Here is a 56,087-nt window from a genome sequence, read left to right as displayed (position 1 = left end):
TGTGGATCTCTTGACCAGCCTGGGTAAAATAGCAATACCCGATCTCTAAAAACAAAACAAAACAAAACAAAAAAACAAAAATTAGTGAGGTGTGGTGCCATGGCTCTGTAGTCTCAACTACTTAGGAGGCTGAGGTGGGAAGATCGCTTGAGCCAGGGAGATTGAGGCTGCAGTGAGCTGAGATCCAACCACTGCACTCCAATCTGGGTGACAGAGTAAGACCCTGCCTCAAAAAAAAAAAAATAAATACATTTCTGGCGTTTTGTTTTGTGTCTTTGTTTTGTTTAAGTAACTGGTATTTTCAAGCTAAAAATTAAAAGTATTATGGAAAAACTAATGTATTCATAGGGAAAGAATAAGGTCATATAACTTTTTTGTTATAAGATGTAAATGTTATGTTCTAGAAACTTTTTCTCTGATTTGTAAAATTTCCTCTCAAGAAAGTTTTTCTTTATGTCTTATAATTGAAAGACACCCTGGATTACTTAAAGTGTGATAGTTCTGTTGTTGGAGTGAGGATAATGTTGCATACAACCTGCCTTTTGTGGCATCATCTTACCCTACTTTGCAGAACAGAGATACCAAGGGCTGGCCTTATGAAGCTGGGGCTATTTTTGCATTGTGATTTCAGAGACGCTGAAAATACTGATTTTCTGATACCCAAAATTACACTAAAAATTTAAGAGACTTGGGCTTTTTTGAGTCTTCAAAAGTTTTCACCTTGAGTTTCTGTTAAAATCTAAGATGAAAAGCAGCTTCCATCGAGAATCCTACCAGGGGTTGCTGCCAGCCAACTGAATGACTTGGATTACAAGTGTGAGCCACCATGCTCACCGATCCAGTATCAATTTTTACTGCAATGTTATAGTCTGGTACTAGCATAAGTATAGATTCATGTAGGCCAACAGACTAGAATAGAAGGGTCACTAATAAACACATTAATTTATGGTAAATTGATTGTGTCAAAGATGCCAAGAAATTGTAATAGGAAAATAAATGTCTTTTCAAAAAATTTTGCTGGGAAAATTAAATATACACTTTGCAAAAGGAAAAAGTGGACCCCTACCTCAAACTGCAGACCCCAAAAATACTCAAAAAGGGTAATATATCAAAATGTAAGAGGTTAAACACAAAATTCTTTGGAGAAATCTTATAGTTAATATTTGTATTCTTGGGTTACATAAATATGTCTAAGATATTACACCAAAGGCACAATTTTATTGAAAAAATAAATTATACTTTATTGAATTGGAAACTTGTTTTTAGAACATCAAAAAGAATATGAAAAAATATGCTGCTTAATGGGAGAAATAAATTGTATACATTATTTGGGTCTATTAGGGTTTATGAAGAACATTTTATATATATATATATATATAATCTCATTTATATATGGAGTCTTAAAAACCAAACTAAGAGAAGCTAGTATCTAGAATATATAAAAAACTCTTAAAACAACTATTGACCAATTAAAAATGGACAATAGATTTGAATAGACACTTTCCATAGAAGATACACAATTAATTTGCTCAATTTCATTAGTTATTAAGAAAATACAAGTCAAACCACAATTAATACTAGTTGACACCCACTAGAATGGCTATACCAAAGACACAATGACAAATGTTAGAAAAGAAGTGGAGAATATGGAACTCACATATGCTGCAAATAGGAATGTAAAATATTGCACCACCTTGACAGCAAAACAATACGAAATAAAAATGTGGCTATCCCTCAAAATGTTGCACATAAAATCACCATAGGACACAGAAATTCTAACCCAAAGTTAGTATGCAAAGGAAATGAAATTCCTATAATCATACAAAGACTTCTTATATCAATGCTCATAACATGTGGTCATGTCCATGCAACAGAACGCTACTTGCCATCCAAGAGGAATTCTGTAGTGATGCAAGCTACAACAGAAATGAAACCCAAAAACATTAGGCTAAGTGAAAAGAAACCAGTCCCAAAAGACCACACAATCCATGATCCTGGCTATTAGAAACTCTGAGAGACATAAAATTGATTGTTGTCTAGATCTGACATGGCAAAGGTGAATGCAAATAGGATGCATTTTCCTCTTAAGGGATACAAATATTCTAAACTTAGGTGGTAATTAAGCTTGCATGGCTCTATAAATATACTAAATAGCCTGGTGTTGTACTTAAAATATGTGATTATATAAAGTATACCTCAGTAAAGCGTTTTAAGAAATTAACATGTCAGCATACACTGAGGTTAAGATTTTCAGAAACCCAAGTCACAGATTGTAAAAATGAAATCTATTTCTTGTCCATTTCAAACCATAATAAAGAAAAGGGAGGCAGCAAGCGAACACGCAAAGATCTGGTTACTGACGCAGGGGTATTAATGGGCAGGAACCATGCGATTCGTTTAACCAGGTCGGAAAAGCAAAGGAAATGATTGTAATTTATTGAAGACCACTCTGACTCAGAGTGACTCAGATTGTTAGGAATGTGAAAGCTGTCCTCGTAGGGCTGGGCATATTTCTTATCAAACACAGATCAAAAGAGATATCTCACAGAAGGTTTATCAACGACTCTCCTATCTGCAGTTGCCTAGAGTTTTACAGTTGTCTACCGCCAGTCCTAAAACTGCACTGTAGTCACTCATTCTGAACCCAGTGTAACACTCAAATCTAATACGAAACTCCACATTTCATGACTACCACATTCAATCATTTGCCTTTTTTTTCTTTTCATTTTTTTGGCCAGCCCTCCGCATTCCCTCTGTTTGTACTACAGCCCTACCTGTCGCCGCTCGCTCTGGAGCAAAATTGTCCACCTCCGGAGCTCGGGCTGCGGGTCCGCGTTCTGCACCGGGCGCCGGTGTTGGCTGGCTCAGGAGCTGTGGGGCAGGCTTGGCGCTCACAGGGCGCAGATGTCCCCTGACAGTCCCGGGAGCCTGGGGCCGCCCCCTGCACCAGGCCGCGCTCCCTTCAGTAGGCGGAGCGTGATCCCAGGGACTTGATCCCAGGGGCTTGGATCTGCGCTGGAAACTGCCCCTGGCAGAGAAGGAGCAGGGGGAGCACCAACCTCACCCTCCACTCCGCACCGTCGGCCAAGTAAACCCAATTCCAATTCCATAATAAAAGGATGCAGAGGTGCGCGACTAGCTCCGTCCTTTCCTGCTGCCGGCCCTTAAGGGGTGGCCCCGCTATCCCCAAGGCTGGAGGAGGTTCCCGGCCCAGGAGCACCGCGACTCCCCGAAATGAGTTTGCCAAGTGCCACGTGTGCCAGGCGGGAGCCCCGGCCTCCTGGCCGCCTCCACCGGGCGGTGCGGAGGGCGAAGCCCTTCCTCCGGGACCCAGAAAGGTCTGACGCCGGGAAAATACCCCGCCCCGTGTAGGCGCGACCCTAGAGGCCCCATGGATCTATCTCACAGAGGACCTACAGAAGGTCCCTGCAGGACCTAACTTGCTGAGTCCCCTTCCTTCCACACTTTACCCCTCGGGGGAGCCATCATTCCCCTGCGAGCCCCCCTAGATTATTCCTGCGCACCCCGCATTGACCTCTGGCCTTGGAGCACCCTCGAGTTTCCCCCGCCCGCCGGGAACGTGGGGACTCCACAATTATTCCCATCCAAAGACCCCTCTCAAACCTGTCTCCTGGCATCAGCGACACTGACACACCGCGGCAACTGCCCGGGCTGCCCTCTTCCCCGTCCCAACCACCTCGGAGTCTCCACAATGACTTCCCCACGTCAAGGGCTGTACTGAGACGCTGCACAGCGACCCCGAAACACAGGCGACCCTTCAGCACTCCGTCAGACATCCCGCCCACCCCACAGGGGTGACCAGGCCCCACCCTCCACTCAGGCGATGGCTTCCCCCCACCACCCCAAAAAAGATGCTTTCCCGGAAACCCCGCACAGGGCGCCTCTGTCACACAGGGGCGACCCTAGGAATCCCTCCCCAGACATCCTCGCTCCCTCTCCAGAGGGAGACCTCACAAGCGGAGGACTCCCCTGGAGCGGATCCTCAGAAACCATTCTCAAAGCCACCACCCACAACCAGAAAGACCCAAGGGAGAATCGTGGCCACGAAACGCATCTCCACACACACACTCCTCCCCACACTCACGGCCGCCTCACCCCATGGTGACCTCAAAACGCTCTCCCCATGTTGCAGGGAAAAGAAAGGGAGAGTCCAGCAGAACTTCCCACAGGAGAATCCGTTTTCCTTTTATTAATTATGCAGTGGAGCTAAAGTGCAGGGCATGAAGGATTTTACACAAAATTTTAAGTTCTTATGTAGAGGTTTTCATGGAAATTTAAACATTTAACAATGATAGGGATAACAGATAATAAACCCATCCTAAGTACATTATCACTAGGTTTCAGCAATTCTTATTTTGCCATTTATTTTCAACTATCAATCTAAATATCCTAGTAGTATTTTAAATCAAATATAAGATATAATATCATTAATTTTGGAAAAATTTAACTATATCTAACAAGTGAAGATAAGAAAATATCATTATCACAACTAATACTATTTTTAATATATAAAATAGATAAATTTGTGTATTCACCAAAGAGTAGACTCTACAACCACTGAAGTTTTGCATGAAATGTTTTAACATGTTTAGTCTAATATTATATTTTTAGACACAAAATATCAATACATGAAAATATTCAGTTACATATAAAGGGCCATAGATTATGGTTGGAGGAGGAAATCACAAATCATCAGTGGGATATTCCAAACCACTGCACTGTGAAAATAAAAGCAAAAAAGAAAATAGCGATTCCTATTGTTCCCGATAAAAGGAAAGGAAAGGTAACTCCTAGAAAGCCACTCCCTCACTTTGCCATATTCAAATGTCTAGAACAAGGCACAGGCCTGGCCATACCCAAGGAAAGATTCAGGGTGTAACAAAAGACAGCAGAGATAATAACGGCATCTTAGGATTCTGCCCCCCACATCCACCCTTGCACAAAAACTTGATCCAACGTCTCACATTGGTGGGGATCTGGTCTTGTAAGAAAAAAGAAAGTCTCAGAAAGTGTTTCCCTTGTAGACTCTGGGGCAGTTGATCCTCAGCGCCTTCTATTTTGGATGCCAGAAAATTCTTTCTTGATTGAGAAGGGGGCAGTCCTGTGCACCATAGGAGTCCCATTGTTGACTGCATGTCAGTGGGTGCCACCAGTTATTACAACCAGAACTGTGTGGGCAAACTTCCTCAGGATGCAGAAGTGGCTCCTGTGAGAACCGCTGCTCCTCTCCATATGTGAACAGACTGACAGGTGCAGGCAGCACCAGCAATCTCTTGAACCACTGAGGTACACTGGAAAATGTGAGTTGTGGTGTGACCCTGTGTTAGAATCATTGAGAGGCTTTTGTTTTGTTGACAAGTGCCGAGACCATACAATGCACCAGGGCAAGATTAGCTGGGAAAATGATCTTCTGATAATGTTTTGAACCCAGATGTTCCTCCTTTGTTGTTTTCCCAGAACTGGGTAAATTCAGTTTTCACTTCTGTAGCTCCCCTAACAATCCCAAGGCCAGGTCTTCTACTGCTTCCCTAGGTGGTGTGACCATTATCAGCCTGGGGGAAGATGAGCTGATTTCATCTCTTCCTTTAGAACCATGACGTAGGGGCCTCATTTCACATGCACAGATTCCCTCCAAAGACTAGATGTGCAGGCCTGAGCCACCTTGGTGCTTGGAGTAATGACAGCCTCGCCCCGATGCCACTCTCTCCCAGCCATTGGGGAGTTGTGGGCCATCATGTATTCAGTGCCTCAGTGACAGAGAACCAAACCCAGGTGCTCTCACAAATCTGGAGCCAATTCTAAAGTTTTTTGAGCTCTAGCTCAGTTCAGACTACTGTCACCTGCTAGGGACTGTGGGTGACTGTGGACACAACTGGCACCTGCTTGAGACTGTGGGTGACTGTGGACTCTGAGCTGGGATGTGCCGTGTCCATGTGACACTGCTTCTCCCCAAGAGTTGTTCAAGGTGGTGCCCTAGGAATGCCATCTGGACCCAGTGGAAGAGGAAGGGCAGGAAGCACCTGGCACCCACTGTTCATACCACCATCACCCAGTTCCACAATGTGGCTGACTGGAAGATGCTTCCTCTCGATGAAAATCCTAAACACTAACAACAACAACAACAACAAAAACTATTTACAAAACAAATAACAAAACAAAGAAAAGAAAGAAAATCCTAATTTTGCTGTTTCTTTCAGCAGAAGTGATATTTTCTACTCTTTACAGTTGAGAAGCTCAGGGTCTTTTAAGGCTAATTTCTCTCTTTAAGATAAGATGGCATTGGAGCACCGAATACCAATGAAGTTCATGCTGACAGACCTTTTCATTGCAGCGGCATCTTGATGCAAGTCTTTGTATTCACACGGCCGTGACAGCCTAGGAAAGTAAATCAAAGAGAAAACAGGTATAATTTAAAAAAGGGCTCCAACTTATTTTTTTTTTTTTTTTTTTTTTTTTTGAGACGGAGTCTCGCTCTGTCGCCAGGCTGGAGGCAGTGGCGCGATCTCCACTCACTGCAAGCTCCGACTCCCGGGTTCACGCCATTCTCCTGCCTCAGCCTCCCGAGTAGTTGGGACTACAGGCGCCCGCCACTGTGCCCAGCTGATTTTTCATATTTTTAGTACAGATGGGGTTTCACCGTGTTAGCCAGGATGGTCTCAATCTCCTGACCTCGTGACCCACCCGCCTTGGCCTCCCAAAGTGCTGGAATTACAGGTGTGAGCCACCACACCCGGCCGGGCTCCAGCATTTTTTAAAAGGCACCGCTGATGAGAAGCCACACATACAGATTCCTTTAGATGGTTCCTTTGCAGCTGCTTTGGCTGAGGTTTACAGGGCCAGGTTCTGAGGATGCTACTCCCTGCCCATTCACTAAGGTGTTCTCCTTTAAGGGCTATGAATAGATTGCCAGAGCCAAGAGGAACTTACTTTATTAAGTTATTTTAAAATTGGGCTCATCGCTTAATGATACAGTTACATAAAAAATAAAATAGGACTCCCAAAGATTTCAAGAGTATTGTGACAAGATCCTAACAACAATATCGTCTGTTACCTGTGCACCTGTTCCTTCAACATAATAAACATGCACTTGTGCCAGAAAATCAATTACTCAGCGATTCAAATTCTACCCTATCTTTATTAGTTACTACGTACTCAAAGCAAATTTTAATGAGACAGGTGTGTGCTGGGCTATTTTGGAACATCCAGGAAGTCTAATGACTGAAGCAGCATAAGGTGCTACTTTACTTGCACATTGTGGTAGAAAAACATATTATTCTAAAGTACCATGAAGATACCAGAAAAAGTGCCAATTTTATATGTGTCTATTTCAGTTGTAATTTTCCTGTATACCCACCAAGGGTCATAAGCCAGAAATCTTACGTTGCCCCATGAAAGTTACCATTTTCATTAAAAACCCATGTCCTTCCTACAGACAGTACTTGAAACACTGGCACCTTATGCAGTCTAAGTACAAGTTTCTCAGCCACTACTGCTTTGTCTAATAAACTCATGGGACTGCACTGTGTTATATACAGTAGACAATGACATAAATTTCCAAACTGTGTAAGTAAAAGACAGTCAAGAGTGGTAAGTGCATTGTGTATATAGATATAATCAGGAATACAATTGCATTTATTCACGTATTGTTGTCTGAATGGATAGAGGTTAAAAACAAAACCCATTAAAATCAGATTAAATGTAATTAAAAATATTCTGAATTATGGTCATAGCAGAAAGAATATCAATAATTTTTTAAGAATATGGATCACTGGCTGGTGCGGTGGCTCATGCCTGTAAGTCCAGCACTTTGGGAGGCCAAGGTGGGAGGATCACCTGAGGTCAGGAGTTCGAGACCAGCCTGACCAATATGGCGAAACCCCTCTCTACTAAAAATAAAAAATTAGCCAGGCATGGTGGCACATGCCTGTAATCCCAGCTACTTGGGAGGTTGAGGCAGAAGAATTGCAGAGGTTGTGGTGGGCCAAGATCGTGCCATTGCACTCCAGCCTGGGCAACAAGAGTGAAACTCCATCTCAGGAAAAAAAAAAAGTATATGGAGGATCATTGGCTGTGGCTCACACCTATAATCCCAGAACTTTGGGAGGCCGAGGAGGGTGGATCTCCTGAGGTCAGGAGTTCAAGACCAGCCTGACCAACATGGAGAAACCCCATCTCTACTAAAAATACAAAATTAGCTGGGTGTGGTGGCACATGCCTGTAATCCCAGCTACTCAGGAGGCTGAGGAAGGAGAATTGCTTGAACCCAGGAGGCGGGGGTTGCCATGAGCCAAGATCGCACCATTGCACTCCAGCCTGGGCAACAAGAGCTAAACTCTGTCTCAAAAAACAAAAAATTAATTAATTAATTAATTAATAAAGAATATGGATCCTTCTATAAACTTTAACAGATAAGAAATATGATGCCAAAGAAATAAGCTCTTCAGTCTGTTAATTTTAAGGCTTTCATTTTCCTAATCACTATTTAATATGATTTTGTAACAGATGTTGGCTTTTGTGGCCGATGGAAAATTCCACTAAGTGACTTCACATCCTTACCTCCAGTTTCTGTGCTTTATCTTTGTGAAGAGAACCAAATAGAAAATACAGGTCATGGCCATATGCCAAGGCACGCAGATCGAAGTAATATTTTGCATAGTCACTGGCAGATACATGAATATTAAACTCAAGTAGCTCTAAGAAACCCTTCTCCATCTTGCCCCTAGGGGAGGAGAAACACAATAAAACCAACATAGGACAATTCTAGTCAAGTGGGTTATCTTTAAAAATACCATTCTGAGCTACTAGGATGCTCTAAATTCTGTTTTGAAACAAATAAAGGCTGCCTGGTCGGGTTCCTACACTAATGTGCAAACAAGACACAGCTGCTTGGGGTCTCTTCTGCATCCCAGCACCCCAAGTTTGGGATGAGGGAAAGGTAGAAGCCTCTTCTGCACTCCTGCTGTGGACTCGGGGCTCATTCTTCAGAGTTCCCTTAGGGCAGCTGCACAATTCAAACTCCATGCTCACTCACAAGCCCCGCAATAGCAATCACATGACGGGAATGATGGGTGCCATTTATTAGCTCTGAAGGACCTCCAGGCATTTTTACCAGGACGATAACAGGAAGGGGCTAACTGAAGTAGAGAAGCACCAACAGGAGGACTGGGCACATCACCACGGCAACAGATGGACCCATGGAGAGCCACCGTATTATCTCAGAGGAGGAAAAACTCTAAGGCTACAAGAAGGATTCATCCCAAATAAATACTTATAAGCAAGCTGCATTCCATGGCAAAAAGATCCCCTTCCCTCTGCTCCAGCCCACAAGGCTATGTCAAGGGGGCATACTGCAAGTTTCTGCTCACCTTAGTGTTATGAAGAGTTGAAACTGCCACTATGACAGGGCAAGGATATTCTTTAAAGTTTGAAAGGCAGAAAAATCAAGGAGAGACATTTTGGCTAGACTAAACCCATTTTATGATGTGATTTCCAGTAGGGCCCTGGCCTTATACACACAGTCTTGCTCCTGAGTTGGGAATGCAACCCTGAAGTGCTCAGCATCTGTCACCCCTGGCCAGAATGGGATTTGGGGGAGTTGAATACAGTGGGAGATGAAAGGGCTGGGAGCTGTCCTCTGCCACATGGTCATCCAGCCGCCGTCACCAAAGCTAAATTAATAGGTGCACAGAGTAAATCTGGCTGTTTTCAGAGTAAACTCTGTAATGAGTTAATTGCTTAAAAATGAGTAGTATCTGAACAATACATTTGGTTTCTTGGTTTGAAAGTTTTTAATATTTTACCCAGTGGCTAAGTCAACAAATGCTTGATGTTCTCCTGTAAGGGGGACAGTTAGACCACGAGCCAAGATGTAGTGATCTAATTTGCTGAACTTAAAACCCAGCTGAACCTACTTCCAAAAGTAATTTTCTGTTCACATGTCGGTAAGTCTATAGAAATTTAAATATATATATATTTGAATTTTATATATATATATACACATATATACACATAAATACACATATATACATACATATACACATATACATACATATATACATATATACAAGTATATACATATATATACATACATATATATATACACATATATATATATATATATAACTTGAATTATTGAATTAACTTCTAACCTCCAAGCTGTCCTTGTTGATTCCTAGGCAGAGGCCAAACTAACTTTCGGATGAACTTAGTTTATGGTTTAACTTTGAAACAAAGACGGTAGCAGCCCTTTCCCAGAAGAAACCTGCTTCCTGCCTGGGGACTGGACTGCCTTTCCAGGACTAACAAATTAGCCACAAGATTAGAAATTATGGTTTAGGAGTCATGCAGCTGAAGTCTGCAAGAGTCTGAACCTCCCCCATATTGCTCGTGGGAATAATATCACTATTGTAAAACCTAAGATCAGTGCTTGAGATATTTTGCAGGCCCTGTACTGGGATCAGGTGGCACCAATCCAATCAACAAACTTGGCTCATCTGGTTTTGTGGCCCCCACCCAGAAGCCAACTCAGTGCAGGAGGACAGCTTCAACGCTCTCTGATTCCATCTCTGATGTGACCAACAGCACTCCCTACTTTCTGACCCCCTACCCACCAAATTATTCTTTAAAAAAACCATCCCAGAGTTTTTGGAGAGGCTAATTTGAGTAATAGTAAAACTGGTCTCCCGTACAGCTGCCTCTGCATGAACTAAACTCTTTCTCTATTGCAATTCCCCTGTCTTAATAAATCAGCTCTGGCTAGGCAGCAGGCAAGGAGAACTCAGGCAGTCACAAACCTTGCTTCCTTCAAGGGACCAGTTTTCAAATGGATGATGATGATCAAGGCCACTTTAGTGTTTGCAACGTCCAAAGCACTTCTGTTAGCTTCAGATTCATTCTCTTTGCTAAAATGGCTACCAGAAATACCACCACGATCACTTGGTTTATACTGTTAGCAAAGTGGTGGCAAAAATAGATTTTTGTTTTTGTTTTCGAGACAGGGTCTGGCTCCATCACCCAGGGCTGGTGTGCAGTGATGTGATCACAGTTCACTACAGCCTCAACTTCCAGGCTCGGGCAATTCTCCCACCTCAGACTCCCAGGTAGCTGGGATTACTACAGTTGCCTGCCACCATGCCCAGATAACTTTTAAAAAAAAATTTGTACAGACGGGGTTCGCTGTGTTACTCAGCAGGTCTTCAACTCCTGAGCTCAAGCGATCCACTCGCCTCAGCCTCCTGAAGTGCTGGGATAACAGGCATGAGCCACTGAGCTCAGCCGCAAAGGGGTCATTTTTAAATGTAGATATACACTGAGGTATATCTACAATAGACACTGTATCTTCAATTGCAGACATACACTGAGGTGATTCAGAATGATAGTATTATCTGGAGTCATGGACAAAGGTCACAAAACTAACTTGTGCCACTGCCTGGAATGATCTTGATGGGCTGCTGCTGCTCAATGTGAACAAGAGCTGCTCTCTTGTCTTGCACAGATGCAGCCTGCACAGCTGTCCTCACTGTCCAGCGGGCACCCAGGAAGGCTCTGCTGGAAACACCTCCCTGCTCACCCTGCCTGCCAGCTCCAGGGCCCATCCCTTCACAGCAGTCATGAGGCTGGATTGGAAGAGAGTCCTGGTGAAGCTGTGTGGTGTTGGTGCATCTGGGAGGAACCCCATGCCTCTGGAAGGCTCCTTGCACTGTCATGGGCAACTCCAGACCCCAGAGTGCTGCTGCGGATGTCTGAGTACCCATGGAGCCTTGTGAGTGTGGTGGGCATGGGGAGATGCCCCAGAAATGCTTTTCACACCACAGGCGAACGTTGGAGGTTCTAACTCATCAGGCTGATTTCCAAACACACGCAACGCTCCCAGTGGGGAGGGGCCAGGGCACAGGAATCTATGGCTATTTACCTTCATATCTCAAGGTTCCTATAAAAAAAGATCTTCAGATAAAAGGGGGAGGAAAGGACCAGCAAAAGCAACTACACGATGGGGGACTTAGGTTGAAGCTAAAACTTCTCCACAGTCCAGAGTCCTTAAGACCTTAACAGTGTGGCCAATTATTTCAAAGGCCAGATGTTCGCCCTTTAAAAAGGGACTGAAACTGGCAGATAGCTTCTAAAAACCTGTAAAGATATTTACTGTGCTGTGTCATTCTCATAGGACACTTGTAAGAGGGTTGCCAAAAAACAATCAGAAAAATACTTTTCAGTTTATCCAGGAGGTTATTACAACAATAACACATCAAGACCTACCCATGAATGCCGGAAAATATAAACTGTTACACTAAAGCTGGATAGAGAGAAGTCTGTTGTCTTATGCCTATTTCCTTTATCTGCACAATGAAACCTATAAAGATATTTTTTACAATGTTAACTTGGAGAGCAAATGAGGTATGGAAATTGGTTACACTGTTCGCCAAAATCTTACAAACTCACATGTTCTCAACTGCAATGTCCTTGGGATTCTGGCTGTCATCCACACTCCACAGACCACCATTTCTCCAAACCTTGGAGGCAAGAAGCACGGCTCCAAGGACAATCTTTTTCCAATTAGTAGGACAAAGATCGATGCTAGCATTAGTTAGAAGTCGTTCAACATACACCTGCAAAATAGAACGCTGCTCTTTGATTTCAGTTCAGTTTAAGTGTGGTGATACGAACATTTAAGAATGAAAGATTTCTTCTGGTTTTGACCAGAAAGTAAGTGCCTTTTATTCTTATGCTCTGCAGAGACTTTGCTCAGACAAAGCAAGAGGCCAAATCACAGTCATACTGAGATACCTCTGAAGCCTACTCTGCCCATAGACATTTCCAGCCCAATTTCGGTCACAGGGATGACTGGACATCCCTGTGGGCATGAAGAGAGGCACCATTAGCACCTTCACACTCATGAAAGGCAGCACAAACTCAGGCCCAGTGCAGATTAAGGTTGTTCAGGAAACACTCCAGTGCCGTCCGTGTGCGGCGTCACACCTGGCTGGCAGGTAGGAATTTTACAGGTGTGCCATGCTTGAAAATGTAACGCCCAAGTGATACGGAGAACACTGCTGTCTTCTCCTTTTCACAATAACTAACCCACTCTTGGGACACCAGCTGAGGAACTGCGGGTCAAGAGCACTTCCCAATGCCTGCCGTGCAGACAGCATGACAAGTGCAGGTCTCTGTGGCTCAGAAATAATCTCCATATTCAGTGCCTTGTTAAGGAATGCATGTGTGTGAAAGGAGGGTCCTGCTCACAGCCCCTATTTTCCATGTCTCCACAATCACTTCATGAAAACTCGTTTCTTGTCCTACAGGATCTGCATTCAGTCAGTTCGGTTGGTTTTTAGGTACAGACAGCTGTCGGCCTCTGTATCCCTGGGGTTCCTCTCAACCTGCCAAGCAGTTTGTGAGACAATCTCAGAAAGCATTTTCTATCTTTCCAATCTCTATCCTATAAAGAACTGGGTGAGGGACCAGCTGAGTGAAGGTTACAGAGGTGAGCTGTGAGGCGTGGCCACCCCAGAGGGTGCTCTGCAGAAGAGTATGTCTCTATGCTACTTGAAGTCTTTGTATCAAGACCAAAGGAGAACAGTTCATTTTAAGAGAGTTCATTTATTGTCCGAAGGTGATATATCGGTGGCTCAGATCTGGCAATGTTCTCCAAACTCAACTGTTTTCAAAATCAAATGGCTGTGGAACGTGATATGTTCTTATGAGAGATTCTGCTCCCTTTCCCCCTAACTCTGCAATATCGAGTATCCTAGGAATGACCCTCCCTCCCAGGGTTCAACTCCACAGGATTCATTAGAGAGCACTTGAACAGCATTGGTGAGCCCTCAACTTCCTGTCACCTTTACTGGTAAGCTGGAGCTGCTGACACTCACTGATACCCCTTGCCCTCCTGGGTCAGTGAAGAATCTCCTTTTTTAACACCAACTCTTCTGTCAGCACGGTGGATCCCATCCCACATTTGTAGAATACTTTTCTCCAAATCACCTCTTCTTGAAGACCTTCACCCTCTCTGCCAGAGATTTCCCCCAACACAAATGTGTTTCCTGTTCCCATCCTGCTCCCCACAGCTCCCCAGAGGCATCCTCTCATTTGCTTACAGCATCAGGCCCTGTTGCCAGCTCCTCACCTCCCATCTCTCATTAACCCACCTCACCCACCCCCATCACTTGCCTGAGACTCCTCTTGCCAAGATCCTCGGGGTCTTGACGCCTACAAACCAGAGCCCTTCACCCTAAGGCTCCACTCCCCAAGCTGGCCTTAATCTTGTCCAGCGAATGGCCATTGGCCTAGCTCCTGGGGACTAATATTTACGTGTGAGTTACCCTGTTCCAATCTGTGTGCAATCCCTCTATGCCTGCCTTCACGGGTAGGCTGCCTGCTTCAGATTCTGAGCCACCATGGGTAATGGCTCACCTATATCACCCTAGTTGCTTCTTGGTCCTCTTCTCTGCTCCAACCTTCCTCCCAACTGTGGTCTGCTTTCCCCAAAGCAGTCGCCATAACCTCTTAAATTAAGAACACTGCACTCCCCTGCTCAACTGAGTGTCCCCATCAAACTGGTTGAACTCCTTCTTATGGCCTGCAAGCCAAAGGGCTCTGGGAGCTGTGGCACTGCCTGTGCGGCCTCATCTCTTCTGTTCTTTCCTTCATTCCTCTCACCACACGGGGCCCTGATGTTTGTTCCTTGAACACACATGAAATGTGTTCCTGTCTCAGTCCTTGCACTCATCCCACTGCCTGTCATGCCAGCACTCCTTATCGTCCTCACTTTATAGTCAGGTCACTGTTCAAATGTAACCTCTCTGGAGAGGCTCTTACTGATCATCCTTTCTGAAATAGTGAGCCCCTCCCATCACACTGTCTTTATCCTGCTTTATCGTTTTGCTATTTTCCATAACCTAAAAAAATGCTTTCCTCATTACAACATAAGCTCATAAAGACAAGGACTGTGTTCAACCTGTCCTCTTCTCTTCCCCAGCACTTAGAAGAGTGGGACAGGGTCGGCATCCAGGGGGTGTTTATGGAACAGACAACTTCTCGCAACATTTAGCACTGTGACCACAGCCTTTCCTATCCTTTGTTCTTCTTTTATTATCCTCTCCTGCTCTTCCTCCTCCCACTCTAGCCACTTTACTGGAGGCTTGTCCCTTACATGCTGGTAGTCCTTACAGAGCTATCTTCTGTCCTCCTTTTCTTTTCCTTTTTAGAGATGGGGACTTGCTATGCTGCGCAGGCCGGACAGAAACTCCTGATCTCAAGGGATTCTCCTGCCTCGGCCTCCTGAGTAGATGGGACTGTAGGTGTGCTCCACCATGCCCGGCTTCTTCACTTTCATTCTAAACACTTTCTCTGCATTTGAGCAGCTACTCTTTTTTCTTTGAGACAGAGTTTCGCTCCTGTTGCCCAGGCTGGAGAGCAGGGGTGCGATCTCGGCTTACTGCAACCTCCGTCTCCCGGGTTCAAGTGATTCTCCTGCCTCAGCCTCCTGAATAGCTGGGATTACAGGTGCCCACCACCACACCCAGCTAATTTTTTGTATTTTTTAGTAGACAGGGTTTCACCATGTTGGCCAGGCTGCTCTTGAACTCCTGACCTCAGGTGACCCGCCTACCTCAGGTGATCTGCCTTCCTCAGCCTCCCAAAGTGCGGGGATTCCAGGTGTGAGCCACTGTGCCCAGCCTTGAGCAGGTGCTCTTAGTCTTCATTCCTTATTTCCAGTTCAGATTCATGCTGCTGTCCCAATGATCCAAATATTGACTGCACACGGCCACTCTGCTATCTTACAGGCACACCAAATTTAGCCTGTCTACAATGAACACCCCTTCTTCCAATCCAGCTTTCCCTCCAGCATCAGCTCTCTCTCTCTCTCCAGCTGGAAGTTCCACTCCTGCTTCCTGCCAGCAGGTGCTGAGCATTCCAAACGGCCTGCAGCTCGACGAAGAGGCCTGCGTCTCATCCAGTGCCCACGGAGGGGTTTCTATGCAGGTGCCCAGCAAAAGCCTTCTCTTCTAAGCTCTAGCCAGATGCTAAAGGAGAGGGTACTGCTCTAAGTATCTTTTCTCTCCTGGCTGTGTGGTTGACATTCCTCTACAGGTCAGTGTAGGTAGGGGTAAACCAATCCCAGCCATCTGAAGACGACTTCCTATTCAGAATGAGTCTCACCACAGTGATTCTGTGAGAATGATGTAGAGGTAAGGACGCAGCTGCAGCTTAGCAGGCTATCTAGCAAAGCCTGTGTCCAAGTCTTACTGGTACCACATTCCTGGGCAATTTATGGAGCAGGCACAAAAGGGCAGCAGGAACAACAAAGCATTCAGAGCAGCAGCTCCCAGTCACAGCATGCATCAGAAGTGCCCAGGGAATATGGCTTGGGACTCAGCTGAGATCTACATTGGAATCTGTTGAAGGAGAAACCAGAAATCTCTCCTGCTGCCTTTAATAGCAATTATTCTGTGATAAGAAAAGCAATGGCATCATTTTAAACCATAATGAAGATTAAATTCAAATACGTGTATTTACTTTGCTTGCACAGGTTTCTCTTAAAAGATCTGATGATAATTCCAGGAATCTACTTTTAGTTAGAAACACGGCCATACCCTGTGTAGGAGACCAGTTGTTAAAGATGCTTTATAGATAAGAAATATCTTACCAAAGCTACGATTGCACATGGAGCTGTTAGTTTCATGAGTTGAAAAAGAGTACGGAAATATCTGAAAATACAGTTGCATTTGGGATCATGCTCAAAGGATTTCTCTTCCTGAAAGAAGGAAAAAGGCAACATAAATATCCACTCAAGAAAACTTTTTAAGAACTCTTAAGATGGCAATGTTCACATTTGTGCCCATGTGTCCCTTACAACAATTCTGATGGGATAAATGTCTTTTAATTTTAAAAATATAAACAGCAGGACCTTAAAATATTTTTGGTTTTCTGCAAACATAGGCCCTATGGTAGCCCTGTGGCTATCATATGTGAAGAAGGAAGTTTTTAACTTTTTATAGCATTTAAACTGATTTAAATTTAAATTGTTTTCTAGTTCTATTCACAGAGATTGTGCATATTTGTCAGGACTATTTACAAATATTTATGTTGTTTGGTGCTATAGAAAATTATTTTTTTTAAATGACACATTTTGTTATTTGGATGGTATATTTACTCCCCTTAGTGCACTAATTAAACCGAGCTGCAAGTCAGCTCTTACTCCAGCATGCCCACTGGACAACACTCCTTATATAAGATGATTAGATACAACAGAGGGAAGACTTAAAGGTGGGTGATTTTGACTTCAGCATGAACTAAATACAACTCTATGAGACAAAAATAGAACCTCAAAGAAAGTGACACTTACTGAAAGTGGATGTATTGGCTCTTCCAAAATAGCCAGAGATCTATTTGCAGATCTATAAGATAAGAATGTGCATTTACGAAATTAATTCGTAATTAATTCGAATTGTTAACATCTTAGTAAAGTACCTGCTGGGAGTAGGGCATGGAGGGTGGAGGGAGATACACCTTGTTTGCTTTGCTAAAATTTGTTCACCAAAACAGTTTTTGCAAATTTTTCTCCTGATCCTGGCCTTCAGAGGGTTTCTTGACCTCTTTTTCTTCAGCACATAATGTCCTGAACTGTGAAGTCTTTTCTACATTGATGAGCCAGACTTGCCTTTAAATATTGACCCCACACTAACAGTCAATGGTAATAAATCATATCTATTTTCACTCCTCTAACCTCATGCTGGAACACAAGAACAATTTATGAAGCAGTGGTGGTTGCCAAAAAAGTTTTTAGAACTTTTAATAAATGTGAATGAGATTCAGATTTCCCCAGTCTTCCTGTAGTATACATCTATCATATTTGCTTAAGTAGTTTGAGTTACAAACTTAATTGCCTTTTTATTTTAAAAGAGGCCAGTCTTTAATGGACTTTAAAACACTAACACACTGTGTGCTCATTTAGGAAACCAGTGGTTCTCCAAATGTGGTTTGTGGACCCCTGAGATTCCCTAGAAGGCCCGTGATGTCACAACTTTTTTTTTTTTTTTTGAGGGTTTTTTTCTTTCACCCAGGATGGAGCACAGTGGTACAAACATGGCTCACTGCAGGCTTGACTCCTGGGCTCAAGCGATCCTCCTGCCTCAGCCTCCCAAGTAGCTGGGATGAAATGTGCACACCACCATGCTCAGCTAATTTTTAATTCTTTTTTGGTATAGATGGGGTCTTGCCACATTATTCAGGCTAGTCTCAAACTCCTGGTCCCAAGTAATTCTCCCACCTTGGCCTCCCCAAGTGCTGGGATTACAGGTGTCAACCACCACCTATGGCCCTATATGTTCTTATAAGAATACTAATTCAACCTGACAAACTGATTGAAGATGAAACATAAGAATAATTTATTACTTTCTAAAAGTATTAAGACATTGCTTGCTTTCTCACTGTTCAACACTTGTAATGATTGCATAAAAGCAAAAGTGGGTAAAACTGCTGGTTTCTCAGTATGAATAAAGGCTGTAGTACCAAATTATACTAGTATTCTTCCACTCTTCACTGTCCCTTGCAGTTTTTGTTAAAGTAGCCTGCTTCACTTAAGAATGTCCTTGATGAAACAGTAAAAATTCATGGTGTTATTAAATCCTGAAATCCCTTTTTAGTATTCTAAGTAGGAAGTTCACATAAAGCACTTCTGCATACTGAAGTATGGTCATGTTAAAGAAAAGCACTTGTGATTTAATTGTGAGCTGAACAAGCCAATTTTTCACAGAACACCATTTCTATCTGAAAGTATGACTGACTATCATTCTCAAAAAGAAGTCAAGTGAGCCTGTCATTTCAAGGAAAATAACAAGTGTTTGTTGTGTATAATAAAGCTAACACCTTCAAGCTAAAATCAGGACTTGGAAAACTCATACCTACTACTGTGAGCTTGACAGCATCTCAATATTTGAAGACATTTTTATAATCATGGTGATACTAATGAAAGTGAGTTTTTGACACTAGAGATGAACATGAATTAATATTTTCCAAATAGCCAATGCATAATATTATAAAAGCCGGTAAGGGGAAAGATCCATTTATTGTACAAGAAAGATCAGTGAGTATTAGTGGAACGAATTCATTGATATGTACAATCCCATTATAACTACTTTAATAAATCAGCACTTGTGAAGTTTTGGTGTGGCTAAAGAATACCCACAATTACCTGAAAGCTTTAAAAATACACATTTTTTCTACTATATCTTTGCATGAGGCTAGTTCATCTTTTTCTTTCTTCTTTACAATAAATTGCAAACAAGACATTAAAAAATACACTTTGAGACCCTCAATAATTTAAGAGGTAAAAGAGTCTTACAAAAACCCACAAATGATTCACTTTAATACTGTAAAATAAGCACTCTACAGCTTATGTCTATAGTTATGACCTAACAGCGTGTGTCCTATTATACAAAGTGATGAGCTGGAGTAACAAGGCAGGTTTACAAAGAGCTCACCTGTGTTTTATGCTGTAATATATTGCCAAAGTCACACTGTGGAGGGAAAAATATATTTGTAAGAACTGATTTTATCATTTGTTTGGCCTGAAGATATGTTTTTAAAAGGGGGAGGAGGGAACCCTCTCAGTGGCCCTGAAATCATCTTGTTCGAAACAGTACTGTATGAGCACTTTTCTTTTGTTTTAGCTCTCTGGCTTTATAGTGAAAATAGGAGAACCAAAATGCTAAGCAATATGCTGTTAGAAGACGTTTCTGCTGATGGTTAGTATATATAAATAATTACATGTTTTCCCTGTCATTTGCTTTTCTATCCATAGAACCTTTCATCCTGTGCAAGTCACTTACATCTATGTGTACATATGCTTCTATTTAGGCCATATAGTAATGTTTTGCTTTATAAGTGGCTAAGCCCTGCATTTCAGCTGATTTAGTTCACCATCACCTACTCACCCATTTGTCATTATTTCCATAAAAGCACATAATGAATGTGCTTTATACCAAATAAAGTAATTTAAAATTACCTATGCGTAATTATTAGCAGAAAATTTATTAGTAAACATAATGCACACAAAATTAATGACACTTTTAGCTATCCTGATGTAAGCAGCACTAAACACACAGTGTAACACTGCATCATACACTGTTCATGACAGGTATTTCCACATTCGTTTAAACAAAATATTAGTGAACAAATACAACTCTTCAGATGTATGTTACTGTGGTCCTAAGTCATCCTCAGATGTTGTGTGGAAGCAAACAGGGGCTTCTCTTGGATAAGTTCTGTGCTTCCATTTGCCCTCAGCATTTAAGATGAGGCTCAGAATAATTTGAGAAGGCAAATTTGAGTTGTAAAAAGTAGGCCTTAGAACATTATTAGTATCTAAGATGGATATTTCCATAGTGCCTCAAACAGTTTCATCTCCAAATTGATTTCAAAATCACAGAATTTGAAGTTACATGCTGAAAAGACCACTGAACCTTACATGACACTCCGTGAACCACCCATTTTGCAAATAAGAGAACCAAGGCTTCAAACTGATTTGCCCAAGGTCTCCACATAGTGCTTTTGTGAACTGCAGGCGTTCACGAAACACTATGGTATGGTTTAAATTTATGCATATGCACACATACGTAGAAATGACTTGCACAGGCGAAAGGCTCTATGGGTAGAAAGGAGAGCAAATGACAAGGAAAACGTGTAATTTATACGTGAGAACCATCAATCCTCCACGCAAAGGAAGCAGTGGCCCCCATGTTTGCTGCACACTGGATCACCCAAGGAGCTTTAAAAACAGCGTTACTGCCAGCTGGAGACATTCTGATTTAATTTGCACTGGGTATGATTTGGGCATCAGGGTTGTTGGCAAAGTTCCCCAGGTGATTCCAATGTGCAGCAAAGTTTGGGAATGACTGAGTTAGGGTTAAGGTCAGAATCATCTGGGATGCTTTTATCCATATAATGCCGCCTCACGTACTTAAACGTTTTTCTAAAAGGCTTGTGAGTGCCCAGACTGGAGGGAATGTGGAGCTGGGAAGATGCATGTGTTTGCAGACATATATTTTGAAGAAACATGTATATGTGATTCTAATATGGCTCACTCATCCCTTTGAGAACAATGGACTACTAACCATGAAAAACATTTTTCAAAATCTTTCCAAAAAGCCAATTTGCTGTATTAATTTGCTCAATAAACCTTCATTTCATCAAAAGTAAATATACCAAATGATCCCTTCTAAGATTTGAGAGCAAATTAAAACTAACTGTACTTCAAAAACAAACTTCTAGGCAGGGCATGGTAGCTCCTGCCTGTAATCATAGCACTTTGGGAGGCGGAGCTGGGTGGATTGCTTGAGCCCAGGAGTTTGAAACCAGCCTGGCCAACACAGGAAAACCCCATCTCTAAAAAGGAAAAAAAATCCTATTTAAAAAAAACTTATAAGAATTAGACTATGCTGGAAGAAAAAGCAGAATCTCTACTTGTTTAAGCAAGGTGAAGCTTAAAAACTACTTTTGAATTGCATACTGAAACATCAGAATCTTTTGAAATCAGAAGAAACCAGGGACTCTAGCCAAAACAGAGTGGCTTTTTACTTAGGGCTGAATACAAACATTAGGTGATGACTCCATAGAGGCCAAACCTCAGGGCTTTAGACATAGGTGGAGTCCAGTTCCTGCTGAAACAGAATTTGATCTCAATAATTATTATACATGAGAGAGGAAAAGTAACATTATTATGAGCATCAATTTACCATTGTTTTTATTATTGTACTTTAAGTTTCAGGGTACATGTGCACAACGTGCAGGTTTGTTACATATGTATCCATGTGCCATGTTGGTGTGCTGCACCCATTAACTCGTCATTTAGCATCCCTCCCCCCACCCCCAATTTTAATTAAAGTGAAAATTACTGACAAATTAGCTATCCCTCCCCCCTCCCCCCACCCCCCAATTTTAATCAAAGTGCAAATTACTGACAAATTAGCTTTAAAAGCTAGTACATTAGAAACAAAATAAAGCCTGTAAGCTAGTCATGTTTATAGACTGGAAATTTAAGTTAGGGATAAGGACATTAACAGGCTAAGGTAGTAGTTCTCAAACCGTTTTCCCAAAAATCAACACTCATAATCTAAGCAGATGTTAATAATATTCCCTGGACACCTCCAATGGAACTGAGCTTTGTTGTGACTTTTTAAATACACTTGAACCCATCATTCAAGGGTGTTTTGAAAAGGCATCTATGATTGTGGCCTATGAAGTGCTCATGCATGATGGGAAAATTTAAATGCAGATACACTATGGTACCACTGGAGGACAAGCTGTTCCTTCATCCAAGAGTAGTTTCCAAAGTAGTACCCATCATCTTAGGCCTGTAGCCCATAAAGAACTAATAATTTTTCCCAGAAACATCCAATTAAAAGCACCTCTCCTTCCCATTAGGTTCAACACTATCATAACATGAATGCATGTGCTTTTTCTGGGATTGCTTATTTGCTATCTGGCTTTTCCTTCTACCACACAGCATCTAAAGTTAAAAGAGAAACAGAAAATTCATATTTAGGTCCCAGAAATCCATATATAATTGACATCAATTTCTGAAACAGCTTGCTGAAAAGGGCAACCAAATGGCTGAAATGACAGAGGATGGCCGGGATGCTTTTAGCATACGGGGGTCTGTCACTCAGCCCTTGGCAGCCTCGTTGTACTCACTTTTCTAGTGTGTGTCTAAGATCAGGCTGGCTGACTGTGCTGTTATCTAGCAATATGGTCGAACGTGAGCTGTAGTTTCTAGCAAGAAGCCATGGAGGTATCTGAAGGAGAAGGAAGATAGAGAAAAATGTCACAATAGGCTGAACCTACAGAAGTGTGGGCTTTTTTCCTTAGTCAAAATGTCAAACAATAAAGCATTAAGGTATTTCTTATGCCCCGTGACCTGCCTGAGTGTGGTATCGTGAGCAGCTCTATGGGAAACTCATTGGAGGCGCTTAACTTCCGCAGATGATGTTTGAGGAGTGGGTTATAAAATGCCGCCCTTGCTATGATACCAATCATCAAACCTGGCAAGCCTCTATTATGAACTCCCTTTATAAATAATGGGAAAAGTTTAAAATAACATTTCATGTTTTTTTATTATGCAGTAAAAAGCAGCTGAGATTTTCTATTTGTTATTCACTAACTACAACAAAATGTCATACATTAAATAATATTGGCACAAGAAGCATTTTTATTGCAGTAAGTAAAGACCTAATACTACATTCACTAAGTTACTAATCCTAAGTGTACTCATTCAAGAGACAGTGTGATGGAACCAGCGTTTTAGAGTCAGAGACCCTGTGTGCCAGGGCAGCCCAGTGACCAAACAAGTGAGGGGCCATAGGTCTCTCTGGGCCTGTTTCCTTGGGGGAAGATAGAAAAAGTACTGCTTTAAGACTCTCTCACATCTAGAAATCAGATGATGAAAACAACTTCAGGAATTTAACTTTCACTTCATGTTTACATAAGACTGCTATTACATTACTCAAATGAGAACTTCCAAGAATACTTTACATTCATTTCAAAAGTTGATTGATTTTATTCTGTAAGTTATTTCACACACATCATGGCACTGTCCTGCTTCACTCATGCTGCTCTCTGCCCGGAATACCTATTTCTTTCCCCCTTGTCCCAGCAAGCTTCACCTCCTCTGCCTTCTGGGATCCCTCTGCCAGCAGCCACACCACAAAACATTTCCGGTTTTGTGTACTCGTCAGTCTAATTCACCGTGTGTTACATGATGGCAATTGCCTGCAGAGCATCCCCCTGGTGAGAAAGTAAGCCTCTCCTAACTGCAGCTGCTGAGCACAGAATGTGGGAGAAATTCAGGAGTTCAATAAATGCTTGACAAGTTATTTAAATCAGTTACAATTTGGAAGATAAATCTTCCTACAGTTACAAATCGGTGAAAATTTATCTGCAGTGCTATCAGAGAGGTGACAGTGAACCTTTTGAGCCCTGTAGAAAATAAAATATCTCTAAAACACTTTAAAAGTATCTATTCATTTGTCGAGAGTGCAACAGTCAATATGGAAACTGCCTCATCTGTGTTTAAAAAAATGCTCTTCCTGGCCGGGCGCGGTGGCTCACTCCGGTAATCCCAGCGCTTTGGGAGGCTGAGGCGGGTGGATCATGAGGTCTGGAGTTCAAGACCAGCCTGGCCAAGACGGTGAAACCCCGTCTCTACTAAAAATACAAAAATTAGCTGTGTGTGGTGGCAGGCATGCCTGTAATCCCAGCTACTCAGGAGGCTGAGGCAGAGAATTGCTAGAACCCGGGAGGTGGAGGTTGCAGTGAGCTGAGCTCATGCCACCGCATGCCAGCCTGCGTGACACAGCAAGACTTCGTCTAAAAAGAAAAAAAAATGCTCTTTCTTAAAAATAATGGCAGTAACCAAATCCTAGTCATCAAATAGTTGAAGAGATCAACAGCATTATTTAAAACCACAAAATACCAATTACTGTAGCTTTAAAAAAATAACTCCGATGAGCCTTCCTTCCTCCTATTGGGATATGCTTGTCTACATCATGTTATCACACTCTTCCATCAGGGTCTCCCACAAGTACGTGAAAGACAGGGTAGGGAGAAGATCTAATGGTAGTTTATAAAAGTACACAGTATTTAAAAATTGCCCGTAGCCAATAATTAGAAATATCCATACTTTCTTAACAACATTTGGCTTGTTTCAGATGCTTTTTACTATAAATTCACTTACTACTTAACAAAAATCCCAGATGTTTTTGAACAATATTACTATTTGAAGGACCAAATTCTCCTTCAAGGCAGAAATGTTTTAACTCTAGCTAAACTCTTATGTCTCTTAAGCTATTCTATTAAAGTATATACTTTACATTAACAGTGTATGTGTGTCAATGTACATACTATTATTGCCTCAAAAAACAAATATAGCATGAAAAATGAAAATGGACTCATTGAGATACTTTCATTCAAAGTCAAAGAAGGTATCCCTTAAAGTCACTACTATTAGGGGTGATACAGCATAATGCTACACCATAACAAAAGTTGTTTCTGAGGAAACATCCATATATGAGACTAAAAAGAACAGAAAAAAGATGCACCAAAACATAGACTAGTTGGTACAGCTTTAGGTGATAGCTGTCCCCATTTTGTTCTATTTAAAATTTCATATAAGGAACATATATTGGTCCGTGGTTTTTTTTTTTTTTGGAAGTCTTGCTCTGTTTCCCACCCTGGAGTGCAGTGGCCTGAACTCAGCTCACTGCAACCTCCGCCTCCCAAGTTCAACCAATTTTCCTGCCTCAGCCTCCTGTGCAGCTGGAAATACAAGTGAGCACCACCATGCCAGGCTAATTTTGGCCAGGCTGTTCTTGAACTCCTGGCCTCAAGTAATCTGCGTGCCTCAGCCTCTCAAAGTGCTGGGACACAGGTGTGAGTTACCATGCTCAACTCTCAAGATCACTTTTTTCTCCCCATTTTTTCACAAGACATGTTTCAGATATTTTTTAGATAATTAATGACTTTCAGCTGACTTAAAAATTTCTAACACTTTGTGCGCTAACAAAAACATCTCCATCTATGTTGCACAGCAATGGGACCACATGGCATGTATGAAGTTTGAATAGAATTCTTACACAAAGGCCTGAGTGGAAAAGTGTAATATGCTTATTGGAGGTATAAATAGAAATTGTCTGAATTAATGTCATAATTATGTTGAATTTAAACTTAGATTCTAAATCTAAGGGTTCTAAATTTGGCTTAAGTATGATGGATTGACCAGAAATTTATTTTCTCTTCCTTCTGAAATCTCATTAGTATTAGTCATAAAATAAAACATTATACACAGCACCAGGAGACAGGATTGATGGCAGATGATCCTGAGTCAATGCTGCAAGGTGAAAAGCAGATAGAGGAGTGGCAACCGCCATGGAAGCACAACTTTGGAGCTGACAGGGAGTGACCTGGACAGAAGCAAGCAACCTTCTTTGTTTTGAAGAACCCAACCCAGGCTCCAAAATCAGAAGCACAGGGTACCTGGGAAGGTAGGGTGAAATATACAACAGAAGCCAGCAAGGTCAACTGTAAAGCTGTGCTTAGAGCCCCAAGGCCACCTCCCCTCCCATCTTATAAGGAATCTGTATGCGCATTCTCTGGATATATTATACCTGAGGGTTTCTGGGCTCAGAGCTACTAGGGCTGAAACCTAGGAAATAGGATTAAATTGCACACACAAAGGGAAACTCCACCTTCCTTCTCAACCCTGCTTCTAGAAAGCCAGCAGCCATGCTTGCACTGCCCAGGCAGAAAATTGGGAGACCCTTCTTGGAAGAGAACTGAACCATTGTAAAGAAAATACCCTCATACCCTCATATAATACACTGATGTCCCCCAAAAGAAAAGCTGGCTCGACCTCCAAATCCCCACAATGAGACCCCTTAGTGAACAAAGGTCCTGCTTCCAAATAGAAAAAGCCTAAGACAACCACACATCGGAGAGAAGCCTTCAATGAGAGATCAAAACAACAGGAAAATGGAAGTCTTGGGACCAGTAAAAATTCAGGAGCAAAACTTTAAAAAAAAAAAATCTTAAAATACACTTAAGGAGATAAAAAAAATCAATAGAAGGATTAGCACAGAAAGTCAAAGAATCTCTAAGAAGCAGAATAAAAGACAAACTGGAAAATGGGAGGGGAAGAAATTAAAGATCAATGCAGAAATACTGGTCTAAGAGGCCCAACATCTGAATCATACGAATACTAAAATAATAATAATAAAACAGAGAAAATAAGAAAATTCTCTAAAAGAGATAGTCTGCAGGCTTAATGGCCGCAATAAAATAAAAGGTCCCCACGAAGCTGTATCGTACAATTTCAGAATCCCAGGAATAGAGAAGATCCTAAAAAGCTCAAGAAATGTAAAAAATGGTTACATATGATGCATCACACAAAGGCAATAGTTTCAAGAACAGTATAATGAAAACACAATAGAGAAATGTCTTCAGCAACATGAAATTTAGTTTTCACTCTAGAATTTTATACTCTTTAACAAAGGAGGGGTTTTGAGAGAGGCTAGATCTCTATACATATGTGTCCATGAGCCTTTCCTCGGAAACTGTGCTCCAGCACCACTGGGGAGTAACACAAGGCAGAGGGCAATGCACAGTCTAGGAGTCAGGGATCCAACGTGAGTGGGCGCAGAAGAGTTCAGAGAGGGCTCCCAGGAAAACAGGCCCAGGACAGCCTAGGGAAACATAATCTATCCTGGAGGGGGATAACCAAAGGCCAAGGAAAGTTGCTCCAAGAAAAAACATGCAACATATGTTTTAGTAGATAAAACATTATTTCTGTTAGGCATGTGACAAATGTTACAACACTTGGGGAAGAATAGCTGTCAAAAAAGAGGCAAAGGAACATAGTCAGAAAATTAATTCCATACACAAAATAATGAAGGATATGAAAACAAAGAGGCCAGCTGGGGGGTAATGGTCGCATTTGGCTTTATGAGCTATCATGGGCTAGGAAAAGGGGGGGTTGTCTGGTAGAAGTACAGAAGTGTTCAGATTTCAGAAATATTTAAGAGAAAAAATGAAGGATGTACAAGGAGGAGGCACAGTCAGAATACTATATGACTCAGCAGTGAATAATGTGTGCATACCCATAATCATGTAAATATCAATTAGTGATTTAATTAAAAATGTGTTACAGGTGGAAGAAACAGAGAGTGAAATAAGATCACAGTGGTGTGAGGAAGCTATGCTTTCACCCGCTATGACAGGAAGTCAGCAGAAAGTGTTGAAGAAAGTGGACTTAGCTATTTTTAATTTTACTTGAATACAAAAGATTAAATATTTAAGGCAGATATTTATATCACAACCAAATTGTGTAACTTAAATGTCAGACACCCTTAAAAATGGGCACAGTAAGCTAAAGACTTTCCTGCATAAATCCGATACTTAGGAAAATAGAAGAAATTCAGAAATTCCATCAAAAAGGGATCATGCTGACAGCACTGGCTCCCTGTTAAATATTTAAAGAATCATGACAGATAGACTTTTAATTCAAACAATTAATTTCTTAACTTTTCAAAAGCTTACTTACATAATATAGGTGAGAGCTCCTCCTCTCTTCTTGCACTAAGAATGAAAAAATAACGAATCAATTCCGGTATAAATACCATAGAATAAAAGTAGTTGTTGATCACCTGATTATCACTATATAAAATGAGATAAAATTCCGTTTTTAAAAATTCTTACCAACAGAATTTATAATTTAAATAATCTGGCATGATGAATCTCGTAAAGTAAAATCTAAAAATATAGTTTTACTTTTTGACCTAACAGATATTTTATTACACAAATACGAAAGAATCCCCACGTACATAAGGAAAGGCAAAACAAATTAGGCAAGTGTGTGCCCTGCAAATCTCATGTTGAAATGTAGTGCCCAGTGTTGGAGCTGGGGAAGTGTTTGGATCACAGGGGCAGATCCCTCATGAATGGCTTAGCACCATCCCCCTGGTAATGAGTGAGTTCCTGCTCTGAGTTCATGCATAATCTTCTTGGCTTTTTGTTGTTGTTGTTGTTGTTCTGAGACGGGGTCTCACTCTGATGCCCAGGCTGGAGTACAGTGCCGTGATTATGGTTCACTGTAATCTTGACCTCCTAGGCTCAACTGATCCTCCCACCTAAGCCTGCGGAGTAGCTGGGGCTGCAAGCACGCACCATCACACCTGGCTAATTTTTAAATTTTTTGTAGAGACGGGGTCTCACTATGTTGGCCAAGGCGGGTCTCAGACTCTGGCCTCAAGTGATTTGCCTGCCTCAGCCTCCCAAAGTGCTGGAGTTATGGACATGAGCCACCAGACCTGGCCTGACCTGCTTGTTTAAAAGCAGGCGGCACCTCTCACTCTCTCTTGCTCCTTCTCTCACCATGTGAGAGGTGACTTCACCTTCCACCATGATTATTAGGTTCTTGAAGCCCTTGCCAGAAGCAGATGCAGCACCACACTTCCTGTGCAGCCTGTAGAACCGTGAGTCAATAGAGCCTCTTTTCTTTATAAATTATCCAGTCTCAGGTATTCCTTCATGGAAATGCCAAAATACAGGACAGATGAGAAATTTAGCTAATAAAAAATGTACCTATTGTATATCTGAACCCCTAGCCTGTAGTGTTTTCTGATTCTACATTTACACATAGCTTACTTTCATTACCAGGATCTAATAGCTGACAGCTCTAAGAACCAATTTCTGGCCAGGAGCCAATCTCTAGATGCACTACAGTCCCTGCAAGCATCCCAAAGGACTTATCGGTCATCTACTAATATGTTACTGAAAAAACAAATGGGTCTTTACACAACTGAAAAGTAGCCTCTCTTAAACTCAGATGTTAAAATGAGTGTCTAACCTAATTGAACATGGTATCCTCAGCACACAAAATCATTTTATTCTAACACAGGTCCAAAGAATAAAAGCTACGAGGGGGACTTGGGCCACACTTTGTTCTCCACAATGCCTCCTCCTTTGAAGTTGAACTGGTCTCACTGACACACATTTCTCACTGCTGAAGAGACGAGGACATGGGGTAGGTTTTCTTCCACTTCCATGCACTCTATGTGTGAGAAGCCCATGGTTCTGGAAGAAACTGAGAAATACAACAATCCTAACCAGAAGTTACCAGCTCAAGACAGGCAAAGTCCACACAAACTATGGAAACGCAGGGGAGAAACCCATTTTTTATTGTGCTGCGTTACTTCAGATGTTATTATATATATATATAGTTACTTCAGATGTTATTATATATATATATATATATTGTATTCTTGCTGTTGAAAATAACTAAAAAACATGGTGTATGGCTTTTTTTGAAAATAAAGTAAGATTTAGCAGAATGTTACAAAAAATAAGCAGGAGTACAGAAAACTCCTACAGTTTTAATTCTCATCCTTAAACAAGCAGGATGTGGAAAATTTACACTAGTTTCACACACTAAGGCTAACCTGGAAAACCGCACAGGCCATATTTACATTTCCATTACATTTGAATGAATAAGTTCTGAGTAGCATGAACATGGATGTGATAGGCTCATGTGGTTAGAGCACTGTGTAAAAAGGAGGCCAAAATCACAGATCCAATCTAGAACAATGGATTCTTTTCATTTGTTCAAGTGAAATCCAACCTGTAGCCTAAATCCTATCACTCATCATTAAAATGGACTCTTTGGAGCAAGGGAAAAATGGCGAAGACGTATGAAGAAAAAGGCATAAGTCCATGACTACTACATTAAATCATGTGTCCAATTAATTGCATTGATAACAATGTCACCAATTGTGTAAACACAAAGTCTGCATGTTTCCATGAACAGTGACAACTAAAGGAAATTATGTCACACATTAAAATAAGACAAGTAAATGTATGAAAAGTTGAAACATTTTTAACTAATATCTGAGTTCCTCTAAATATGTTCTGTAACACGCAAAACAGAAAGTTTGTAGTTTTTTGCTTGGAGGAAGAAACCATATTGTCTTACCACTCATTTGATATTTTCTCAGGAAGAGTGTGCTTTCCCTTGGATGGTCAGAGGCAAAATCTGTAGAGGAAGAAGAAGGAAAAACGTAATAATTTAGATGAGTAGAAAAGATTCTTTTTAAACCTACACATCCATTTTAATCACTCTTAACAGTCTTGAGAAAAGATTTTAGCAATAAATGTAAAGAAAATAAGGCCACAATGTCCCAATTCTGCTGAAGAATGCGAAGATCACAGATGTTCTCCACGTACGTGGAACAAAACCAGGCTGTGTCTGGGACTTCTTTTTAAAACTTGCACCTAAATAAACTGATGTAACTTGTAGATGAATCATATACATGCCCTCCTCCTTCTACTTATCAAATAGAACCACCCTCCTCTATGCTGCTATTTCAGCACATTTCAGGGAAAGTCTCAAGCAGCAAGTGATGCTGTGGTCAATTAGTGTCAGACACTGGCTCCATATATCAAATATATAAAAACAAAGAGCTGTTTTAGGCAAAAAACAATTTGGTAAAGAGACAGGGTCTCACTCTGTTGCCCGGACTGGAGTGGTGCAGTGGTGCCATGGAGCCAGCATAGCTCACTGAAGTCTCAAACTCCTGGGCTCAAGTGATCCTCTTGCAGCTGAGACTATAGGTGCAAGCCACCATAGCTGGTTAAGTTTTAACCTTTTTTTTTTTTTTTTTTTTTTTTGTAGAGACAGGGTGACGCATGAGACATACATGAAAATGTGTTATAAATCCTAAAGAATGATATAAAGAGTCTATTTTGGGCTCTCTTCCAACACTGCCCATCTACTACCTAGTGTGTAAAACCACTCAGGCTTACCTTACACCACCAAACAAGGAAAAACTTTCACAAGTACTTGCATGCTTTGTGTATAAAGGTACAACTCATTCACATACTATCTTAGGTCATTCACGATTTTTGAATATTCCAAGAGTACAGTACTTTCCAGGTACAAAGGCACATTCATCATGAAGCTTAATTATTCTAACGTTTAAATAAATCAAGAGGCCAACCAAAGTTTAAACAGAAGAGCTGTAAGACACTTCCACCATAGGAATGAAATCTGTAGCGTACATTTTCTATTTTGAAAACTTAGTTTTTGGCCAGCCTGGGGAGATGAGAAAGGGGCAGAACTGGGCACTGGGGTAGGGAGGAGGAGAGAAACCACCAGATGCCGTAGGGAAAAAGAATGAGGGGTGGGGGCAGGCAGGCACGAAGCAAGGCCAGTCCTCCTGCCTGGTCTGGTCCCTGGGCCTAGGAAAGCTGGCTAGGGGCAGCAGGGAGGAACCCAAGGCTGTGGATGCCTCTAGGGGGGACCTTGGGTCAGTGGCGGCCAGAGGCGCGCCTGAGGGAAAATAGTATCAGCCGCCTCCTTACATTTGGGCATCTCCTGGTCGCTGATGTGCTGCAGGTCATGGCCCTCTTGGGCTCCGAAATCCGACGGGGCAGGCTCCACAGCAGTGGGGTGTGGTGCCACTGCCACCTCCACCTCCGTGATGTTACAGCTGCAGAGTGATTCCGCCCGCCGCACCCTGTGCTGTCTTTGCTTGGGGCTGGCATTAGGGAGCAGAGTCTTCCATCTGTGGCGGCTCCACTCCTCTCTGCCTTGGCCTGCACCTTTGCTTGACGCTGCCTTATAGATGTCAGCGCTGCAGGACAGCTCCCCAGACCTCCTGTGCTGGCCCCGCTTGGGGCTGGCGTTGGTGCACAAGCAACAGCTCAGCGTGTTCCCCATGGGGTAGCTTGGCTCCTCTCCGGCAGCTTTGGCCCTCCCTTGCTTCCAAGTCTGCAGAGCTCAGCACTTCCTCCACCTCATCCCAGCAAATGTACGCTGGCAGGGCCAGTCCCTGGCAATGGGGCTGCACCCCACTAGCAGCCTGCACCTCGCCTCAGATGCCTCCCCTCAGCTGACTTGTCTGCAAGGGTCCCTTGGGAACCTGCTTGGTTTATTTAGAATGGGTCTAGATGCAACAAGCTGTAATTGCAGGGAAGAGAGCACAGAGGGAGCTCCTCCTCCTTCCACTGCTTCCCACCAACTGAAGGAGGTTGCCCTGACAACCGGCAGAGCTCCCTCCTCCTTCCCAGGAACCAATCAGGCCCAGAGTCCCTTCCACGTGCCCCGCCCTCATTGTGATGTGGGAGCCTAGGCACGTGGCTCACCAGGCCCCGCCCTGCTGGCAGCCCTGCCCACACCTTTCATTCATTGCTAGCTGCTGGGAGCTTTCAGGATTCTCCACTGTGAGGAAGACCTTATGGTTTCAACAAAGGAAGAGGCTTATGTAAAAGAAAACCAGGCCAGGCGCGGTGGTTCACATCTGTAATCCTAACACTTTGGGAGGCCGAGGCAGGGGAGTCATGAGGTCAGGAGATCGAGACCATCCTGGCTAACATGGTGAAACCCCATCCCTACTAAAAATACAAAAAAAAAAAAAAAAAAAAAAAAAAATAGCCGGGTGTGGCAGCACGCACATGTAGTTCTAGCTACTCAGGAGCTGAGGCAGGAGAATCACCTGAACCCAGGAGGCGGAGGTTGCGGTGAGCCAAGGTCACACCATTGCACTCCAGCCTGGGTGACAGAGCAAGACTATGTCTCAAAAAAAAAGAGAGAATAGAAGAGAACAGAGGGGAGGGGAAAGGAGGAAAGGAGAGGAGAGAAAACCACCACATAATAAGATTTTAAATGTGATCCTAATGGCTTTTTTTTTTTTAGATGGAATGTCGCTCTTGTTGCCCAGGGTGGAGTGCAATAGCGCGATCTCAGCTCACCATAACCTCCACCTCCTGGGTTCAAGTGATTCTCCTGCCTCAGTCTCCCAAAGTGCTGGGATTACAGGCGTGAGCCACCGTGCCCAGCCTGTGATATTTTTTTTTTTTTTTAAGAGACAGGGCCTCACTTTGTCACCCAAGCTGGAGTGCAGTGGTGCAATCATAGTTCACTGTAGCTTTTTAACTCGTGGGTTCAAGCAATCCTCCTACTTCTACCTCCTGAGTAGCTGGAACCACAGATGTGTGCCACCATGCCTTCTTAATTTCTAAAATTTTTTATAGATGAGGTCTTGCTATGTTGCTCTAGCTGGTCTCAAACTCCTAGCCCCAAGCGATCTTCCCACCTCAGCCTCCCAAAGTGCTGGGATTACAGGCAGGAGCCACCACATCCAGCCTAAAACTTTTAAGAAGCAGCTTACAACTTCCATTAACCCATGGAAAGCAAACATTGGAAATATGGCTGCCCAGAAATCTGCAAATGTGATAATGGCTAAAGGCTATTCTGTCAGACACAGCCACCGTTGATATCACACATCCACCCTCATTGAAAGCTAAGTATGATAAGAAGGGAAGTACACAGAAACCACAACATCAAGACTTTGAATGACAGTTGAACTAGTTGACCTTGAAAGTTTCTTTCACATTCTATAATGTTATGGCTTTATCAACCTTCTCTCTCTCCATGCCCAAGCATATCCCAACAACCTTTTTGAAGGAAGAGAGGAAGACTCAGATCCTTAATCAGCATTTAATGCTGAAATAAATTATGTCTGGTTTTTATATTAAAAATTACTAAATATAACATACCTTCAGTTCCATCTTTAGCATTTTCTTGCAGGTCAGAGAAGACTGTAGGTTTCACCGAGACAGCACCATAACCTTCATTATTATGTATTATATGATTCACCATGGATATCTTGGGAATGTCACAATGTTCATCTAAGAAGTCCTGTGGCAATGAAAACAAATGTTCTAGGAACTGTCATATTCAACATTTCCTGCTTTAAAAATCTTCTGTATTCACACTATTCTAAAAATAAAGGGGAAAGGCTATGCTTAGTTCCATGTTGTAGCACAGTTTGAGCCCTTAGTGACACAGCTTTCCTCTATCATTTCTGCAGATCTATAGGTAACAAAGCATTATCACCAGAGAGTCCAATCACTGACTACTGATATTATCGAAAGGTGTATACTGTTCATGTTTTTCAAAACCAGAAAATAGAACCCAACTATTTAATAAAGCATAATTTGTAGGTGAAGCCATTCTATCCATTGACAAGTGGGTGTTTTGGCCAATGCTCACCTTAATGAAGATCCCTTCCTTGCAGTGGTGGATCCCATTGTCACTCAGGGTGCACTGACTCCCAGGGTAGATTTCTATACGGGCACCCTATGAGTCACAGTTTGAGAAAATGACAATCAGTTCTTAAAAGGCAAGAATATAAGAGTTTATTATAATTACTTCTTAGCCTTTAACACAGTACAAATGTACAGCACAAAGATAAAGTATTTTACAGATAAATTTTATCAGCCATTTTTAATCAACATTTCCATTTGTTCCATTTCTAGCAAGTTGTTGACAATTTATCACTTTCAAAACCACACACACACACACACACACACACACACACACACTTGCCTAAGTGCCAACAGTTAATTCTTGTTCTACTTTTTCATTCTAGATAAATGTTTTCTGATTCTGCCAAAGAAAGGTCATTTAATAATTTTGTCAAAAGATGCACTTATTCAAAATGACCATTCTCTCAGATACTCAATTAGTTGGAGAAAAGTATTTGAATTTAGTAAAATACTGTAATTTGAGGATAGAAACAAGACCCCACATTTTCCAAAACGTGCCAGTTTTAAAATACCCCACCCAAATTAAAAATCATTTCTATGAGTGAAACAATGGCTTTCCCTACCACACACGTTAACGTTAGCAGCCAGTACAAATGTCATTCAAACAGAGTAACCAGAAGGATCAAACATGACACTATTCTCTCACACCTCATGGCACCAAAAAACATAAAAGTAATAAGAATTTCTTTCCTAATGCTATGCAAGGCACTCTGGGAAACAAAAATAATTCACTCAAACCTCTATAGTTATTTCAGCAACCATTTTGGAATAATTTAATACACAACAGCATCGATGAAGAACAGTTGCTATAACCATTGATGACACATCTACTGCATGTATGTTCAGTTAATTTTCTAGTACCAGTAGTATTCCATGAGAAAACATTTATGATTACTTAACCCTGTACATATGCCCGAACCATATGTATACACCAATCTAACTCTCTGTAGAGAGGATTTTAAAAATGTGCTAATTGGGCCTTCTTCTAAGAGATTTTCAATTTGGGGTTGTGTGTAAAAAAAAGGTTTAGGGGTGATTACATTAAAAAATATCTACAGCAAGATAGTTAAAATTAAATATCAAACTATCAAGAATCACATAAAATTTGTAAAGGAGAACAATTAAAACCAGCAGTCATGTAGCAAATGAAAGTCATATTCAAAATATGTTATGAAAATGTACAGATAATTTGTCAATTAAAAAGTAACTGAGGAGCCTGCCACTCCTGGGATGATGGAGCAGATGTCCCTATTCCTCCTGCTAGGTACGACCAAAAACCGTGGGCATTATATATAAAACAAGCATAAGACAGAAAAGTGGAGAGAAGAAGGCAGACCAGCTAGGGACCTCAGGACCCAAGAAACAACACCAACACAGTGGTTAAGTTCCTTTCTTTTTGCTTCATATTCCCTAGACTTGGAGCTGAAGAAGCCAGCAATCCAGTACACCAACAGACATACACCTAAAACAAAGCTGCTCTAATGAAAGGACTAAGCAACCTAGAAAGACAGAAAACTTTTAGATAATAATAGCTCTATTCCAGGTAAACACCACAGCATAAAACAGCTGCCCAAATCTCACCCACGCCAGCAAAGATCAAGAGAAAAACCTAAACTTTTTCTCCCTCAAGGATGTAACCAGGTACCACACCTTGACTGGGGCAGTACCAGAGAAGATCAAGCAAGGAGCCAGGACTTTCATCCCCACCAACCACAGTTACAAGGCCCTCCCTGCAGCAGTGTCAGTGAAAACTATACGAGGAGCCTGGACTTGTACTCCGACCTGGCAGTGCCAAGACAACCACTCCCTCCCTACTGGGGCAGTGTCAGAGCAGGCCTACTGGAGATTCCAGACTTTCACCATTGCCCAGTGGTAACAAGACCACTCCCATATATCACAGTGCCAGTGGAGACCATGTAGGAAGCTAGACCTCCCACATCTACATAGCAGTAATGAGGAGCTCCTCCACCCAACTTGGGTATCAATGGAGGCCAAGTGGGAACCATGACTTCTACCTCCACCAGTAACAAGATGATGCCCCTCTACCCCCAACCCTGTCCCTTCTTGTAGTAGTATCAGAGAAGCCAAGTTAAAACAGAAGATCCAGAGTCTCACAACACAATACAAAAATATCCAACTTTCACTTGAAAATCCTTGTCATACCAAGAATGAGGAAAATGTCAAAAAGAATAAGACAATCAACAGATGCCAAAACCAAGATGTCAGAGATGATAGAATTAACTGGCAGTGATTTTAAAGCAGCCATGATAAAAATGCTTCAATAAGGAATTATGAACGCACATAAAACCAACGAAAAATGAAAGTCTCAGCAAAGAAGTAGATGATATAAAAAACCAAATGGAAATTTTAGAACTGAAAAACACAATAACGAAAATAGAAACTCAGTGGATGTGCTCAACAGCAGAATGAAAACAACAGAGGAAAGAATCAGTGAACTGGAAGATAGAACAATAAAATTTACCCAAAAGCAGAGAAAACATGCTGAAAATGAAAAGTAAACAGAGCTCCAAAGTTCTGCTGGAACATAACAAAAGATCTAATACTCATGTCATCAGAGTTCTGGAAAGAGAAGAGAAAGAGGGTGAGGCTAAAAACATACCTGAAGAAATAATGACTAAAAGCTTGCAAATTTGGCAGGATTTGGATAACAAGTCTACAACAAGAAGCTGAGCAGACCCCAAACAGGATAAACTCAAAGAAATCCATGCCAAAATACATCAAAATTAAACTAGTGTAAGCTAAAAACAAAAATTTGAAAGCATCAATGAAAATTTTATGCCTTACCTATAGGAGAGAAAATGTGATTGGCAGCATCAGAGACCATGGATGCCAGATGAAAGAGACACAGTATTGTTCAAGGGCTAAAAGAAAAACATTGTCAACCCAGAATCCTATAACCAGTGAAAATATTCTTCAGGAATGAAGAGGAAATCAAGGTATTCTCAGAAGAAGGGAAAATAAGAAAATTTGTCCCCAGCAGACCTATCTTCATAGAATGACTAAAGGAAGTTATCTAAACAAAAAAGAAATGATAAAAGAGAGGATCTTGGAACATCAAAAGGAAAAAAAACTCATTAAGCCAAGATATAGGTAAATACAATAAGCTTTCCTTCTCTTGAGTGTTCTAAATTATGTTTGACATTTGAATCAAAAATCATAAAATTGTGTAATATGGTTCTAGATGTATGTATGTAAAGGAAAAGTTTAAGACAATTATAAAAAGGAGATGGTAAAGAATAATAAAGGGAGGCAAGGTTTCTACACTTTACTTGGAATGGTGACACCAGTAAACTGTGATGTTATGTATGTATCATATACAACCTAGAGCAACCACTAAAAAAGCTATACAAAGAGATATTCTCAAAAACAAATGCAATTCTGAAAAATGTTGGGGTATCCACAGGATGGCAGAAAAAAAGCAAATCAACAAATGAAAAGCAGAACAAACAGAAAACATAAAATAGCAGACTAAAGACTTAACATCAATAATTAAATGTGAGTGGTCTAAATACAATTAAAAGACAAAGATTGCCAAATTGGATTAAAAACATGACTCAACTGTATGTTGTCTACAACTCACTTCAAACAGAATATAGGCAAGTTGAAATTAAAACAATAGAAAAAGACATATCATGGAAACAATAATCAAAGGAAAGCAGGTGTGGCTATATTAATATCAGATAAAGTAGACTTTAGAGCAAAAAAAATTACCAGAGACAGACATAAAGTAATCATAAACATGCTGACTCACCAAAAAGACATAGCAATCCTGAACGAGCATACACCAAATAACAGAACTGCAAAATATGTGAAGCAAAAACTAATAGTACTGAAAAGGCAAACAAACAAATTCAGTTATAATTAGAGATTTCAACACCCCTCTCTCAACAATTGGCAGAAGAAAAAAATCAGAAAGACTACAAAAGAACTCAACATCACCAACCAATTTGATCTAGTTGACATTGTGTAGAAGATACCACGCAATGACAGCAGACAGAATGTGAGAATGACTCACTTTCTTTTCATTTGCTCACAGAATATGTATCAAGATAGACCATATCTTGAGCCATAAAAGAAACCTCTAGAAATTTAAAAGAATTAAAATCATATAGTATGTTTTTTGCCCACAGTGGAATGAAACTGGAAATCAACAACAGAAAGGTAACAGTAAAACTCCAAATATTTAGAAACTAAACAACACACTTCTAAATTCTGCATGAATCAAAGCATAAAAATAAAAAATATCAAAATTTACAAAACAGCTAGAGCAATGCTGAGAGACAAGTTTATAGCATTAAATGCTTACATTAGAAAAGAGAAAAAGTCTCAAATCAATCATCTAATCTCTCAGGTGGAAAACCCAAAACAAGTAAAATAAACCCAAAAGAAGCAGAAGGAATGAAATCGTAAAAAGAACATAAAAAAGTAAAAATTAACATTAAAATTAAATTTAAAAAAAGAACTAAAATAAATGAAATTGAAAACAGAACAATTATCAAAAAGAAAAAATACACAGAACAATGAAACAAAGAATTGGCTCTTAAAAGAGAGAAGACACAAACTACCAATATCAAATATGAAACAGGGATCATTACTATACACCCTGCAGATATCAGAAGAATAAGGAAATACTACAAACAATTCTGTAAATATAAACCTGACAACTTAGAAGTAGGGGTCCAATACCACAAAAAGCACAAACTACCAAAATATACTCAATATGAAAAGGTCATTTGAATACCCTTTTAACTATTAATGAAATTGAATTCATAATTTTAAGATTCCGAAAGAGAAATCTCCAGGCCCAGGTGATTGCACTGGAGAAATCCATCAAACATCTAAAGAATGAACAGCAATTCTACACAATCTCATCTACAAAATAGAAGAGAACACTTCAGTATTCATTTTATGAAGCTATTATTATCGATAAAACCAGACAAAGACAGTGGCACAGAAAACCAAAACTGGAGTCCAATATTCATGAATATAGATGCAAAATTTCCTAACAAAAGATTAGCAAATATAAATCAGCAATATATAAAAAGAATTATATACCATGACCAAGTGGGGTTTATGCCACAGTGGCAAGGCTCGCTCAAAATTTGAAAATCAACCATTGTAACCCACCATTTTCTGTTTTCCAATAAGAAAAATCATGTGATCATATCAATATATCCAGAAAAAATTACTAAAAGTCAGCCTATTCCTGAGAAAGGAACTCAGAAAAAAAGTAGTCAACATCCACTTATGATAAAAATTCTCAAAAAAAAAAAAAAGAAAAAGAAATAGAGCAGAAATTCTGCAGCTTGAAAAAGAATATCTAAAAACCTGGTCAACCATATTCTTTTTGATGGAATACTAAACATATTCTCCCTAATATCAAAACCAAGGTGAGGAGGTCTGCTTTCATAGTGCCGGAAATTCTAGCCAGTGCAATAAGGCAAGGGGGGAAAAAGGCATAAAGATTAGAAAAGAAAAAAGAGAACCTGCCCTTATTTGCAGATAACAATACTCTCTATATAGAAAATCCCAAGGAATCTACAAAATCATTCCTATAAGTACGGTTTAACAAAGTCATAGGATATAGGATAAACATATAAAAATAAATTATGTTTCTATATACTAGCAATGAACATATGGACATTGAAATGAAAAATATCACAATCACTCAAAAAAGTGCAATAATTAGGTACAAATCTAACAAAACACATATAACCTTTGTATGCTGAAGAGTATATGATGCTGATGAAAGAAAACAAAGATTTGGCTGGGTGTGGTGGCTCATGCTTGTAATCCCATCACTTCGGGAGATGGAAGCAGGAGGACTGCTTGAGCCTAAGAGTTGGAGAACAGTCTGGGCAACATGTCAAGACCCCATCTCTACAAAAAGTAAAGTAAAAAATATTAGCTGGGTGTAGTGGCATGCACCTGTGGTCCCAGCTACTTGAGAGGCAGAGGTGGGAAGATGGCTTGAGCCCAGGAGACTGAAGCTATGCCATGAGCCATGTTCATGCCACTGCACTCCAGCCTGGGTGACAGAACAAGACCTTATCTCAAAAAAAGGAAATCAGAGATTTTAAGTAAATGGAGAAATACATTGTGTTCAAAGACTGGAAGGCGTTAATCCTTCCCAAATTGACATATGGGTTTATTAAAGTTCCTATCAAAATCTCAGCATGATCTTTTGTGGATATAGACAAAATTATTTTAACATTTGTATTGAAAATCAAAGGAACTAGAGTAGCTGAAACAATTTTGAAAAAAAAAGTAGGAGAAATCACTCTACCTGATTTTAAGACTTAATGTATAGCTACAGGTACTGGTGGAGGGATGGCTACACAGATTAGTGAAACAGAATAGGAAAAGAAATGAACCGTGACCTAAACCTCACACCTTACACCAAAATTAACTAGAAAATGGATCACAACCTTATGTAAAATATAAAGCTATAAAATTTTTTTTAAACATAGGAGAAAATCAGGATCTATGGCTAGGCAAACAGTTCTTATCACCAAAACCTCGACTCATAAAAGGAAAAACTGATACACTGGACTTCATCAAAATTAAATAGTTTGCTCCATAAAAACCCGTATGAAGAAGGTGAAAAGACAAGCTACAGAGTGGCAAAAAATGTCTCCAAACCACATACCTGACAACGGACTAGTATCTAGAATATACAGAGAACTCTCAAACCTCTACAGTAAAGAACAAACAATCCAATTAGAAAATGGGGCAAAAGTCACAGATATTTCACTAAAGAGGATATAAGGGTGGCAAATAAGCATATGAGAAAATGCCTGACGTCATTAACAACTGGGGAAATGACAATTAAAACCACAATGAGATATCACTACAGACTTAATCAGAATGGCTAAAACAAAAAATAGTCAAAACACCAAATGCTCTTGAGGACATGGAGAAACTGGACCACTCAAACATTGCTAGTGGGAATGTAAAATGGTACAACTACTCTGAGAAACATTTTAGCGATTTCTTTAAAAAAAAAAAAACACTAAACATGGAACTACCATATGACCTACAATTGCATCCGTGGGCATTTACTCCTTAAAAAATGAAAAATGTGTTCACACAAAAACCTGTACCTGAATGTTTACAGCAGCTTTACTGACAACAGGCAAAAACTGGAGACAATCTAGACACCCTCCCACAAGTGACTAAACAAACTGTGGAACAACCACGCATTGGACTATTCCTCCACAGTAAAAAGCAGCAAGCTATTGGTACATACAACGACCCAGGTGAAGCTCCACAGAACCACACTAAGTGAGAAAAGCCAATCCCAAAAAGCCACATACTGTGTGATTCCATTTCTACATTTGTGAAATGAAATCAGTAGAAGTGAAAAACAGCTTAAGGTGTGCCTGCAGTTAAGGAAGTGGTTGGTGGGAGAGGCAGGTGAGTTTGGCTCTAGGAGGGCAGCATGAGGGGTCCTTGTGGTGATGGGAATATTCTTCCACTTGACTGGATCGATGTCAGTATTCTGGTTGTGATGTTGTACGACAGTTAAACAAGACGTTACTGTTAGGGAACACTGGTGAAGGGCATAATGCAGGATCTCTCCCTGTTATTTCCTACAACACTGTGTGAATCTACAATCACAAAGTTATAATTTTAAGGACCTAAACCTCTCTTAAAGCTACATAAAGTAATTGTGAGATTTACTACTTTTCTTTTGTCATTTGAAAATGCTTCATGAGAAGACCCTTGCACAGTTGAGTCTGACTGACTTGGTAGAGATGACTGTCTGAAGACAGTGGGAGTACACACATACATCTTGGTCCCATATTTCATATATTCATTTACAACTTAAACCCAAACTACTTCCCCAAGAGGACAAGAGCTTTTACCTTGGCTCCATATAAACTGAGTTCTGGCCGGGTGCGGTGGCTCACGCTTATAATCCCAGCACTTTGGGGGGCCGAGGCGGGCGGATCACTAGGTCAGGAGATCGAGACCACGGTGAAACCCCGTCTCTACTAACAATACAAAAAACTAGCCGGGCGTGGTGGCGGGCGCCTGTAGTCCCAGCTACTCGGAGAGGCTGAGGCAGGAGAATGGCGTGAACCCGGGAGGCGGAGCTTGCAGTGAGCCGAAATCGCGCCACTGCACTCCAGCCTGGGCGACAGAGCGAGACTCCGTCTCAAAAAAAAAAAAAAAAAAAAAAAACTGAGTTCTTCATTAGAAACTCTGGCGATGTCCACGCTGTGACTCTGGTCGTCTCACACTGCAGCACACAGTTTTCCAGCATAGTCTTACCACGGTGAACAACTGGGATGAAAACACACGCTGACTGTTTTAAGAAGTAATGTGCCTTTTCCAATGTTAGAGATAGCCTGGTGCTGACATTAGCTATGGTCCAAGTATTTCTCAATGGCTACGATTTAAATTTTCTTACCTAATTTACAAATTCATAAAATATAAAACAATGACTATTTTGAGTTATTTTCTACAATCTAAAAGCACCATTCTTTAAAAAGAATGACTTGATCTCAGATACAAAAGCACTTTCCATTACCAGAAAACAAGAAAAGTATCAGAGAGCAATTTTTCTGAGTATCTCGGAAGAAAAAGACCTTGATTGAAGAAAGGGGATACAAAGATTCCAGGAAACAAATCCCATGTGAAGATAACTTCCGTCTAGTGCTACCTTGAATACACAGAACACAGACCACAACACTGGTAAGTTTTAAAAGAAAAAAATCACTACATAGAAAAGAAACTAATATTAAACAAGTTATAATGAATAGGCTATTTTTCACTTCAGGGTTAAGATTGCTAAGTCGTCACACTATGTACATAAAAAAATAATTTTTTAGGCCACATGCAGTGGCTCACACCTGTAATCCTAGCACATTGAGAGGCCAAGGGGGGTGTATCACTCAAGGTCAGGAGTTCAAGACCAACCTGGCCAACATGGTGAAACCCCGTCTTTACTAAAAAATACAAAAATTAGCCGGGCGTGGTGGCGGGCACCTGTAATCCCAGCTACTTGGGAGGCTGAGGCAGGGGAATCACTTGAACCTGAAAGGCAGAACTTGCAGTGAGCGGAGATCACACCACTCTACTCCAGCCTGGGCAACAGAGCGAGACCACTGCCTCCTGGGTTCAAACGATTCTCCTGCCTCAGCCTCCTGAGTAGCTGGGATTACAGGTGCCTGCCATCATGCCCGGCTAATTTTTGTATTTTTTAGTAGAGACGGGGATTCATCATGTTGGCCAGGCTGGTCTCGAACTCCTGACCTCAGGTGATCTACATGCCTAGGCTTCCCAAAGTGCTGGGATTACAAGCATAAGCTACTGAGCCCAGCCTAAATGAATATTTTATTTTTTTTTTTTTTTGAGACAGAGCCTCGCTCTGTTGCCTGGGCTGGAGTGCAGTGGTGCGATCTCGGTTCACTGCAACCTCTGCTTCCTGAGTTCAAGGGGATTCTCCTGCCTCAGCCTCCCAAGTAGATGGGATCACAGGCATGTACCATTACACCTGGCTAATTTTTGTATTTTTAGTAGAGACGGGGTTCCACCATGTTCACCAGGCTGGTCTCAAACTCCTGACCTCAGGTGATGCACCCTCCTGGGCCTCCCAAAATGCTGGGATTGCAGGTGTGAGCCACCACACCCAGCCTCATAAATAAATAATCAGACTTCCATACACACTCATATCCCAGAGATATTGCAGGTTGAGTTCCAAACCACCACAATAAAGGAAATATCACAATTAAAGTGAGTCACACAATTTTTTTGGTTTTCCAGTGCATACAAAGTTATGTTTATTTGAGTCTGTGGAGGGTGGATGGCTTGAGGCCAGGAGTCTGAGACCAGCCTGGAAAACATGGCAAGACCCTATCTCTAAAAAATAACAAAAATTAGCCAGATGTGGTGGCACACGCCTGTAGTCCCAGCTACTTGGCTGGGGCCGAGGCAGAATTGCTTGAGCCCAGGAGTTTGAGGCTACAGTGAGCTGTGATCATGCTATTGCACTCTAGCCTAGATGACAGTGAGACTGTCTCTAAAAACAAAAAATAAGTAAAACTTATGTTTATACTGATGAGTATATGAGTTTATACTAATGAGTACTACGTTTATAATGCATCTGTTTAGTGTACAAAAACATTATGTTTTTTAACAATGTATACATCTTAATTTAAAATACTTTATTTTGCTAAAACATGCTAACAATCCTCTGAGCCTTCAGCAAGACATAATTTTTTTTTGCTGGTGGAAGGTCACCTCAACGTTGATGGCTGCTTACTGATCAGAATGGTGTTTGCTGAAGGTTAAGGTGGCTGTGGCAATTTTAAAAAATAAGACAACAATGAAGTTTGCCACATTGATTGACTCTTCCTTTCATGAAAGGATTTCTCTGTAGCATGTGATCTTGTTTGATAGCACTTTACCCACAGTAGAAGGTTTTTCAAAATTGGAGTCGATCCTATCAAAATCTGCCTCTGCTTTACCAAGTTTACATAATATTCTAAATCATTTGTTGTCATCCAACCATGTTCACAGCATCCTCTCCAGGAGATTCTATCTCAAGAAACCACCTTCTTCGCTCATCCGTAAGAAGCAACTCCTAATCTGTTCTAATTTTGTTATAAGATTGTAGCAATTCAGTCACGTCTTCTAGTTCTCTTGCTATTTCCACCACATCTGCAGTTACTTCCTCCATTTGAGTCTTGAACCCCTCAATCATCCATGACAGCTGGAATCAACTTCTCCAGAATCCCTGTTAATGTTGAGATTTTAACCTCCTCCCATGAATCATAAATGTTCTTAGTGACATCTAGAATGATGACTCCTTCCCAGAAAGTCTTCAATTGACTTTGCCCAGACCCATCACTATCAATAGCTCGTATAGCCTTATGAAGTGTATTTCTTAAATAGTAAGACTTGAAAGTTGAAATTACTCCTTCATCTGTGGGCTGCAGAATGGATATTATTAGCAGGCATGAAAACAACATTAATCTCCCGATACACCTCCATCATAGCTCTCAGATGACCAGATACATTGTCAATAAGCAATCATATTTTTGAAGGAATTTTTTTTCAGCAGTAAATCTCAATAATGGGCCTAAAATATTCAGTAAACCACGTTATAAACAGATGTGCTACCATTCAGGCTTTGTTGTTCCATTTCTAGGGCACAGGCAGAGTAGATCTGCCATAATTCTTAAGGGCTCTAGGATTTTCAGAATGGTAAATGAGCACTGGCTTCAACTTAAAGTCACCAGTTACATTGGCTCCGAATGAGAGAGTCAGCTGTCCTTTGAAGCTGTGAAGCCAAGCACTGACTTCTCTCTAGCTATGAAAAGTACACAGAATTCATAAAATATTTTTAATATGTGTGACACAATGACATCCAGGTTTGTGAAATTCTCTGATATGGTAGATGAATAAGAGAATGCATTTCCCCTAGGGGCAGTCAGAGCTAATGACCCTATCAGTAAAGACCTCTATACATGTGAATAACCAATCAGCCACATGCAGAAGGCATACTTTCCTTGTTGTTGTTGTTGTTGTTGTTGTTGTTGTTTTTGTTTTGTTTTTGAGACAGAGTTTCACTCTTGTTGCCCAGGCTGGAGTGCAATGGCGTGATATCCACTCACTGCAACCTCCACCTCCTAGGTTCAAGTGACTCTCCTGCCTCAGTCTCCTGAGCAGCTGGGATTACAGGCACCCACCACCATGCCCGGCTAATTTTTTGCATTTGCAGTAGAGATGGGGTTTCATCATGTTGGCCACGCTGGTCTCAAACTCCTGACTTCAGGTGATCCACTCACCTCGGCTTCCCAAAGCGCTGGGATTACAGGAGTGAGCCACCACGCCCAGCCAAAAGGCATACTTTCTAACTACTACATTTGGTATGCAATAGAAAATGAAAACACACAGACACAATCTCACACAGAAACATAAGGGAATCAGTTAAAATACTCAGACAGTCTCTCTGTACAGATCGCATAGCTCACAGAGCACAATACTATGGTCCTGGAATATCTGTCACTAAGCCAAGATGAAGACCATCACACTACCAACAGAAGTCAGCCTCTTATTTCACACTGATTATGAAGAAGTACAGGAGTGTCAACTACAATGAAGAAAGTCAACAGAAGGAGCTGAGACAGGACATCCTCAAGCAAATGTCTTTTTCATCACAGCAGCCTAACAGCCTTATGCATCCAAGGATGGTTAAACTACTTTGCCCAAACAATAATTAAGCAGCCAACCATGCTGACCCTTCACTAAAATAAATTATCTAGTATTGGTCACTGATACCCCTACTCAGGCAGCATGTTTTATCCATTTCACAAAGATTCCCTGTGGACTAATAATAAAGAGAGAACCTCGTGTGACTGTTCTTTATCAGAAAAAAAAAGTTAAGAAAAAGGCAAAATGAATTTTTAAATCTTTCATCAAAAAACAAAAACTCACATTTTCAATGTGACAAATATAACTTATACTTGCAAATTTGGAAAAGTAAAATTAAATATAAGAATTGTATTTCTTATAAAGTTTATTATAAGCAATAAACAGTTCAGAAAAAAATGAACATGGAATAATTATGGGCACTCAAGAAGACAGACTTTTTTGTAATTCTCAGTCTTCAAAAGAAACCAGAGCAACTGAATTGTTACATGCTTCAGAAGTTTACAAACAATTATGTGTTTACATATAAAGTAAAAGCCCATGGATGCCATGAATCGTTTTTTTTTTTTTTGAGACGGAGTCTCACTCTGTTGCCCAGGCTGGAGTGCAGTGGCACAATCTCAGCTCACTGTAACCTCTGCCTCCCAGGTTCAAGTGAATCTTTAATTCAGTTGCAATTCCTTCAAAACCGTCTAAGACCAGAAGGTGAATTAAACCATTTTAAACACTTTGACAAGTGATTTCACTAAGAGCTGATACAGGGTTATAGTAAGAGTAAACTCATACCAAGTACTGCTGGTCACGGTCCTCAGAGCGCAGCAGATGAAGGGCCCACAAGGCTCTGCTCATCAGCAGTCTTCTGGATCAGGGTCTTCTACAGGTAGATCTGGCTGATCTTGAATCATTGTGGATACCAAATTCATTATGGAATCCACCTGTAACATGTGAGACACAAGAAATCCACTGAGGTGAAACCATTGGCATATAAGGCCACTGTCAAAAGTGTTTCCAGTCATCAAATTACAATACAGTACTAACAACATATTCCTTTTTCCCCCACCGCCGTGGCTTTTTGTCCCCCACGCCGCCGCATTTTGCCGCCGCGGCTTTTTGCGCCCCGTCGCCGCGGCTTTTTGTAGCCACGGCTTTCTGCCACCGTGGCGTTTTGCCGCCGCGGCTTTTTGCGGCTTTTTCATCCGACCGCCGCGGCTTTTTGCACCCCCGCCTCCGCAGCTTTTTGCTCCCGTCACCGCGGCTTCTTCCCCGGGCCGCGGCCGCCGCGGCTTTTTGGAGCTCAAAACCAGCCTGGCCAACATGGTGAAAAACCATCTCTACTAAAAAGACAAAAATTAGCTGAGCGTGGTGGCTCATGCCCGTAGTCCCAGCTACTTGGGAGGCTGAGGGATGAGAATTGCTTGAACCCAGCAGGCAGAAGTTGCAGTGAGCCGAGATCATGCCACTGCACTCCAGCCTGGGCAACACAGTGAGACTTGGTTTCAAAAAACAAAAACAAAAACTATTGAAACTCATACTGCATACCACAGTTATTGGTCATTTCACGTGATACAATCTTTAGGCATAGCTGATATGAGTTATGTTTGATTTTATCCAGTGGAGCTGCCCTTAGGAAGCTGCATCTCTGTGCTGATGAGAGCTTGAGCCTGCTCTTTGACCCAGGATTTTCCCCACCTCCCAGGGGAATGCAGCTCTCCTTAGATATTCTGAGAAGCACAAGGAGGCTAGAATCTGTTCACAACTTACATTAATCTCACTTCAACATGGTCATGAATTCAAGTATTAGATCACAAGCTTCTTTTCTGAAACCTGTCCCAAAGTTGTCATCTCTGCTATTCATTCATGCATGCATTCATTCATTCGTCCATCCATGTATTCAACAAATAATTATTAAGAAAAACTGTGTGCAAACTACTGTTCTAGACCTAGTGAACGAAACATTGAAAATTTCTGATCTCTTGGAGCTTGCATTCTAATAGGGGAGACAAGACATTTTTTAAAATTAGGTAAAATAGATGGGGATATGAAGAGGGAGATAGTGAGTGCAGGGCCCAGGAAGAAGGGTTACAATATTAAATATAACAGTTAAAGAAGCCCTCCCATTTGAATAAAGACCTAGGAAAAGTGAGGTATGTTGCTATCTGAGGGAGAGGGAACAGTAAAAGCAAGGACTTGAGACAGGAAGGTTGCTGGTGTCTGAGATGCAGCAAGGAGGTCTGTGTGGCCAGAGTGGAGTAAGTCAGAGAGAAAGGAAAAGGAGGTGGGGTCAGAAGAAGAATGCGGAGCCAGAATTCTGTAAGGTTTTGCAGGTAATTCTATGTACTGTAGCTTTTATGAAGAGTGACGGAAAGCTGTTGGAGAGTTTTTAGCTGAGGAGACAAAATCTGTTGTGGGGTTTAGGTAAGTCCTTTAGGCAAACTGGATGAGAATTCATGGAATGATAAAAAAAGAAATAACAGTTTCAAGGCAATTGAAATAATCCATGCAAAAGGTGAGTATAGCTTGAACTAGAGTGACAGCACAGGGGTGGTGGGAAGTGATTGAGTTCTGCTGAAGGACTATACAGTCCTTCTATACAGATGTATGTAAGAGACCTCAAGGTTGATACCAGGATGTTTAATCTGGGAAGCCAGAATGATGGCATTGACATTTATTGCAGGACAGTTCTCTGAGTGGCCTTGGACCCACACAGTTCTTCCCCTTTCTTGCTTTTAGTTCTCAAGAATAACTGTAGAATGTTCTGGGAATATAATACGTTGATAGAGCAGAACTGCCTAGAGCCTGGGCCTTGGTTCTGTCCATCTTAGGGAATGTGACATCTTGAATTAAGGAGGCTCTTTCCACGACAGCCTAGGCATTGTTCTTTTCCTGGAAGCTGGATGGCCTTCAAAGCTCACCTGGTGACTCACATTGCCCCTGAGGTGTATAACCCAGGGCAAGCTGCCTTTTCAGGTCCCTCAGCTGGGGTGTAAATGAAGCACACACAAGCAAGACTTCATCTGCCCAGGGCAGCTTTCTTGGACCTCAGGGGAACTGACCCACCACGGATACTAGGCTTCTTTTGTTTATTGTTACCTGTCTGTAAGTAATAAAACTTTTTCCTATAATATTCTGCACACAAGTGTATTCTGTCTCATGAATTCAAGCAATTGGTAACACCATAGCCCATGATGCAGTGGGCAAAAATATTCAGATTCTTATTCCTGGTGTTTGGCCTAGTGATGATTTCTGTTGTCCTGTGCACAATGGGAGTCTTCTCTTGGGATTTGTTATTAGTGAACTTTCTTCACTAATTTATTAAGATGGCAAAAGCTTGAGGAGAATCAGGTTTGAGAGTAAAGTCAAGATATTTGTATTAGTATTACTAACAGTAAAGAATATATGGTCCAAAAATTGATCATTATATTTGGTATTGTGGAAGCCATTAGTGGTCTTCACATGATCAGGCTTTGTGGAGTGTTGGAGGAAAAAGCCTAAATGGAGAGCATTCAAGAGTAAATGGAAAAAGAGCAGTAGCAGATGAAGACTACAGATGAATCATTTCAGGGACCTTTCTGTGCAGGGTGGCAGAGAAACCCTTCCTATCTTTGAAAGGAAAATCTAATTATAGCATGTTTATATGCTAATGGAAATGATCTCCTCAGGGTGGAAATCTTGTTGATGCAGGAAAGAAAGAGAAGATTTGTTGAAATTATGTCCTAGAATGGATGAGAGGAGAAAAGTTCTAGAAGTAAAAGATGGGTCATGGTTTGAGGACAGAAAATTTATCTGTAGAAATCACTAAGAAGATGGTTAAGTGGGCACCTGTTGTAGTGGGTGTTTGTGAACCTTCTTTCTCAAGTATTTCTCTTTTCCCAATGAAATAGGAAGCAAAAGCATCAGCTGAGTGAAGACAAGAAAGTGTTAAAGATTTTGAGTAAAAAATATATATAGTGATCTAAAAAAAGGAGTAAATAGAAAATAGATAATAAAAATGTTGGGCCTTAGGATTATTGGGCCTAAGTGCCCATAGCATATGAATAGTTGCAAATGCACAGTTTTTTTCTGGAGCCAGTCTCTGCCATGTGTGTGCAGGCCTGGAGTAGTTGGAGAGTTAGATTTAATGGGATGGAGGGTCAGGCAACTGCAGCAGAGCGAGAGTGGGGCAAGGAAGATAAGGATATTGGCAAGGGAGCAACAACAGAAATGGACCATGGAACATGGGGAGTGTAGGGTTAAACATAGTGAAAATGAGGTAGAATGAACAGATTGTAGGTCCCTGTAAAGTTTAAGAGGTATTGTTACATAATACTAGTTATTGAAATGAAGTTACTGTACTTAAGACACAGTAAATCCTAGAACACAGTGGTTTTTGTCTTTTTAGGTGATACATTTCTCTTTGCTCCAGTACTCAATGTACATGTATTCTTTTCTGCTCTATTATTATTATTATTATTTGAGACAGGGTCTTGCTCTGTCACCCAGGCTGGATTTCAGTGGCACGATCATGGCTCACTGCAGCCTCAACGTCTCGGGCTCAAGCAATCCTCCCACCTCAGTCTCCTGAGTAGCTGGAACTACAGGCACATGACACCATGCTTGGCTAACTTAAAATACAATTTTTTTTTGTAGAGATGGGTCTCACTATCTTGACCAGGCTCATCTCAAACTCCTGGGCTCAAGGAATCTTCCCGCCTTGTCCTGGGATTACAGGCCCAAGCCACCAAACCCAGCCTGCTCTATTATTTGTTAACAATTTATTCTTAATTCCACTGACTGCCACTCAGTCTTAACGTACAGTAGGGAATTCCTGTACTATGTATTATGAATCAATTTTTTGAACTTTATTTTATTTTAGTACTTCATGACTGACACTTGGCTTTTTACCAAGACTCAATTTTCATAGCAAACCTTATCATCATAAGCCCCCAATTTACAGAATGAGGAGAAGGAATTGGCAGGCAAAAGAAGTTGATTGTGTCATTTAATGCAGAAAAAGCATTCGACAAAATTCAATACTCATTCATAATTAAAAACTCTCAGCAAGTTAGAAATAAACAGAAAGTAGCTTAACTTGATAAAGAATATCTTTAAAAACTTATTTTCATTAATTATAACAAATGTACCACTCTCTTGAGGGATGTTGATACTGATGGAAGCTATACATGTGTGGGGAAAGCAGATATGTGAGCAATTTCTGTACCTTTTACTCAATTTTTCTGTGAGCCCAAAAGTGCTCTAAAAAATAAACTTTGTTAAAAAAATCTTACAGTTGTTATTCTTAATGGTGAAAGACAGAATCCTTTCCTCTAAGATAGCTAGCAAGGTAAATATCCAGCTGCCAGCATGCCTCTTTAACACAGTACCAGCACTTGTAGCCACTACATACAATAAGGCAAAAATAAATACATACATACATACATACATAAAAAGAGAAAGAAGAAGAAAAGTGATAAAAGGCATACAGATTTAAAAGCAAGAAATAAAAAATGTCTGTATTTGCAAGTGACATGATTTCCTACTTAGTGAGTTCCATGGATAATACAAAAATGAAACACCTAGAATGAAAAAGGTGATTTCTGCAAGTTCACAAGATACAAGATAAACATAAAAGTCAATGCCGTTTTTATGGACAGCAAGTTCTCACCTAACATCATCAACAGGTTTTTGGAAACTGCAAGTTTAAACAAACACTTAAGTGAACCAATTTTTTTCTCATCAAAGCTATAACAAAATGACATTGCAAAAAATGATGCTATTGGGACATGCTGTAAGTCATTTAGCCTAACATTTCAGTTTCCAAGAACATATCAATGACATTAAGAGAAGATTTATTATAGGAACAATGAACATACAAAAGCCAAGCTTAAAACACGTTTACAATAAATCCAAAGAAAATGAAATTATTAAGCATAAACCTAACAAAAAATATGCACTATCTGTATGCTGAACAATGCAAATGTGAATGAAAGAAGGAAGTGATTACCTAAACAGAGATATACCTTCTTCAGAGACTGGAAGACTCAACATAGTAAAAATGTCAACCCTCCCCAAATTGATCTGCAGGCTTAAGGCAATTCTTATCAAAATTCAAGCAAATTATTTTGTAGGCATTGGATAGCTTATTCTAAAATGTATATTAAAAGCACCAAATCCTGGAACATCTAAGACAGTATTAAAAGAATAAGGTGAGAGGAATTACTCTATCTGATATTAAGGTTTATAATGTGGTGACAATAATCAAGAGTGTCTGGTATTGGCAGAGGGATAGGCACAGAGATCCATGGAACAGAAAATAAAACACAAAAATAGACCCCACAAATATTTTCAACTGATTGTTTCCCAGTTGATTTGTGACAAAAGTGCAAAAGTAATTCAGTGACAGACGGGCAGCCTTTCAATCACTGGTGATGGAGCAGTGAGCATCCATAGGCAAGAATAAAACAAAAATCCATCAACTAGACCCTCACATCTTATACAATAATTAACTCAAAATTCATAATAGACATAAATGTAAATTATAAAACAATAAATTTGTTTTTAAAACATAGAAAAATGCTTCAGGATCTAGGATTAGGCAAAGAATTCTTAGATAACATCAAAAGCATAATTCCCAAGAGGAAAAGTTGATAAATTGGACCTCATTAAAGTTAAAAACTTCTGTTCGGCAAATTACCTTGTTAAGAGGATACAAAGACAAACTACAGACCGAAAAAGAAATTTTGCAAGCCATATACCTGACAAAGGGCAAGTTTCTAGGACATATAAAGAAAAAAAGGAATTTTTAATACTCAATTGTAAAACAACAAAGAATCCAGTTAGGAATATTGCCATAAATGTATATGTCACTGAAGAGGATATGTAGATGGCAAATGTGCACATAAAAAGATTTAAACTTTATAAACCATTAGGGAAATATGAATTAAATGACAATTTGCTATCACTATATATGTATCAGAATGGTCAAAATAAAAAAAAATAGTGATAACATCAAACAAATGTTGGAAAGGATGTAAAGAAGTTGAATCACTCATGCATTGCTGGTAAAACTGTACAGTGGTACCGCCACACTGGAAAACCAGTTTAACCGTTTTCTTTAAAAACTAAAAATGGAGTTACGATACAACCCAACAATTCTACTCTTCGGCATTTATCTGAGAGAAATAGAAATTTATATTTCCACAAAAACATATATATAAATGTCCATAATAGCATTTTATATAGTAGTCAATAATTAGAAACATCCTAGGTATCCCATAACGGATGAATGGTTAAACAAACCGGGATCTATCTATCTATCTACACAATGAAATAAAACTCAGCAATAAAAATAAATGAACTATTGATACTCACAACAACTTGGATGTATCTCCAGGGAATTATGCTGAGGGAAAAAAGAATCTAGTCCCAAGAGGTTGCATATTGTATGATTCAATTTCTGTAATATGTATTAAGTGATAAGATTATAGAAATGGGGAAGTGTTTTTCAGAGGGTATGCACAGAGGTATAGATGAAAGGGAAGGAATGGAGTGCAGTTATATGAGTATGACATAGGGGATATTTATGGTGATGGGATTATTCTGTATCTTGACTCTGCTGATTGCCATATGAGTCTATACATGTGATAACACTGCACAGAACTAAAAATACTCCTCTCTCTCTCTCTCCCCCCGCCGAATGAATGGAGGTGAAACTGGTGACATCTGAATAAACTGATATCTGAATTATAATCAATGTCAATTTTCCAGTTGTGATATTATACTAGAATTACACAAAATATTAATACTGGGAGAAACTGGATGATTTGATAACCATCCAATAATATTTTTGGATAATTCTTTTTTTAGACAGTTTCTCACTCTTATTGTCCAGGCTAGAGTGCAGTGATGCAATCATGGCTCACTGCAGCCTTAATCTCCTGTGCTCAAAGAATTCTCTTGCCTCAGCCTTTTAAGTAGCTGGAATCTCGGGTGTTTCCCATCCTTCCCGTCTAATTTTGTATTTTTTGGAGAGATGGGGTCTCACTATTTTGCACAGCCTGGTCTCGAACTCCTGTGGTCAAATAATCCTTCTGCCTCAGTCTCCCAAAGGGCTGGGATTAAAGGCATGAATCACCATGCTCACCCCTGTATTATTTCTAATAACTGCATGTGCATCTCAATTATCTCAAAATAAAAAGTACAATAAATATACACAGAAAATGAGTAGCTTCCCAGTGGATTACTGAGATAATCTGAACAATTGTATGCTCTAAACAGGGAAAGTGTTGCCGGGGATCCTGTGCTGGTATGGATCTTTCAATCAAGGAGATGAACAGAGCTGCAGTCTTGGTTCTTGAGATAGTGAGCAAAGAAATGCAAACTAACACCAAAAGGCCAGCTCAAAGCAAATTCACAGAAGCACAGTAATACACTCTCAGAGGGAGAGTAGGCTCATTTTTTCAAAGTGAAATCTGCCCCTCTTTATAGAGCTCAGGGTCCTTCTATGGAGTTTGTGGGGAGGACTTGAGGCTTTGGCTGTGTTTGAGTGACAAGATGATGTCATTTGATTGGCAGTTTATGGGTATATAACTGAAGTTAAACTGAGTGTGTTTTTACCCATAATTTGTTAAGAAAAGCTCACTCAGTGGGGGCAAAACCACATGGAAATAGTATTATAATGACTGAATAATGAAGATGGGGTAACCCTGGGTAATGGTCTAGGTAAACTGGGCATGTGCCACTGTAAGGGGTTTTCATCCATGCTCAGTTCTTTCTCCAAAATGTGCTGACCACAGACTTTTCCATAAACTTCATCCATTTGGGTGGAGTTAGGAAGGTCTTGGGGCTGAACTGAGGTGGACCAGTGCTTGTCATCGTGACAGCCCTTCTGCTTTCTTCCCTCACCCCTCCAGCTGCTAATGTCTATTTAACTACCTGACAAAAGTATGCAGCAAAAATCAAAAAAATTATACCTCTGTAAATTACACTAGAAATGAAGGCCACTTTGGGCAAAACTCAAAGAAATAAAAAACAGCAGGATACACCTTTAGCTTTAACTTTAGGCTTTGAGATTATCTCCAACTGTTTCCCCATCTGAAGGGAAAGAAATCCTCAGACCCACTCTGCAGTGTTTCTTAGACTGGGCAGCCTCCAATAGCATTTCAAAGCAGCATTTCTGAGCATCCACTAAGAGTCTGTTTGAGCCTAATAAGTTTTTGTAAGTCGTCTTCTGACTATATACAAGTTCTCTTCCT

General features: G+C 40.7%; 2 protein-coding genes across 2 annotated transcripts; both read right to left on the bottom strand.

Moving 5' to 3' along the window:
• Positions 1-8,533: 8,533 nt before the first annotated feature.
• On the bottom strand, positions 8,534-16,957 carry LOC115837073 (putative cyclin-Y-like protein 3). The gene is made up of 4 exons (XM_030821876.1): positions 16,874-16,957; positions 16,667-16,774; positions 12,460-12,626; positions 8,534-8,740 (listed from the first exon to the last, which is right to left on the bottom strand). The coding sequence occupies exons 1-4, from the start codon at positions 16,955-16,957 to the stop codon at positions 8,566-8,568; spliced, it is 534 nt and encodes a 177-aa protein (XP_030677736.1). The 3' UTR covers positions 8,534-8,565.
• Positions 16,958-17,153: 196 nt separating this feature from the next.
• LOC115831138 (cyclin-Y-like protein 1) lies at positions 17,154-42,577 on the bottom strand. The gene is made up of 8 exons (XM_030797660.1): positions 42,564-42,577; positions 34,619-34,705; positions 34,123-34,264; positions 30,539-30,598; positions 28,112-28,146; positions 22,714-22,814; positions 19,503-19,538; positions 17,154-17,417 (listed from the first exon to the last, which is right to left on the bottom strand). The coding sequence occupies exons 3-8, from the start codon at positions 34,223-34,225 to the stop codon at positions 17,303-17,305; spliced, it is 450 nt and encodes a 149-aa protein (XP_030653520.1). The 5' UTR covers positions 34,226-34,264; positions 34,619-34,705; positions 42,564-42,577; the 3' UTR covers positions 17,154-17,302.
• Between the last annotated feature and the right edge of the window lie 13,510 nt (positions 42,578-56,087).

Source organism: Nomascus leucogenys, chromosome 2 (genome assembly GCF_006542625.1).
Source record: "Nomascus leucogenys isolate Asia chromosome 2, Asia_NLE_v1, whole genome shotgun sequence".
NCBI lineage: Eukaryota > Metazoa > Chordata > Mammalia > Primates > Hylobatidae > Nomascus > Nomascus leucogenys.
This window is presented reverse-complemented; position numbering and strand designations above follow the sequence as displayed.

Excerpts from the sequence above, each read along its gene's own strand:
- LOC115831138 (XM_030797660.1), bottom strand. The coding sequence starts at position 34,225 with ATGGTGAATCATATAATACATAATAATGAAGGTTATGGTGCTGTCTCG. Across the intron at positions 19,539-22,713 it reads CTTAGACACACACTAGAAAA|TGTGACTTTGGCAATATATT; the intron begins GTGAGTACAACG and ends TTCCCTCCACAG. Across the intron at positions 17,418-19,502 it reads TATTACAGCATAAAACACAG|ATCTGCAAATAGATCTCTGG; the intron begins GTGAGCTCTTTG and ends CTTATCTTATAG.
- LOC115837073 (XM_030821876.1), bottom strand. The coding sequence starts at position 16,957 with ATGTTTGCAGAAAACCAAAAATATTTTAAGGTCCTGCTGTTTATATTT. Across the intron at positions 16,775-16,873 it reads TTTATCCCATCAGAATTGTT|GAAGAGAAATCCTTTGAGCA; the intron begins GTAAGGGACACA and ends TCCTTCTTTCAG. Across the intron at positions 12,627-16,666 it reads CATGTGCAATCGTAGCTTTG|GTGTATGTTGAACGACTTCT; the intron begins GTAAGATATTTC and ends TCTATTTTGCAG.